The 72,089-nt window shown below is 39.0% G+C and overlaps 1 protein-coding gene, 1 long non-coding RNA gene and 1 pseudogene across 2 annotated transcripts; 1 reads left to right on the top strand and 2 right to left on the bottom strand.

Moving 5' to 3' along the window:
- The first annotated feature begins 1,405 nt into the window (after nucleotides 1–1,405).
- Nucleotides 1,406–2,000, top strand: LOC131811392 (uncharacterized). The gene is made up of 2 exons (XR_009345921.1): nucleotides 1,406–1,695; nucleotides 1,781–2,000. It is a non-coding gene; the product is annotated as an uncharacterized LOC131811392 (long non-coding RNA).
- A 26,949-nt stretch (nucleotides 2,001–28,949) lies between these two features.
- On the bottom strand, nucleotides 28,950–58,644 carry ZNF280B (zinc finger protein 280B). The gene is made up of 5 exons (XM_059139922.1): nucleotides 58,492–58,644; nucleotides 57,626–57,686; nucleotides 54,957–55,014; nucleotides 51,779–51,840; nucleotides 28,950–33,825 (listed from the first exon to the last, which is right to left on the bottom strand). The coding sequence occupies exon 5, from the start codon at nucleotides 33,751–33,753 to the stop codon at nucleotides 32,080–32,082; it is 1,674 nt and encodes a 557-aa protein (XP_058995905.1). The 5' UTR covers nucleotides 33,754–33,825; nucleotides 51,779–51,840; nucleotides 54,957–55,014; nucleotides 57,626–57,686; nucleotides 58,492–58,644; the 3' UTR covers nucleotides 28,950–32,079.
- Nucleotides 58,645–63,533: 4,889 nt separating this feature from the next.
- On the bottom strand, nucleotides 63,534–64,292 carry LOC131810977 (zinc finger protein 280A-like; annotated as a pseudogene).
- Between the last annotated feature and the right edge of the window lie 7,797 nt (nucleotides 64,293–72,089).

The raw sequence follows: 72,089 nt of genomic DNA, 5'->3' as shown, positions 1-72,089 counted from the left end.
AATGTCAACCAGCATGGTCAGAGGATCTGAATATAAATTGGCCTGAGCAAAAAAAATATTTTAGCAAAAAATTTAAAAAATATATATTTTATATTACCTTCACACACTAATGAATCCCCAAACTCTGCCTTCATGCAGGGCTCTCAGCAGTGCTGAGCAGACATCTAGTGTCCCTCCCCTCCTGTCAGAAAAGGGCAGTGTCTGATTGTCCACCTTGTGTAGTGTCATTGGTCTCAGTGGAGAGCTGAGCCTCCATCCCACAGGAGCATCAGAAAGCCTGGGCAAGGTGGGGCCAGTGGGCTACTTGGCAATCCAGTTCTTCCCACCTATAATTTTGGCAGATCCCCAGAAGCTCAACAGAAGTTCATCCACCAGCAGGAACACTGATTGGTGATTTAAGGCAGAGCTGTTCTGCATTCATATACCCCTGCTGGTGACCGTGGGGCCAGTAAGAGCATACCCTGAACTCCCACCTAGCATTAACACAATGAATTAGGGACTGCAAGGCAGGAATGCTGGCTTTGCATTTGACCCCTCCCTTCCTGTTGTCAGTGAGGGCACAGAGCCCAGTGAGTTGCTGAAAATTTATCCTCTGCACCTCCCTTCATACCTGGGCATCCCTCTCTGGGGTCAGCAGGGTCCAGCTCAGATCCGGTCTCACAACACCCCCACTCACACAGTGGGCACTTGGAGGGGACACTCTTGCCCCACTTCCTCCAGCAGGGAGTCAGCAGCAAGACTATGAGATTGAACACTCCACTTTTCCTGGGGCCACTGGGAAGCTGACATAAAATCCAAGACCTCTTGCTGCTCCGCAAGGGGGAGAATCACCTGATGATTGAAGGAAGGTAATTGGGACCCCAACATTATTTGATAAATATCCAAAAATATCCAAGATCCAGGAAAAATGACCAAATTGTCTTGACAAGAACCAGGAAAATCAAACCTTGAATGAGAAAGGAGACTCAACCATCACAAACACTGAGGTCCCTCACATGCTGACATTATGGAACAGATATTTTCAAGCAACAATCAGAAAATCCATCACAGGGGCCTCTACAAAAACTCTTAGAATACACGGAAAAGGCAGAAATACGCCATTGAAATAGAAGTCATCAAAACACACCAAGTGGAAAGTATAGAAGTTAAAAATACAACAGATGACACTGAAAAAGAAAACTCTCTGGAGAGACTCAAGAGTAGGTAACACCTACTTAGGATATGTTTGTTGAAAACACAAATGGGCTACATTCATTCTGCCTGATTTCCACACCCATGAGTGGTCTCCTGAGACTGTCACCAGGCGGAGCTGTTCACCCGCTCAGAGCTGGCAAGGCCTGAAACCAACTGAAATAGTTCCACCTGACTGGGCCCTGCACCACTGCTCACTGTCTGGGAGAGAGTTGCCAGCAGCTGCTTCCTCTCAGGGGACAAACTCAGAGTGCTTAACTTCCCCAGCCCATCTCTTTGGATTTCAGCTACAAGCTGGGCCTAGGACCCAGAACCAAATGGCACTATGGGCTCATATTTGCATAATACGCCACCAAACACACCCTTTCCCCCCTGGAGCTCAGGAGGAGATAAAAGACACATCCCAGGGACCAGCACCAGTTGTAAGGCCACGGGACCTTTGGGAAGTCCACATCATGACCTGGACTCCACTCTTCCTACTCCCCTTCCTCACCTACTGCCCAGGTTCATGCAGATTTGACAGCCATCGTTTGGAGGGAATCCCTCTGCCTTTACTCTTCATTCTAATATGTGTCTATTTTCATTTCAGGGACCAGTTCTGAGGCTGTGGTGACCCAGGAGCCCTCACTGACTGTGTCCCCAGGAGAGACAGTCACTCTCACCTGTGCCTCCAGCTATGGTGCAGTCAGCAATGGACATTTTCCATGTTGGTTCCAGCAGAAGCCTGGCCAATCCCCTAGGACATTGATTTATAATACACACAATAAACCTTCCTGGACCCCTGCCCGATTCTCAGGCTCCCTCCTTGGGGGCAAAGCTGTCCTGACCCTCACAGGGGCTCAGCCTGAGGATGAGGCTGAGTACCACTGCTTCCTGCAATATGGTGATGGGAGGCACAGTGAGAGACCCAGATGAGGAAGGAAGACATAAACTGTTGTTTCACAGTGCATGGGTACAAATAAGATCATAAGATGTTGGCATCACATAACCAGATACAAGATAGCTCTCAGGGAAGCCCAAATATAGACCATCCTTAATCAGACAAAGAATCAAGGTATCTGAATTGCTTCCCATTCATGTTTGAGTCCTGAAGTAGAATAAATATATCAATGTCTTGGGAGGAACTGGTCCAAAAAGCAGATTTCAGTGCTTTTATATTGGACAAGGATCTCTATGTGCATGGATCAGAACTAAAATTTGAGGCAAAACACATTTCCTCCAGAAAAAAAAGAGCATCTCCAATATTCTTTGTCAGCTAAGAACAGAGGAAACACTCATTTAGCATATTTCTAAAGTTTCATGATGCACCTGACTGGTTCAGTAAAAAAAGGGTGGGACACCTGATTTCAAGGTCTGAGTTTAAGTCCCATGTTAGGTCCAGATATTCCTTAAATAAATAAATAAAACCCTCAAAATTTTTAAAAATAAGCAACATAAAGTTTATTGTATTAGGTTGCACTTTAACACAATGTAAATATATTCTATACTTTTTAAAATATTAACAATTATTAATATTTTTGTAATGATACTTCCTCCTTAATACTCTGGGATAAATTGCATCCTCCCAAAGAACATATGTTGAAGTTGTAGCCCTGAGGACTTAATAATATGCCCTGATCCAAAAATAGGTCCATCATAGAAGTAATTGGTTAAGGTGAGGCTATATTGGCAGAAGGTGGCCTTCTAGTCCAGTATGACTAGTGAGCTTAAAACAGGATGGCCACATGGAGACAATAAGGGCACCATGGGAAGCTGGAGGAAGAGTGTGCAGAGTTCGCAGCTTCACCCAGGGAGTGCCAAAAATTGCTCTCAAACTGCTAGTTAGTCAGGGGGAGCAGGGAAAGATTCCCCTACAAGTTCTAGAGGGAACATGGCCCCACTCAATGAATCTCAGGCTTTTAGCCTCCATGCCTATCAGATAGTCACTTTCTTGAAGCCATCCAGTTTGTGCTACTTTGTTATGGCAGCCCTAAGAATCTAAAATATCACATGGTCAGTATCTTTCTGAATTTGAACACTTTCTTCCCAATGGGTTTTTAATTGTTACACAATTACACAAAAAGTTTTGTTGATATTTCATATTTTGCTCATGTTTCAAGCACTCCTATTGTCATGGAAGGTTACTACAAGTAATTTGTCCTGAGTTTAAAAGTCTAGAAATAGAGAATTACTGCTTAATAGTGCTGAAACATTGCATTCAAAAGATAGACAGCCATTAGGTGGTTCCAATTGATTATCAGTGCAGAAGACTCTGAAATTGTGAAGTTGTGAAGATTATCTTGCTTGTATTAAAATGCATCTGGATCTAGTGAGTGAAAAGGGAGATCCCTACTACCTTCAGTGGGAAACCCTCGGTACATTACTTTGACATCAAATGCACAGAATGGTAAAGGAAAGAGTTTATGTCCTGGAGAGGCTGATTGGAAAACAGAATAGATTGAAACCTGAAAAGCAGTCAGTCACAAAACCAGTGTGGCCTTTTGACAGGTGTTAGATCAGTTAGTCTCACACTTCAATGTGCATATGAATCATCTAGAATCTTGTAAAATTGAATTCAGATTCCTTTGAATCTGGAGAGGGGCCTGCAATTCTGCATTTCTAAATCACAGAGAATGGCATAAGAGGGAAATGATCTGCAGAGAACTGAAGAGAAATCTCTGGAAGAAAGAACTGATGCCTTTGGATTAGAGTAGAACCCCCAGTCCACATATCCCAAGGACAGAGGCCTCCTGTTCAGACATATGCCCTCTTGCCTTCCCTGCACTCTCTCCACTGTATTATTTCTAGGACTTTCCCTCCATAATCAATGTTTCTCAGGTCCAGCTCTGACCTAGTCTGGTACCTGACCATCCAGAATATCCTGGAAGAAGATGATAATGACTCCAACTGTTCAACAAACCATAGTTGTGGGAGGAGTTTTTCCTACCCACTGTGTGACAGCAGGAATAGTGAGAAAAAAACTCACAGCTGGTCTGCCTTGGATCCATGTCCCTCCCCTTGGCTGACTCACTTCACCCAGCTTAGAGAAATTTCACCTTCTGAGATGTTTTGGGAATCAGCACATGTCTGTGAAGTCCTGTCCCTGCATGCCCTGCCTGTTCTTGGTCCATAGAAATGTTGCCTTACATTGCAAAATATTTTCTCAGGTCTTTCTAGAATCATGAGAGTTAATACCTGGACAGGTATGATTCTTGCCACTCCCCTGCTCCCTGATGGGTTTTTACTTTTGAGGATGTTGAGCCTTTCACTGGTGCATTCACAGCACCAACTCCGTCCTCACTCTTCTCTTCCCATTGACCTCATTGCACACTCATGTAGTTCTTCGTTGGCCAGAGCTCAGAGTAGAAATCCATTACTGAATTGTTCTGTCTAAAAGCAACAGGAATCATGATACCTTAAAATTAGATGGCAGGGGGGGGAGGAGTCAAGATGGCGGAGAAGTAGCAGGCTGAGACTACTTCAGCTAGCCAGAGATCAGCTAGATAGCTTATCTAAAGATTGCAAACACCTGAAAATCCATTGGCAGATCGAAGAGAAGAAAAACAGCAATTCTGGAAACAGAAAAAACACCACTTTCTGAAAGGTAGGACCAGCGGAGAAGTGAATCCAAAGCGATGGGAAGATAGACCCCGGGGGGAGGGGCCGGCTCCCGGCAAGCGGCGGAGCAACCGCGCACAAAATCAGGACTTTAAAAGTCTGTTCCGCTGAGGGACATCGCTCCAGAGGCTACCTGGGGCAAAGCCCACACAGGGTCAGCGTGGCCTCAGGTACCGCAAGGTCACAGAAGGATCGGGGGTGTCTGAGTGTCGCAGAGCTTGCGGGTATTGGAACGGGAAAGCCGGCTACAGAGACAGAGCCGACAGTAAGCTCACAGCTCGGGGTGACCTTGAACCGGTCACAGGCTCAGTGAGCTCAGAGCGCGGCCGGAGGTCAGGCAGACGGGAGTAACTGGGCGCGGTTCTCTGAGGGCGCATTGAGGAGTGGGGCCCCCGGCTCTCGGCTGCTCCGGGCCGGAGACCAGGAGGCCGCCATTTGTATTGCCATCCTCCGGAACTCTACGGAAAGCGCTCAGGGAACAAAAGCTCCTGAAAGCAAACCCAAGCAGATTACTCACCCCGGCCCTGGGTAAGGGCAGTGTAATTCCGCCTGGGGCGGACACTTGAGAATCACTACAACAGGTCCCTCCCCCAGAAGATCAACAAGAAATCCAGGCGAGACCAAGTTCACCTACCAAGGAGTGCGGTTTCAATACCAAGGAGAGCAGCAGAATTCCAGAGGAGGAGAAAGCCAAGCACGGAACTCATGGCTTTTTCCCTGTGATTTTTTATAGACTTGCAGTTAATTTAATTTTTTTCTTTTTCATTTTTTGTTTTTTTTTTTTTTTCGCGCCTTTGGTTAAAATTTTTGTTTTTTAAACTGTTACCTTTTTCTTTTTTAACGATTTTTTACTAGTTTATCTAATATATATATTTTTTCTTTTTTATATTTTTCTTAGGTGTTTTCTTATTTTTAATTTTATTTTCTTTTTTTTTTTTCTTTCTTTCTTCCTTTTTGAAACTTTTTTTGTCCCCTTTCTCCCCCCTCACGATTTTGGATCTCTTCTAATTTGGTTAAAGCATATTTTCCTGGGGTTGTTGCCACCCTTTTAGTATTTTACTTGCCCCTTCATATACTCTTATCTGGACAAAATGACAAGACGGAAAAATTCAACGCAAAAAAAAGAAGAAGAGGCAGTACCGAAGGCTAGGGACCTAATCAATACGGACATTGGTAATATGTCAGATCTAGAGTTCAGAATGACAATTCTCAAGGTTCTAGCCGGGCTCGAAAAAGGCATGGAAGATATGAGAGAAACCCTCTCGAGAGATATAAAAGCCCTTTCTGGAGAAAAAAAAGAACTAAAATCAAAACAAGTTGAAATCAAAAAAGCTATTAATGAGGTGCAATAAAAAATGGAGGCTCTCACTGCTAGGGTAAATGAGGCAGAAGAAAGAATTAGTGATATAGAAGACCAAATGACAGAGAATAAAGAAGCTGAGCAAAAGAGGGACAAACAGCTACTGGACCACGAGGGGAGAATTCGAGAGATAAGTGACACCATAAGACGAAACAACATTAGAATAATTGGGATTCCAGAAGAAGAAGAAAGAGAGAGGGGAGCAGAAGGTATACTGGAGAGAATTATTGGGGAGAATTTCCCCAATATGGCAAAAGGAACGAGCATCAAAATTCAGGAGGTTCAGAGAACGCCCCTCAAAATCAATAAGAATAGGCCCACACCCCGTCACCTAATAGTAAAATTTACAAGTCTCAGTGACAAAGAGAAAATCCTGAAAGCAGCCCGGGAAAAGAAGTCTGTAACATACAATGGTAAAAATATTAGATTGGCAGCTGACTTATCCACAGAGACCTGGCAGGCCAGAAAGAGCTGGCATGATATTTTCAGAGCACTAAACGATAAAAACATGCAGCCAAGAATACTATATCCAGCTAGGCTATCATTGAAAATAGAAGGAGAGATTAAAAGCTTCCAGGACAAACAAAAACTGAAAGAATTTGCAAACACCAAACCAGCTCTACAGGAAATCTTGAAAGGGGTCCTCTAAGCAAAGAGAGAGCCTACAAGTGGTAGATCAGAAAGGAACAGAGACCATATACAGTAACAGTCACCTTACAGGCAATACAATGGCACTAAATTCATATCTCTCAATAGTTACCCTAAATGTTAATGGGCTAAATGCCCCTGTCAAAAGACACAGACTATCAGAATGGATAGAAAAACAAAACCCATCTATATGTTGCCTCCAATAAACTCATTTTAAGCCCGAATACACCTCCAGATTAAAAGTGAGGGGGTGGAAAAGAATTTACCATACTAATGGATATCAGAAGAAAGCAGGAGTGGCAATCCTTATATCAGATCAATTAGATTTTAAGCCAAAAACTATAATAAGAGATAAGGAAGGACACTATATCATACTCAAAGGGTCTGTCCAACAAGAGATTTAACAATTTTAAATATCTATGCCCCCAACGTGGGAGCAGCCAACTATATAAACCAATTAATAACAAAAACAAAGAAACACATCAACAATAATACAATAATAGTAGGGGACTTTAACACTCCCCTCACTGAAATGGACAGATCATCCAAGCAAAAGATCAGCAAGGAAATAAAGGCCTTAAACGACACACTGGACCAGATGGACATCACAGATATATTCAGAACATTTCATCCCAAAGCAACAGAATACACATTCTTCTCTAGTGCACATGGAACATTCTCCAGAATAGATCACATCCTTGGTCCTAAATCAGGACTCGACCGGTATCAAAAGATTGGGATCATTCCCTGCATATTTTCAGACCACAATGCTCTAAAGCTAGAACTCAACCACAAAAGAAAGTTTGAAAAGAATCCAAATAGATGGAGACAAAACAGCATCCTTCTAAAGAATGAATGGGTCAACCGGGAAATTAAAGAAGAATTGAAAAAAATCATGGAAACAAATGATAATGAAAATACAACGGTTCAAAATCTGTGGGACACAACAAAGGCAGTCCTGAGAGGAAAATATATAGCGGTACAAGCCTTTCTCAAGAAACAAGAAAGGTCTCAGGTACACAACCTAACCCTACACCTAAAGGAGCTGGAGAAAGAACAAGAAAGAAACCCTAAGCCCAGCAGGAGAAGAGAAATCATAAAGATCAGAGCAGAAATCAAGGAAATAGAAACCAAAAAAACAATAGAACAAATCAACGAAAGTAGGAGCTGGTTCTTTGAAAGAATTAATAAAATTGATAAACCCCTGGCCAGACTTATCAAAAAGAAATGAGAAAGGACCCAAATAAATAAAATCATGAATGAAAGAGGAGAGATCACAACTAACACCAAAGAAATACAAACTATTATAAGAACATACTATGAGCAACTCTACGCCAATAAATTTGACAATCTGGAAGAAATGGATGCATTCCTAGAAACATATAAACTACCACAACTGAACCAGGAAGAAATAGAAAGCCTGAACAGACCCATAACCAGTAAGGAGATTGAAACAGTCATTAAAAATCTCCAAACAAACAAAAGCCCAGGGCTAGACGGCTTCCCGGGGGAATTCTACCAAACATTTGAAAAAGAACTAATTCCTATTCTCCTGAAACTGTTCCAAAAAATAGAAATGGAAGGAAAACTTCCAAACTCATTTTATGAGGCCAGCATCACCTTGATCCCAAAACCAGACAAGGATCCCACCAAAAAAGAGAGCTACAGACCAATATCCCTGATGAACACAGATGTGAAAATACTCATCAAAATACTAGCCAATAGGATTCAACAGTACATTAAAAAGATTATGCACCACGACCAAGTGGGATTTATTCCAGGGTTGCAAGGTTGGTTCAACATCCGCAAATCAGTCAATGTGATACAACACATCAATTAAAGAAAGAACAAGGACCATATGATACTCTCAATAGATGCTGAAAAAGCATTTGACAAAGTACAGCATCCCTTCCTGATCAAAACTCTTCAAAGTGTAGGGATAGAGGGCACATACCTCAATATCATCAAAGCCATCTATGAAAAACCCACCGCAAATATCATTCTCAATGGAGAAAAACTGAAAGCTTTTCCGCTAAGGTCAGGAACACGGCAAGGATTTTCATTATCACTACTGCTATTCAACATAGTAGTAGAGGTCCTAGCCTCAGCAATCAGACAACAAAAGGAAATTAAAGGCATCCAAATCGGCAAAGAAGAAGTCAAATTATCACTCTTCGCAGATGATATGATACTATATGTGGAAAACCCAAAAGACTCGACTCCAAAACTGCTAGAACTTATACAGGAATTCAGTAAAGTGTCAGGATATAAAATCAATGCACAGAAATCAGTTGCATTTCTCTACACCAACAGCAAGACAGAAGAAAGAGAAATTAAGGAGTCAATCCCATTTACAATTGCACCCAAAACCATAAGATACCTAGGAATAAACCTAACCAAAGAGACACAGAATCTATACTCAGAAAACTATAAAGTACTCATGAAAGAAATTGAGGAAGACACAAAGAAATGGAAAAATGTTCCATGCTCCTGGATTGGAAGAATAAATATTCGGAAAATGTCTATGCTACCTAAAGCAATCTACACATTTAATGCAATTCCTATCAAAGTACCATCCATCTTTTTCAAAGAAATGGAACAAATAATTCTAAAATTTATATGGAACCAGAAAAGACCTCGAATAGCCAAAGGGATATTGAAAAGAAAGCCAACGTTGGTGGCATCACAATTCCGGACTTCAAGCTCTATTACAAAGCTGTCATCATCAAGACAGCATGGTACTGGCACAAAAACAGACACATAGATCAATGGAACAGAATAGAGAGCCCAGAAATAAACCCTCAACTCCATGGTCAACTAATCTTTGACAAAGCAGGAAAGAATGTCCAGTGGAAAAAAGACAGCCTCTTCAATAAATGGTGCTGGGAAAATTGGACAGCCACATGCAGAAAAATGAAATTGGACCATTTCCTTACACCACACACCAAAATAGTCTCAAAATGGATGAAGGACCTCAATGTGCGAAAGGAATCCATCAAAATCCTTGAGGAGAACACAGGCAGCAACCTCTTCGACCTCAGCCACAGCAACATCTTCCTAGGAACAACGCCAAAGGCAAGGGAAGCAAGGGCAAAAATGAACTATTGGGATTTCATCAAGATCAAAAGCTTTTGCACAGCAAAGGAAACAGTTCACAAAATCAAAAGACAACTGACAGAATGGGAGAAGATATTTGCAAACGACATATCAGATAAAGGACTAGTGTCCAGAATCTATAAAGAACTTAGCAAACTCAACACCCAAAGAACAAATAATCCAATCAAGAAATGAGCAGAGGACATGAACAGACATTTCTGCAAAGAAGAATCCAGATGGCCAACAGACACATGAAAAAGTGCTCCATATCACTCGGCATCAGGGAAATACAAATCAAAACCACAATGCGATATCACCTCACACCAGTCAGAATGGCTAAAATCAACAAGTCAGGAAATGACATATGCTGGCGAGGATGCGGAGAAAGGGGTACCCTCCTACACTGTTGGTGGGAATGCAAGCTGGTGCAGCCACTCTGGAATACAGCATGGAGGTTCCTCAAAATGTTGAAAATAGAACTGCCCTATGACCCAGCAATTGCACTATTGGGTATTTACCCTAAAGATACAAACGTAGTGATCCAAAGGGGCACGTGCACCCGAATGTTTATAGCAGCAATGTCCACAATAGCCAAACTATGGAAAGAACCTAGATGTCCATCAACAGATGAATGGATCAAGAAGATGTGGTATATATACACAATGGAATACTATGCAGCCATCTAAAGAAATGAAATCTTGCCATTTGCGACAACATGGATGGAACTATAGCGTATCATGCTTAGCGAAATAAGTCAAGCAGCGAAAGACAACTATCATATGATCTCCCTGATATGAGGAAGTGGTGATGCAACATGGGGGCTTAAGTGGGTAGGAGAAGAATCAATGAAACAAGATGGGATTGGGAGGGAGACAAACCATAAGTGACTCTTAATCTCACAAAACAAACTGAGGGTTTCTAGGGGGAGGGGGTTTGGGAGAAGGGGGTGGGATTATGGACATTGGGGAGGGTATGTGCTTTGGTGAGTGCTGTGAAGTGTGTAAACCTGGTGATTCACAGACCTGTACCCCTGGGGACTAAAAATATATGTTTATAAAAAATAAAATAATTAAAATTAAAAAAAAAAAAGGTAATCAAGTATGGATAAAAAGAAAAAAAAATTAGATGGCAGAAGACATCATAATTAGAGAGGGTGGAAAAAAATATGGCAAATAGCAGTGACGAAAGAGGACCTCCACAGAGAATGCAGTGGGCATGCCTATGTGGGCACAGCATTCCAGGTCACAGGGCACATAGTAGTCACTGAGGATAGTAGCAGTCTATACAATGAAAAGATAAAGAATGGATGTACAAGGGACTAAGTGTAGCCACCCCAGTAAAATGATACATTTCATTGCCCAGGTTATTGATTCAAGCCATTTTTCATGCTTTGACATCTTTGTGAGGTTTTTTGTTTTTGTTTTTGCTTTTTGTTTTTGAGAAAGAGAATATAAGCCAGGTAAGAGGAAGAGGGAGAAGCAGACTCCCTACAGAGAAAGGTTCTGGACACAGAACTCCATCTAGAGACTCCAGGACCATGACTTGAGCCAAAGGCAAACACTTAACCAACTGAGCCATGCAGGCTCCCCAACTTCTTTTTTTTTTTTTTTTAATTTTTAAATGTTTTATTTATTATTTATTTATTTGTTTATTTATTTATTTGACAGAGAGATATAGAGAGCCAAAGAGCACAAGTAAGGGAAGTGGCATAGGGAGAGAGAGAAGGAGGCTCCCCACTGAGCAAAAACCCCAATGCAGGGCTCCATCCCAGGACCCTGGGATCATGACCTGAGCCAAAGGCAGACACTTAACCGACTGAGCCACCAGGTGTCCCAACAAATAATTTTTTTTATTATGTTCAGTTAGCCATTGTATAGTACATAATTAGTCCTTGATGTAGTTAGAGTTCAATGATTCATTACTTACGTATAACACCCAGTGCTCAACACAGCACATGCCCGCCTCAATACCCATCACCCTGTTACCTCCTGCCCCCACCTCCCTCCCCGCTGAAACCCCCATATTGTTTCTCAGGGTCCATAGTCTCTCATGGTTTATCTCCCTCTCTGATTTCTCCCCCTTTGGATTTCCCTCCCTTTCCCTATGGTCCTCTTGCTATTGCTCATGTTCTACATATGAATGAAACATAATTTTTTTTTTTTTTCTGTTTGACTCACTTCACTTAACATAATCCCCAACTTCTTTTTAGGGTTTTTATTTATTGGCATGGTAACCTGCAGGCCTTCAGGGCCAGCCACAAGGAGGGGTCCCTGGGCAGCAGAAACCCAGCCTCAGGCAGAAGCGCCTCAGGAGGACAAAGGCAACAGACATGGAAGCCAGGGACTGGTCACCAGAGCTGGCCCATGCGGGACACAGTGCTTTGCAAGGGGGAGACCCACAGAGACGGCCTGCAGCAGGGACAGCAGAGGCTGCTGGGTGCCACCAGATCAGTTGACTTGGGGAGCCAGGAAACACCTGCCTGGAATTGGCCAAGACGACTCCCGCTGTCCAATGTCCTAGCACCACCACCTCTATGCACTGCAAAGCTGCCCTCACAGACACATACCGAGGCAGCTCACAGTCCCGCTGGCATCAGTGTGCACCTTGCCAGGGTTGTGGTTGATATATTCAGCTATACATCCCCTCAAGCACATCTCACCAAACTGACAAGGAGGAAGAAACCCCCAAAGAGGAAAAATTCAAAGACTGTGACCTCTCCTACAACACTATTGGATATAGACATAAATGGCATGTTGGAAAGGGAATTCAGGGTAACAATTATCCAGGCAGTGGCTAGGTTGGAGAAAAACATTAGTGACAATATAGAATCTCTAAAGGCAGAAGGGAGAGCCAACCTGGCAGAAGTTAAAAATGCTATCAATGAGATCCAATCTAATTTAAATACTCTAACGCCTGGGGTAACTGAAACAGAAGATAGAATTAGTGACATAGAGAACAAACTGATACAAAAGAAGGATCAGGAAGAGGCCTGGAACAAATAGCTTAGAAGCCATGAAAACGGAATTAGGGACATAAAGGATGCCATGTAACATTCTAATGTCAGAAATATTGGGATCCTGGAGGGGGTGGAGAAAGAGAGAAGACTAGAAGATATGGTTGAATAAATTCTGGGTGAAAATTCCCCCAATCTGGGGAATGGAACAAGTATTTGTGTCCTACAGGCAGAAAAAAAGACACCCACCAAGATCAACGAATCTAGAAAGACACTTGATTGTGAAATTCACGAATCATAATTTTAGATAAGAGGTCCTAGTGGCACTTAAGGGGAAGAGATTCCTTATGTACAGAGGAAGGACAATCAGACTAACCTCAGACCTGTCCACAGAAATCTTGCAGGCCAGAAAGTGTTGGCAAGACATACTGAGGGCACTAAATGAGAATAACATGCAGCCAAGAATACTTTATTCAGCAAGGTTGACATTCAAAATGGATGGAGAGATAAAGAACTTCCAAGACCACCAAGGTTTAAGAGTATGTGACTACCAAGCTGGCACTGTAAGAAATATTAAGGGGGTTCTATAAAAGAAGAAAGAACTCAAGAGTAACATAGAAAACAAAATTTACAAAAACAATCCATAGAAATAAGGACTTAACAGGCAACCTGACTTCAAAAAAACATATCTTTCAATAATCACTCTCAATGTGAATGACCTAAATGCTCCCATAAAAGGCACAGGGTAAAGACTGGATAAAACAACGGGACCCACCCATATGCTATCTACAAGAGACATATTTGGAACCTAAAGACACATATAGACTGAAAGTGCAGGGATGGAGAAGCATCTTTCATGCCAACAGGCCTCAAAAGAAATCTGATTAGTGATTCTCATATCAGATAAATTAGATTTTAAGCTAAAGAATGTAGTCAGAGATAAAGAAGGACACTATGTCATTCTTAAAGGGTCTATCGACCAAGAAGATCTAACAATTGTAAATATTTATGCCCCCAACATGGGAGCAGCCAACTACATGAGCTAACTGTTAAACAAAATAAAGAGTCATATAGATGTGAATACATTAATTGTAGGGGATGTTAACACACCACTCTCAGTAATAGATCATCCAAGCAGAAAACCAAGAAAGAAACAAGAGCATTGAATGACACATTGGACCAGATAGACCTCATAGATATATACAGAAAATTTCACATTCTAAAACATTCTAACATTCTATTCTAACATTCTAAAGTATTCTAACATTCTAAGTATTCTAACATTCTAAAACAACAGAATACTGATTCTTCTTGAGTACACATGGAACTTTTCCCAAAATAGACCACATACTGTGTCACAAATCAGGGCTCAACCAATCTTCATGAATTATTATCAATATGCTGATAATTTAAGCAACCTTGATCAAATGGATGCATTCCTGGAAACCTATAAAATTACAAGACCAAATCAGGAAAAAATTGACAGCCTGAATAGTCTAATATCTAGTAATGAGATTGAAGCAGTGATCAAGCCCCCTCCCAAAAAAAAAAAAAAAACAAGAGCCCAGGACCTGATGGATTCCCTGGGGAATTCTAGCAAACATCCAAAGAAGAAATAATCCCTATTCTCCTGAAGCTGTTTCAAAAAATAGAAACAGAAGGAAAACTTCCAGACTCTACAAAGCCAGCATTACCTTGATCCCAAACCAGACAAAGACCCCATCAAAAAGGAGAGTTTCAGACCAATATCCCTGATGAATATGGATGCCAAGATTCTCAACAAGATCCTAGCTAACAGAATCCAACAGTACATTAAAAACATTATCCTCCATGACCAGGTGAGACTTATCCATAGGATACAAGGTGGCTTAACATTCACAAATCAATCAAAGTGATAGAACAAGTCAATAAGAGAAGAGAGAAAAATCACACAGTCTGTTCAATTGATGCAGAAATAGCATTTGACAAAATACAGCATCTGTTCCTCATTAAAACTCTTCAAAGTAAATGGATAGAGGGAACATTCCTCAACTTCATAAAATCTATAAAAAAAAAAAAAAAACCTACAGCAAATATCATTTTCAATGGGGAAAAGCTGATAGCATTCTCTTTGAGATCAGGAACACAACAAGAATGCCCACTCTTGCCCCTGTTGTTCAACATAGTACTAGAAGTCCTAGCAACAACAATCAGAAAACAGAAAGAAACAAAATGTATTCATACAGGCAAAGAAGAGGTCAAACTCTCTCTCTTCACAGATGACATGATATTTTATATGGAGAACCCAAAGACTCCACTCCCAAACTACTAGAACTCATACAGCAATTCAGTAATGTGACAGGATACAAAATCAATGCACAGAAATCAGTTGCTTTCTTACACACTAACAATGAAAATATAGGAAGGGAAATTAGAGAATCAATTCTTTTTGCTATAACACCAAGAACCATAAGATACCTGGAAGTAAACCTAACCAAAGTGGTAAAGGATCTGTACTCGAGGAACTCATGGAGGAAATTGAAGAAGACATGAAAAATAGGAAAAGCATTCCATGCTCATGGATCTGAAGAATAAACATTGTTAAAACGTTTATACTGCGCAGAGCAATCTATGCTTTCAATGCAGTCCTGATCAAAATGCCACTGGCAATTTTCAAAGTGCTGGAACAAACAATCCTAAAATTGGTATGGAACCAGAAGAGACCCTGAATTGCTAGAAAATGTTGAAAAAGAAAAACAAAACTGGGGGCATCATATTGCCTGATTTTAAGCTTTACTACAAAGCTGTGATCACCCAAGACAGCACGGTACTGGCACAAAAACAAACACATAGACCAGTGGAACACAGTAGAGAGCCCAGATATGGAAATGCAACTCTATGGTCAAATGGTCTTCAATAAAGCAGGAAAAAATATCCAGTGGAAAAAAACAGTTTCTTCAATAAATGGTGCTAGGGAAATTGAACAGCTATATGTAGAAGAATGAAACTTGACCATTCTATTACACCATACACAAAGATGGACTTGATTTGGATAAAAGACCTCAGTGTGAGACAGGTATCTATCAAAAACCTAGAGGAGAACATAGGCAGTAACCTCTTCAACATCAGCCACAGCAACTTCATTCAAGACATGTCTCCAAAGGCAAAGGAAGCAAAAATGGAAATGAACTTTTGGGACTTCATCAAGATCAATAGTTTCTGCACAGCAAAGGAAACAGTCAACAAATCATTGAGGCAACACCCAGAACTGGAAAAGATATTTGCAAATGACACTAAAGACCAAGGGCTGATATCCAAGATCTATAAAGAACTCCTCAAATTCAACACTCAAAAAACAGATAATCAGGTCAAAAAATGGGCAGAAGACATGAACACATACTTCTCCAAAGAAGATATACAAATGGCTAACAAACACATGAAAAAATGTTCATCATCACTAGCCATCAGGGAGATTCAAATCAAAACCACTTGAGATAGCACCTTACACCAGTTAGAATGGCCAAAATTAACATGACAGTAAACAACAAGTGTTGGAGAGGATGTGGAAAAAGGGGTACCCTCTTATAATGTTGTTGGGAATGCAAGGTGGCACAGCCACTTTGGAAAATAATGTGGAGATTCCTTAAGAAATGAAAAATAGAGCTACCCTATGACCCTGAAATTGCACTACTGGGTATTACCTCAAAGATACAGATGTAGTTAAAAGAATGGACATATATAACCTAATGTTCATAGCAGCAATGGCCACAGTCATCAAACTGGGCCCTTCAAGAGACAAATGGATAAAGAAGATATGGCACATATATACAATGGAATATTATGCCCCCATCAGAAAGGACGAATACCAAATTGTTGTATCAACATGGATGAGACTGAAGGAGATTATTCTGAGTGAGATGAGTCAATTATGATATGGTTTCACTTATTTGTGGTGAATAAGGAATAACATGGAGGACATTAGGAGAAAGAAAGGAAAAGTGAATTGGAAGAAATAGAAAGGGAGAGATGAACCATGAGAGACTGTGAACTCTGAGAAACAAACTGGGGGTTTTGGAGGGAAGGGGGGTGTGGAGTTAGGTGAGCCTGGTGGTGGGTATTAAGAAGGGCATGTATTGCACGGAGCACTGGGTATGGTGCTTAAATAATGTATCTTGGAATACTGAAAAATAAAATAAAAATTTTAAAAGTATATAAATAATAAATATGTTTTGTTTTTTTATTTTATTTATTTGACAGAGACACAGCAAGAGATGGAACAAAAGCAGGGGGAGTGGGAGAGTGAGAAGCAAGCTTCATGCTGAGCAAGGAGCCAGACATGGGGCTCGATCCCAGGACTCTGGAATCAAAACCTGAGTCGGAGGCAGACACTTAACATTGAACCACCTATGCTCCCCCAATATTTTATCCATTTATTTTAAGGATATACGGAGAAGGAGAGCACAGGCAGGGGGAGTGGCAGTCAGAAGGAGAGAGAGAAGACCCTAGGATCATGACCTGAGCCAAAGACAGATGCTTAACCAACTGAGTGACCCACATGCCTGCCTTGAAGCCTTTGACTTGAATTTGGGTTGGGACGCTGTGAGGAAGTTACCACTTGGCCAATAGAAAGGATAGTGATTCCCCCATTCCTGTCCCAGAGTGACCGCTATGTCATTAAAGGACCATACCTTGGAGAAGAGGAACTATAGAGATATTTTGAGCATTATAGAACACATGATTCAAGTGACATTCTTACTCAGGAACCAAGAGCATCACCATGCCCTCCAGTACAGTGGGGATATCTGAATATCCCATCTACTAGAGATACAGCTTACACCAGATCTATAGGGGACATAGAATCACCCAGGGGCCATATTCCCATAACTGTCAGCAGAAACTGTCAGCAGTATGGAGATATTTGCTTATTGCCCTGGTAAAGTAGGCCAAGAAGTAAGAGTATGGGTAGTTGAAAAGGCCAGCAGAAAGCCTCTGGAACTATGTCTTATTCCATTTTTTCAAGATAGAAATTTATAAAATATTATTATTGTGGGAAAATAGTAGAGATTAGGGTTACACTTAATGATGTATTGGTATTAGTCCCCAACATGCCTGCCTTTATTTCTTCAATCTGACTTCTAAATAAAAACTACCAATAACAACAACCAAAGCACATGGATCCTGCCAGATGAACGTGGACTATTAAAAACTCAGACAAGTAGTATCTCAGTCGAAGCTGTTCTGCTTGAGTAGCATATTTTCTAGAGCACATTAATTACCATTATTTCAGTTAAACATATAGAGCCATAAACCTGGTGAATGCACACTTTCCCATACCTATCAGCTGGCATATAGAGTATCAGATGCTGTTCACACTCACATAGAGTAAACAATAGTACATTTAAGGTGTTGTTCAAAACTGTTTTTACTCTTCTTCTTAGACGGCATATCCTCAAGAAAACTGGACCATCTGCGTACTGTACAGATCCTGACAATGATATATTATATTGCTGACATTGATTTATTTGAACAAGTTGAGCAAGAGGTGGAAGTACATCAAAGTCTTTAGTAAGACACCAAAATTCCTGAGGATAGGGAACCCACCCTATAAAGAATCAGGGGCCCATCACACCAATGCCCTAGGGATTCCCTAGTCTACAACATTTTTTGATACCTCTAAAATATAAAATAAAATATTATATGTCACAACTTTCATCCTCAAAAAATAATCACAACCCTTCACTAGGATTATCTCATGTTGTTAAAATGTTGAGTTGATGCCTCTTTTCATGGCGTATACATTTCTACGTGTCTTAATTTTTGTGACCATTCTACAGGGATCTCAGCTATTTACGTTAGAAAGGTGTAAGGAGAAGGCACTGAAGTGCTACTTCTATCAAATTAAGTAAGAGAGAGTGATCTAATCAGGAACCGAGCCCAGGGCTTATAGTGCAGTAGAATCCATCCACTCTCTTCCATTGGTTTTGTCCCATCTACCTGTTAGATTCTACCATTCCCCAAATCCCTTTCTCTCCTGATAACATTGTTTTTTACAATCTGTTCATCTTTTTTCATTACAAATTTAGGGCCTAGAGAAGGATGAGTAATGAAAGAAATACTCAGACACTGCCTGCTGTGCTGCTGATATCTGCTGCCCCATTTTTAGGCTGCAAATCCAGTTTGGCCTGAGCTGGGGTTTTTTGTTTTGTTATTTGTCTCTCAGGGGTGAAGTACAAGCAGCAACCAGCTAGAACAGCAAGGGGGGAGAGAAAGAAGTCAAACTCAAAAGCTATTTTGCTAACTCTTGCTCTCTGAGTCCTAAGTCCTATGCCCCAAAATGATGCTTTCTAGATGTAAACAAGATCTCTATGCCTGGATTCCCAGTCCCTCTTCCCTTTTATTTATTTATTTTTTTAAAGATTTTGTTTATTTGACAGAGAGAGATCACAAGTAGGCAGAGAAGCAGACAGAGGGTGGGGGGAAGCAGGCTACCTGCTGAGCAGAGAGCCAGATGCAGATACCAGGACCCTGGGATCATGACCTGAGCCAAAGGCAGCAGCCCAACCCAATGAGCCACCCAGGGGCCCCCCTCTTCCCTTTTAAACAAAAACAAAACCATTATTTCCACAGATTTGTGTTTGCTCTGCCCTTCTGAGCTCTTTCAATAGAAGAGTGGGGGTTGTGGCTTGCTACTCAGAAAGCATGCATGCGCGCACGTGCGCGCACACACACACACACCATTCATTTTTCAGACATCTGCAGAAGGACTTCCCTGGCTGTTACCTCCTCAAGTGCTCTGGTTAATGATGTCAGGAAGTAGCTTCTAATTGACAACTTCACGGGCACATTTTACTTTTCATCTAACTTGCCCCCTTCTCCTTCAGTGTTTTCCTAAACTACAAGTATGCTCCACACATTTCTCCCTTCAAAAGTCACATACACAACCTAAGACTTCAAGTACAAAAGCCTAACTGAAATATTCTCAGCCCCTTTTAGCATTTGTGACCCAAAATCTCAGCCCCTTGCATCAGTCAAGTCACTTCCAATTATTTGGATAACACATTTCTTTCTTTTCCCTAATACTTTATGTAGAATGCTCTCCCATCCAGAATGCATCATCTGACCAACCCCACCCCTCTGCCTAGCATTCCCATTATGTCTATCTCCATGCTGGTCTTTCTCAAAGGTCAAATTTCATTCAGAATTTTACCTCCTCTGGAAAGTGTCCCTTGACTTCTCCAGACAGATTTACCCCACTCATTCAAGTGTTATGATAATATATTTTCTGAGCTATATATTTTCCCAGTCTTTTCTCACATAGACTATAACCCCAAGAGGGTGGAATTTGTTCCCAAATCATTTTCTGTTTGTAATGAAAATTTTGTGAAGTTGAATGAATGAATGAATGAATGAATATTTAAATCCTTTAGATTCCAAAGACCCTATCACATCAGCACCTCCATGACTGGAATCATCTTGATGGATCCCAGGAAAATCCAAACAATCATAACCTCTAATATTAGAGATGATCCTTCACGACAGGATCTGTTGCCCTTCTGCTTTCTGATATATTCTTCCTGGTACCTAGAAGAAGAATGTCTCCAGTATAGGAGCTGATGAGTTTTCATCCAGTGAGTGAACTCAGGCATGAATGTATTCTTGAATGGAAGGTTCCCCCCAAAGAGATATCCATCAATGTTTTCAGCAGAAAACTCTGCTTACAAGGGTGAAGAAAGAGTTCAGGACTAGGTGTGTGAATCCTTGGCCTAGGAAAAATATTTTCTTTTGTGCCATCCTCAAAATATCTTAACATCCAAATCTTAAAAAGGTTTCATCAAAAATGATAATAGTCAGGGCCTGAGTAGTTCTAAGTGTTTATTTAATTCCTCTAATCATTATGTATTTCCATCACTGCCAGCAGTTAACATGTATTTCTTCCATGATAAAAAAAAAAAAAAAAAAATTGACAAAACTATAGAAATGGACAGACTGCATTAAGGTTGCCAGGGAACAAAGATGGGAGAGGTATTCAAATATAAAGGGGCAGCATGAGGTGATTCCTTTGTTATGCTGGAATAATTCTGTATTTTGACTGTGGTAATGGTTACACAAATATAAACTAAAGATAAAATTATGTAGAACTAACTACACACATCCCACACACACACAAATGAATGCATGTAAAATATGGTGAAAACTAGACAAGGTCTGTAGTCTAGTTAACAGTACTATACCAATATCAAGTTCTGTTTTTGAAATTGTTTCATGTATATAAGATATCACCAATGTGGGAAGCTGAATGAAGAGTACGTGGGACTCCATGTACTATTTTTGCAACTTCTTGTGACCATAAGATTATTTTAAAATAACTTTTTATAGGAAGATTTTTTTAAATTAGTGTTTTACAAGAAAATATAATCCAAAATGTGGAAATCCAACAAAAAGGTAATTGTATGACTCTGGAATATCACACTAGAGATTTTTTTAAATGGTTCCATCCGATCTTAAAAACTTGTTTAATTTTATTTGCCTAAGAATGGATAAGGATCCAGATATTTTATAAATGGTACATTTACATTAGCATATAGAAAACAGATTGGAAAAATATAGAGGGCGCCTAGATGGCTCAGTTGGTTGCGCATCTGCCTTCAGCTCCTGTTGAGTCCTGCATTGGGCTCCCTGCTTGACAGGGAGCCTGCTTCTCCCTCTCCCTTTTCCTGCTGCTCCTCCTGCTTATGCTCACTTGCTCTCTCTCTCTCTCTCTCTTTCTGCTAAATAAATTAATTAATTTAATAAAAAAAGAGAAGAAGTAGAACAGATAATCCCAAGGGTTATAGTTTTAGGATTTCTAACCAGCTTTGTATTTAATTTAGCAGATCTACTTTAGCTATCTTATTTCAACATTTTCCCCACTGACTATATAAATGTTACTCTGAAAATAAATTAAATAAATACATACATACATAAATACATACATAAATGTTACTCTGTCCTTGTTGAATGAGCTTTGCCATTCTGGTTGCTCATTAATGGGATAGTTAAATTAAGCATGTGCATACTGTTTATATGATAACTATGTTTTCAGTAATATGAAAATTATGCTTTCACAGTACTTGAATGTACCACTGAAATGTGTTAACCTCATGAAAAATCCCTGGGATAGCCCCTATGTCAAAGAACATGACAAGCATGCTTTCAAGATCTTTAATGTTTCCCTGAACTTTGTGATTCATGAAGTTTTAATTGATACATGGAAAATCTTACTCATTTTCAGAGCTTGTACATGCCAAAGCCTGATGATCTAACACATGCCTACTGTTCAGAAAGATATGCATCCTCTCCCAGAAAGTGCCAATTTTTGTGTTATATTTTAATGATGTATTATCAAATAAAAAGTAAAATATATGTTACTGGAAACTTTCTTCTTAAAAAGGTGTTAAAATATTACCAACAAAAGTCTGTGAAATATTTTTGTGGAAGGGACAAATCTCCCCTAATGTTCTTCATCGAGGTCAATCCTGAATTAAATCAGAGATTTTATTCTGGTTCAAAAAATAAAACTGAGGAAAACGTAAATTTGGAAAGAAAGAAGGGAAAACTGTCTCAGTGTTTTTAAGATATTAAATGTCTCCAAATTGAAAGACATTCAAACCAATTCCAAAATTCCAATGGGTTGGCAGAAATTATTAAATGATTTTAAAGTTACACAAAAATCTAAAGGACCTAGAATAGTTCCAGTAATCTTGAAACTTTCTATAAAACTATAGTAATCAAGACCATGTGCTATAGGTGTTTCAAAAAGAAACCACTTTATATTGTATTGTATACTTTAAATTAGCTAATACAACATATCTGAAGTATTCTCACTACATACACACAAAAAGGTAATTATGTGAGATGATAGAATCATTAATGTACTTAATCATGGACATCTTTTCACAATGTATACATATACCAAATCCTCACACTGTACACTTTAAATATATACAATTTTAGGGGCACCTGGGTGGCTCAGTGGGTTAAGCCTCTGCCTTCGGCTCAGGTCATGATCTCAGGGTCCTGGGATTGAGCCCCACATTGGGCTCTCTGCTCGGTGGAGAGCCTGCTTCCCCCTCTCTCTCTGCCTGCCTCTCTGCCTACTTGTGATCTCTCTCTCTGTCAAATAAATACATAAAATCTTCAAAAAATAAAAAATAAATATATGCAATTTTATTTGTCAATTATACCTCAATAAAGTTGGAGAAATAAAAAAAATAAACCAACACATTTACAAGTGTTACAAGTTACAAGTGCGACTACTTGATTTTTCAACAAAGCTACCAATGAAAATCAAAGGAAAAAAGTGCTTTTAATAAATATACTAAAACAACTGGATATTTGTGTTAGAAAAGGAAAAAAAAAAAGGAATTCTGACTCCCTAACACACACCAAATACAAAATTAATTCAATATGGATTATGGAACCAAATGTGAAAGCAAAAACAATAAAGACTTAGGTAGAAGAGAGAGAGAGAGAGAATATTTTTATAAGCTTGCCATCGACAAGGCATAAGGATACCAAGAATACAAGAAAAAAAAAATGATAAATTGGACTTCATAAAAAGTAAAGCTTCTGGGGCACCTGGCTGGCTCCATCAGTAGATGTGACTCTTAATCTCAGGGTCATGAGTTGGGAATCCCATGTTGGGCAAAAAGCTTACTTAAAAAAAAAAGGTAAAAGCTCTGATCATCCAAAGATACTAAGAAAGTGAAAGGCAAGCTACAAGTTGTAGGGGAAAAAAATTAAAAGAATTGGGGCTCCTGGGTGGCTCAGTGGTTTACAACCTCTGCCTTCGGCTCGGGTCATGATCTCAGGGTCCTGGGATTGAGCCCCGCATCGGGCTCTCTGCTCAGCATGGAGCCTGCTTCTCCCTCTCTCTGTCTGCCTGCCTCTCTGCCTACTTGTGATCTCTGTCTGTCAAATAAAGAAATAAATAAATAATCTTTATTAAAAAAAATAGCTGCAAAAATTTTTTTTTTAATTTTAAAAATTAAAAGAATTTAAAAAATATTTGTTAGTTGAATGAATGAACAGATGACCTTTCATTCTCCCTATTTCCCATCACCTCACCATTTACATTCTCTTGAAGAAGCCCTCATGAAGCTCTCATGTAGCACTGTGCATTCCCTCATAAGTTTAAGCACAGTCTGAAACAAACTCAGAGCTCCAAATTGAAAGGGCCACTCAGTGGCCCAATAAAAGGTGGTTTCATAAGGTAAATTAGTCTTCTGGCAAGGGAGCTGCTTTTTGAGCTGAGGACACAGTCGAGGGGCTAGTAAAGGGAATCTATTGAGTATTTTGCATTTTTTTTTATTAAGTAGCTATGTGTCTTCTTTATGAAATAGCCAGATTTTTTTTTCTTTACAATAATCTCATGTTAGTGCATTAGAGATTGCTCTTAGTAATCTTTAGAAACACCGGAGTGGTTCAGTGGGCTGAACACCCACCTCTTCATTTTGGCTGAGGTCATGATCTCAGGGTCCTGAAATTAAGCCCTGCATCTAGCCCCATTCTGAGCTTTGCATCAGGCTCTGCACTCAGTGTGGAGTCTGCTTGTCCCTCTCCCTCTATTCCTCCCCCACTCACACACTTTCTCTCTAATAAATAAATAAAATCTTTAAAAAGAAACACTCCAGAAAAAAAGTTTTTAATTAGTCTTTTCATGATTTTAGGGTAATCATTTTGTCAACTTATATGCCATAAGACATCGTGAAATTGTTACATTTTCAAAAACAAAAAAGCAAGGTGAGGAAAACTGTATCATATAAATCCACTATCTTAAAAAGGTAGAAAAAATAATCTAGAAGGCTAAAAAAGAATCTGAGAATTGTTAAACTTGTTGATATTTGAAGAATGTGAATTAATTATATATTCAAAGTTTTTAAACTAATGTACTTACCCCTCAAAAAAATCTCATCTCAGGCTGCCAGTGTCAGCCAAAACAGCAAACTGGAGAGTGGGAAGGTAACACTGTGACCATTAGCAGTTTTATCTGCATTTCCTATGGAATATCACAAAAAAGTCTAGTGTTCCCTTCTCCCTGAAGTAGCCCCAAGATTGCCCCCAAGGATTCTCTATCCCCTAGTATTCCTGCCTACATATGGTCAACTTCCATATTACATCAAGATCGGTCTGTGTAACCAATAGTATACAACAGAAGTAATGTTATTCATCTCCCAGGTAGGTTGCAGCTCTCTCCTTGATCTCCTTGCTCTTCCTTGCACTCACTCTGCTAGAAGTCAGCTGACATTACACAAGGAACATATGATAAGGAACTGAGGCTTCCTGCCAAGAGCCATCTAAGTTTAGAGGTTGACTGCTTCAGTCCATCCAGGCTACTTTAACAAAATATACAGATGGGTAGCTTATAAACAAGAGAAATTTGCTGCTCATAGTTCTGGAGGCTAGAAGTCCAAGAGCAGGGTATCACCATGGTCAGGTAAAGTGAGGCTTCTCGTATCTTTGCATGGTGGAAAGGGCTAGGGAGCTCTGTGAGATCTTTTATAAAAACACTAATCCCACTCAAGAGGGCTGCACCCTCATGACCTAATCATTTCCCAAAGGCCCCATCTACTAATAAACACTTTGGGGGCTTAGGATTTCAATATGAGCCTTGGGGAACAAAAACATTCAGACCATATCACTGATCCTCCAGCCCCCAGTTAGGGCTTCAGATGCTGGAGCTCCAGCCAACACCTTAACTGCAACTTCAGAAAAGATGAGCCAGAACTAATCAGCTAAGCAGTTCCAAATTTTTGACTCTTGAAAGTTGTTTTAAACTGTTAAGTTTGCCCTGATATTTTACACAGTCATAGATAACTAATACAGATCTTGGCACCTGGAAGGGGAATGCTGCTATAATAAATATCTAAAATATGGCTTTGGAACTGGACAGTGGGCAAAAGCTGGGAGGACTCTGAGAAGAGTGTTAGTGCAAGACTGAGTAAAAACCAACCAAACAAACAAAATTGAATTTTGAGAACTCTCCAGTATTGCTTAAAAATGAGGAACATGCTATTAGAAAATTCAGAAAGGGGTTATGTAGTGGCAGAAAGTTTGGTAACACTAATACCTTCAGTTATATGAAAAGTAGAAAATGTACCTAAGTAATCAAGTCATCTAGCTAAGGGGATTTCCAGCCAGAGAGCTGAAAGCACCACCTGGCTTCTTATTGGTGCTTATAGTGCAATATGAAGGGGGGATAAAGTTAAGGGTGGGAGTGTTAAATAAAACAAGAGCCAGAACTTGCAGGTTTTGAAAAATTTCCAGTTTCTTCAGATGGCAAAAGATGCTGAAATTAATGTCTACCAAGCAAAGAGCATACCCAGGGCACTGAAGAAATGAAGTGTAAAGATGGGAATATGACTGTAAAATTCTTTAAGGCTCAGAAAGATGAACGGTGATACACCAGAGCACCATGCAGTCAAGCCAAGGTCCTCTGATGATAACCTCAATCACACAATAGGGTTTCTACTAAGCTTAAGGGTGTTGTCCCTCAGCTGTCTCAGCACAAAAACATTTTAAGTTGTATGGTTGTGGCTCTGGAGTAGACTTTTTTGGCATGAACACCAGTAAGATTAACAGGAGACACACGTTTTTAAGAGAATATACTTGAAGAAATGTCTCTAGCTTGCACTGAAAGGGCCGGAGAGTACAAAATGAAAAGAGAACTTTGGTCTTCTACCTGCTATGAGCAGGAAACAGGCTAAGCAAACAATTCATCTATAATCATGTACTCTTTCATAAAAAAAGGAAGTATATCATAGGGCAGAATCAAGAGTCCTGAGATCAAAGCCAAGAGAATTCCCAGACCTTGAGTGTTAATCAATGAATGCCAACATGTAGCTAGTGGGATTTCAGAATTGCAAATGACAAATAACTGCCATCTCCCTTTCCCCTTTTTGAAAAGCCATGTGTATAAATGTTGTCCTATGCTTGCCCCACCTTTGTACTGCATGGGAATGTAGGTGGGCAGATAACTCATCTCTTTTGTTCACAATTCTTAAGATCTAGAGCAACTGTACTTGAGATACTTCATGTAAGGAATACCACCCTAGAACCTAATCCACATCTAGACCTGATTTAGATGGTAAGATTCAGGAGATTAATGTATTTTGCATACTAGGAGGTATGTAATAAATAATGTGGCCCAGGTATGAAATCTGGTAGTTTAAAGTTATGCCCATATTGTTTTTTTCTCTTAAAAGGTGGAAGCTAATTACCTTCCCCTTGGTATGTGAGCTGGACTTTGGGCTTACTTCTAATGAATAGATTATTGTAGAAAGAACAGACTAAAATGCCTGAGACTAGGTCATAAAAGATGGTGCACAGTGCACCTCCTTGCTCACTCCCTTAGAATACTTGTTCTAGAAGCCAGCTAGGCATGTCCTGAGAACAGTTAGGTAACCCAGTAGAGAGGCTCATATGGAAGAACTGAGGCTTTCTCCCACAATGAGCAAGGAACTGGAGTTTCCGGTCAATAGCCATGTGAGTAACCCATCTTGGAAGCAACTCCTCCAGGCTCAGTCAGGCCTTTAGGTGACTGTACCTCCTGGAACTCTGAGCCACAACAACCCAACTAAGATGCTCCTGGATTCCCAACTCTCAGAAACAGTGGGAGATGATAATTTTTTTAAGCTGTTAGTTTTGTGATAATTTGTGGTAATTTGTTATAAAGCAATAGATAATATATTCCCACCTCGGGCTCTGCCTTTAGGCCAGTTTTAGGAAGAATCCTGCTGGGTCAATTTGGGGAAAACTCCCCACTATTGATATCTAACCACCCTTGATATTTGATCAAATTCTTTATTCTACAACCTAGATGTCATGAATAATTTTTAGCATTTCCATGTTTTGTTATTAGAAATTTCTTTCAAATGAATGTTTTCACACTTCTACCTTTTATACGATATTCATTGTGGGGGGACAGATTTCTAGAATTAAAAGTTCATATTTTTATCGAATATTTTTAATAACCCATGTAGTAATTTGAAAAGAATGTGTGAATATAAAGACATTTAGTGTTTACCCCCAGTGCATACCCTCAAAGCTCCATGGAAAATTCGATTCACAGTAAACTATAAATTCAGTCTAAAACATTCAGTCTGCAAACCTTTGGAATTGACTTACTCAAAAAAGTATGTAGAATGATGACTTCCATAAAAATGAAAATATGCCATCAAAATATTTGGGATTCAAAGCTGTAAACAAAGGTAGGCAAAGTTTAAATCCTTTATTTAAAAAAAATAAAATTTTTTAAAGTTCTTTAGAAAAATAAAAAAAAAACAATGCTAAAGAAAGTAGAGGTGTATAATGAATCAAGACAAAAATAGAGAAAACAAAATTAGTTGGGATAATACATCAAGAGTTACTCCTTAGAAAAAGGAAATGAGAAACACTGATAAAACTGTGGCAAATTTAATGAAGGGAAAAGTAAATACATTTAAAAATTAGAAATGCGAAAAGGAATGAGATTCTGAGAAGATAATATTCAACAAGTGGAAATACTACTTCAGGAGAGGAAGGTTTCAGGACACCTGGATGGCTCAGTTGGTTAAGCATATACCTCTGGGTCAGGCCATGATCTCAGGGTCCTGGAATCAAGCCCTGTGCCTCACTCCCTGCTCAGTGGTAAATCTGCCGGTCCCTCTGTCTCTCCCCACTCAACACTTGGGTTCTCTCCCTTGCTCACTCTCTCAAATAAATAAAATGTTTAAGAGAGAGAGACACACACACACACAGGTTTCTAAAAGAAAGGTTGTGAATCAGGCTTGGCATAACTTTAGGATAGTAAAGAAAATGTAAATGACTGTCTCAATAGACGTTATAAATTATCCAATAAAACTAAGCAATTTTCTTTAAAAATTATAAAGGCAGAAATTCATTAAGCAATATGAGCATTACCTTTAATGGTAAAGCATTTCTCACTAAAACCAAGAACAGAAAACTTCGTTTACATCTCACTGTTTTGAAGTTCTGGCCAATGCAATATGATTAAAAATAAATACAATTGGCAAGAAGGCAAAGAGTCTGCATAATGGTACCAAATAAAAAATTAACTTAAACTTTACTGGTGAAAAGATAATAAAATGAAACTTTTTTTTTTCAAAAAAATTTTATTACTACAATTGCTATTTTACTTACAATTTTTGGCAACATTAACAAAATAATAAATTTCATCTGAAAGAACAAGCAAGCAAAGTAGACATGGAAATTCACAAAGGGTAATAACAAAATAGTAATCTTGACAGATATTGAATATATTTGTAAACAGAACAAAGTGACATCGCCTTAAAAAAATAGAGAGGTATCAATAGAAAAACAGAGAAAGCTCCTGAAAGAACTGAACTCACTATATTCAGTTTCTTTTGATTACAGGCACAGAAAATTGACTCAAGCTAGCTCAATTCTAAGAGAAGCAAAGCTTTGGGTGATTATCTCTTCCTAGCTTTTTGTGAAAACCTAGGAAATTTAACCAGATTGGAGAGGGAAAAGGGAGTGGGGAGGCTTAAAGTGCCTTTAAAAGGAGAAGGAGTAAGAAGGTGGAGGGAGATTTCATTGTCAGTATCTTTTAAGAACACTGGTGAAGTTCAATAAACCAAAGGAAGTACCAAACAATTAAGCGAGGTAGCAAGCCATGCAGGCCTAGGAGAAAAGCATTCTAAGAGAAGAGCAGTCACAAAGTCTTTGGAACAGGAAAAAAAAATGTGATTTGCTTAAAGAAAAGCAAGGCCAGTGTGTCAAAAATAGTGCACCAGTGGGAAAAATGGTTGAGTAGCATGGCAGAGAATGGAAAAGCAAGAGGAGGTAGACAGGGGCCATAACACCAAACCTGTAGTTGGCAATAAATAACAATTTGTACTCCTTAGGGCCATACTTTAGGTAAACAGCAAACAAGAGTTAACAGTGTTGATAATACCAAGCAACCACAAAAAGACAGAACTAAGATATTTCATATTTTCACTGTTTTTAAGACAGAATTTCTGTTATAGGAACAGAATAGGGAGATAAGTATGCAAAAGTCTGCATATCTATTTATACACAAGTTTCCACCTGAGACTAAAATGATGAGCAAGCGCGCACACACACACACACACACACACACACACTCATTCACTCACACATACACACTCTCTCTGTCCACCTAAAGAAATAGGTTCAGGCTAAAATATTAACAAAGTGCCTTGGCCCAAGCAAACTAATAAAAAGGCCTAGTAAAATGTTCAAGGTGCAAATCAATCAATCAAGCATTGAGCAAATAAATACAAGAGAATCTACACTTGGGAAATACTTTAAAACATAGATAATAAACTCACAACTACTTGTTTGTTATGTCCTCCTTCCCAATTCTAGAAGGGATCTAAGCTTCTGACGACTATCACTTCCCAGCTTTCTGTGAAAGAAAGCTTAGGTAATTTAACAAGATTGAGAAGTAAGAAAGAAATGGGGAGAGACAATGTACCATTAAAAAAGAGGAGAAAGCAAGGGGAAAATAATGGAATTTCTCCTTGCTCAGGTATATGGACAACATCTTGGATTCCTTAAGTCATGTACAGATGCTTCTCAGTACATGAGTCCAGGTGGTGAAAGAAAGGATGGCACTAGCTACCCGGGAGATTCAGTCCTGGGAACCCACAGAAAGCCAAGGGTTGATGTTCAGGAACCAATCCTCAGAGAGCACTCTAGTTATGTGAAAGTCCTTGGAAATAGCAAGGGGAAAAGGTTCTCCCCCACAGCATAGTCAAGGATTAGACAGCTGGATAGATTAGTTGAAGAGCAATAACTCTAAGATCTAATACCTAATGAAATAACTGGACATTTCTTATACACCAGATTGTGTCAAGGACGACTTTAAATTCAACTAGGTTAATAAGGGAAAATTATACACACAACATAAAATAGCTGTTAACTGTAATACATTCATGTCTAAGGCAAGAAACACAATTGCAGATTTCACATGTTCAACTGGGCTAAGATACGTGTACATGGGAAAAATATAAGGAAAAGCCCTATAATGTGCTTAATTTTACTCAGTCACCATGGGCTGCTTTTATCCACTGTACCTACGATTCTTGGACAACCGCCACTCCAGCTTAATAGTAAGAAAACTAAATTTAGCCTAGTCCTTGAACTAGATAAATACCATTTGTTTGGCCCTTTTCAGTTCAAATTATGGGTCCAGTGCAGTTCAAACTATGGATGTCAGGGATTCTTTCCCTTGAGAAATTCTACTTGGTTTACTGTTCTGACTGAAAGGTATAAAGCCAGCCAGAAGGGAGAGGGAAGGGAACAAATTGAATTCCCTTTTGGATCACTAAACAGGAGGTTCACTGGCACCAGACCCCATTCTATTCATTACCCCTGCTTTTCCATCTGAAGCCAGCTGATACAGTGATTGTTTCATGTCTGCAGAGATTTCTTGCCAAGTTCCTTGCCAAAATGCAAAGCATTTTAATAGTTTTGCTTCCTTGGATGTTCTTGTGGTAAAAAAAAAAAAAAAAAAAAAGACACTCTGAGACAGTGTTCCTACTGCCTTGGCTCCAAGACTAGAGTGAATGTGTGTGTGTGTGTATGTGTGAGCACATGCCCTCAACCCGAATAAGAAGCCGCTGGAAGCCACTGCTCTCCAGTGATTAACCTCTCAGTTCAGTTTCTGGTTCCCATTCATGCCACACCTTGTTCCTCAACTTCTCCACACTCAGGGTCTCAGAATCAGATTACTTTAGATCAGCTCAAGACAGACACTTTGGGGAGCTCACCAGCAAATGGGACCACGATGTAACAAAGTCATTCAAGTCTGACTAGAGTTAATATTGAAATCTTCAAGGCAGGGAAAAAGTTGAAGATAAAATTAAGTACTTAAGAAAAAACTCTATAGGTTCTATATACAGAAATTAGAGCTTTCAAACTTACAAGTAACATGAAATATCAAAATAATAAATAGGTATCCACTTTCTTCTCTCAGACACACACATACACAAAACATCTTCTATGTGTTAAGCCAGATACAGTACATGAAAACCAGGTAACAAATTTTTAAATAACATCTCAAAATTCAGATCAGACAATACTGTATTTCATGAATTTAAAAAGAAACTCATCAATGACTCATTGGTTTCACTATTTTTGATGTTACTAAATAATGTATGGTTTGTATTTTTTTTTTTATGGCATTTTTTTTTACTTTGAAATACCTGCTTTAGGTTTACTGAAACTAGAATTAACGAGGTTTTTTTGAAATTCTACTTTTAAACTTGGGGGCTGATGGTTCAGAATCAGATGTGCTCACAGTAACGGATGCTACTTCCACAGATCCTGGTTGAAGAGGTCCCAGTGACACCTGAATAACAACCTTTGTTTCAGGGGGCAATCCCTCTAGTTGCTTAGGCTTTTTAAACATTTGATGACACTGGGTCTTATGCTCCATTTTCTCCTTGAAAGTTAAAAACTGTAGCCGGCATTTGGAACACTGGTGAACACTCTTTTCCCAGTGTCCCCTATAATGACACATGTATGGTGTTGCAGTTTTGAAAATTTTGAGACAGAATGGGCAGAGCAAATTCTTAGTGTTTTCATGGCATTTTCTGAAATGTGTTTCCACATCAGCAAAGGCTGATGATCTGTAATTGCAAACCTGGCACACATAGGGCATTTCGCCAGGCTTATGATTGTCCTTCATGTGCTGTAAGAGAACCTGATCTGTTTTGAATGACAATTCACAAATTTTACAGACAGCAGAAGGCTCCTGGGTAGTGTGTACACTTTCAATGTGACACTGCAGCTCGAAGGGAGTGGGAAACTGTCGGTGGCAGTGCTGGCAGGTGGTGTGGCTTTCCCAGCTGTCACCCCTCTGCTTCTCAAGTTCCAGATGGTGCTTCATGTGATTCATAAACTTGACATTTTTTAGAATTTTCAAGCAGCTGAGGCATTTAAAGGTTGTGTGAGTCTTCTGTTCTGGCTGACCATCTCCTTTATGTTGCCCATAATAAAAGTCACGAAGTAATATGACCAGACTTCCTTTCTTGGGATCAACAACCTGGTTTTCACTTGCTAGACTCAAAAAGTCTGATTTTGCCGGTCTATTTTCCTTTACAGGATTTATAGGCTTAAAATGGACACTGTGCTTTGGAAAAGGAGTTGCAAAAGGTGCTCCATTCTGAACCATGGCTCCATGGCTCCGTTCTAAGTCATGTCCATTCTGAACATGGTTTAATGAGGTATGAACACTGTTTGAGTCTGTGCTTTGCTGTGAAGTCATTGTATGAAAGTTACCTGAAGGGGACAAAGCTGAAGCATGTCCCTCTATGATTCCGTCGCTGAGTTTAGGCCTTTTGGGATTTATATCATTTTCTTCAGCAGTGGAAAGCTGCTTTGATATGCAAGGACTTTTATTCATATCTCCTACAGAAAGTGCTTCTCCTACTGGATGCTGTAATGAATTTGTGAATGTAATCAAAGGAGAACATAACTCCGAACAGCTATTAGGCACAATTTGTGAATTACTTTTAAAATCAGGTTTAGACAAAGGCTCAATAATAATGGGACTATCTGTTGATCTTGATTCAGATTCAGAAACTGGCAAGGCAGTGACTGCTTCTGATACAGAGGTCACATGACTTATAGGCGGTAATTTGTGAGTAGTACCTTTTCTGAGGTGACCATACTTTTTTCTCCTTGAACATGAACCTGGGGTGACTCTGTTCAAAATATTTGAAACAACTGGTTTTGAATTTGAAGTCACCCCGACAAAGATCAGCTCAGCATCGTCATTTACATGTTCCACCCCAACAAAGATGAGCTCAGCATCTTCATCATCTACTTTTTTGGTTTCTTCTGTGTTCTGCTGTGGGTCTGGCTCTTGCTCTTCCTCACATAACATACATGGCTGTTCCATTTTCTATTTTTTTTTTTTTTATTCTTGAAGGTGTGGCCACAGTCCCAGTGCTTTCTTTATATAAACTGCCACCTAAGTACAAACACACTACACATCAGTAAGTACAGAAAAATGCATTATCTTATTTAATTCTCTCCAAAACTCTACGGTAGTTATAAACAGCCTTATTTTATAAGACTACTAGAATTCACAGAGGATAAATGACAGCTTAAAACCTACTATTATAAGTCTGTGCAACTCTAGAATCATGCCTTTGCCTTAAGCTGATTACTATTTCTTCTATTAAAAAAAAAAAAGAGGAAAAAACTATTGACTAATCACTAAGTGAAATCATATGTAAAGGATATATTATTTTACAAAGGCACCATTGTTCAGTGTTTAGAAACATGGGCTTTGGGGTCAGAGAAGATTAAGCTGGAATTCTAAATCAGCCATAAACCAGCTGCATCTTCTTTGGCAAGTTCAAAAGTTCTAAATGTGTTTTATCTTAAAGATGAGACCTCTTACTTCTTAGACTTAAGGTAATAGCTCTTTTTCAAAAACCACCAAGAATTCAATGGTACTTTATTTTGTAGCTGAATTAAAGAAAATTTTATAATAATGTACAGACCTCAATTGATCCATAATTTCATAAATATTAATATAGAAAAGAAGAGTCAAATTCAAAGAACAGAATAAGAGTACCTAACAACTGTCAACAAACAGTATACTTCAATGTCAAGTGCTTAGCACATGCCTAGCAAATTGAGAACAAACTCTCTTGATAATCTCACACCAACTCAAGGCCTTCATTATAGTCCACTGTCTCCTAAATTTCTCCTTCTAATCCTGACTTTCCCATTTAAATCCAACAGAACTGCCTCCCTCAGCCCACCTCCATCTCATTTCCACATGACAGGCAAAGTAATTCTGTCAAATCACATATCACTGCTCAGCTCAAAACCCTCCAATGGCTTTCTCATTCACTCAGTAAAAGGCCAAGTGCTTCTAACATCTTCAGTGCCTATTAGACCATGCTTCTAAGCCTACATACTGCCTTGCAGCATGTCCTACTCCTCCCCCCTATCCACTTCATTCTAACCAAACTGTCTTGCAACTCCTTGAACATATTAATCACTTTACTTGCTTAGAGCCCTGTATTTGCTGTTCTTCTAATATGAATGCTCACCATCCAGATACCTGCAGAGGTGAATCCTCACCATCTTCAGACTTCTGTTGCAACTCTTCTCAAGGAGGTTCTCAAATACTCCAAACAACTGCTAATTCACATTGCCAATATCTCTTCCCTTCCCCTCAACCTTCAAGTCCTTATCACCACCTAACGCATTATAAATTTTATCTACTTGATTATTGTCTACTGTCTATCCAGTAAAATGTAAACTTCAAAAGACAGATTATCTTTTGTTGACTGCTGTATCCCCAGCACAAAGAGTGCCTGGCACAATATGGGAGCTCAACAAATAAAGAATCTGTTAATAGTATGAATTAACAGTAACTTTCATTAATAAGAAAATGTATTTGTAGAATAGACTGTACTCCTTTAATTCTGTATTTTCTATGATTTGCTTAGAACCTTGTCCGTATCAGGCCTTGTCCTAGGCCTATGAAGGACTGAAAGCTTCTAGCTTTTTAAAACATTTTTATCACAACCATAGTAAAAACAACAACAACATATAATATGGAATCTCACAATATAAACATATAAATAACAAGTGCTTCACTACATGGATACTTATTCTAATCAATTATGACTCATCGATGGCTCACTACTAAAGGTTTGAAAAACATTTGTTTTAGGCTAGCAAGATGTAGGTACTTTAAATTATGGATCATAACTCACCAGTTTCTGAAAACCTAACATCAGATTTCATTGTAATCCCATATAGACCCTTCAAACCCCATCTATAAAAATTAAAGTGGCATCATCAAAAGAAATGAAATCTTGCCATTTACGATGACGTGGCTGGAACTAGAGGGTATCATGCTTAGTGAAATAAGTCAATCGGAGAAAGACAACTATCATATGATCTCCCTGATATGAGGAAGTGGAGATGCAACATGGGGGGTTAAGGGGGTAGGAGAAGAATAAATGAAACAAGATGGGATTGGGAGGTAGACAAACCATAAGTGACTCATAATCTCACAAAACAAACTGAGGGTTGCTGGGGGGAGGGGGGTTGGGACAGGGGGGTGGGGTTATAGACAGGTTGGGAAGGGTAGGTGCTATGGTGAGTGCTGTGAAGTGTGTAAACCTGGCGATTCACAGACCTGTACCCCTGGGGATAAAAATATATGTTTATAAAAAATAAGAATTAAAAAAAAATTAAAGTGGCATCAAATACGTGCCATGTACCGCAAATTAGTTTAATTAGCATATCAGCATATAATTTGGGAACACATAGATATTTAATCCTGAGATGTATACCAACTTCAAAGTAAGTCAAAAAAGAAATTTTTGAAAATAAGAAAAGTTGGGGCCCCTGGGTAGCTTAGTGGGTTAAAGCCTCTGCCTTCAGCTCAGGTCATGATCTCAGAGTCCTGGGATCCAGCCTCATATCCCCATATTAGACTCTCTGCTCAGCAGGGAACCTGCTTCCCTTCCTCTCTCTTTGTTTGCCTCTGTGACTGCTTGTGATCTCTCTCTGTCAAAAAAACCAAAATCTTAAAAAAAAAAATAAATAAGAAAAGTTATTTCTTATTTTCATCATTTGTCTCACAACTATAATTGCTTGGCCAACAATGGTATGATATTACCAAGCACTAAGTAGAAAGTGGTGAATTCATGAAGTTTACAGTCTAGTATGCCATAAAGAGTGATTTACAACCTTCTTAAAATGAAGATCAAGTATATAATTAGGAGATATGTAATGCAAGAAAACATAAAAGGCACATCTGAAAACACTGTTCTTTAAGAGTCAGAGAAATTGGTTTGGTCTGTCTATATACAACTTCATCATCTAACTCCAGGATGATGCCACCTAGTCCATTGTTTCCCAACATAAGCACCATAGACATGTCTGGACCAGATAATTCTTTGTTGTAGGGGGGTGGTGCTGGGTGCATTTAGGATTTATAGCAGTATCCCTGACTCTGCTTAGGAGATGCTAGTAGAAATTCCCTACATGTGCCATCAAAAAATGTTCTACGGGAGAACTTCTACCCTAATCTAATCTCCTGAGTATCAACTTCCGCATTTCTAGTAACTGTCTTCTAGGTAATTCTACATGATGCTCTAATACCCCTCTCAAGAAATAATTCTAAATTGACATTATTAATATTCTGGGGCACGTGGATGGCTCAGTGCATACTGATGGCTCAACTGTATACCACCACTAGATGAATCTTTTTTTTTTTTACTAGATGAATCTTAAAATACCTCTGTAATTATATCATTCAGCTATTCCTACATGTTAAATGACTCCCCCAATTTTAAAGAATACATTTTAAGTTATGCTATGGAACAAACTGTGTCCCTTCAAAATATGTATGCTGAAGCCTTAACTCCCAGTATGATAGTATCTGGAGATGAAACTTTGGGAAACTTTGGGTTCCCATCTAGGTAGATTTAGATAAATTCATGAGAGTGGAACCCTCATGATGGGATTAGTACCAAGAAGAGATATCAAAGAGCTTGCTTTTTCTCTGTCTCCCACCTACTATGTGAAGACACAGTGAGAATGTGGCAGTCTACAGGTCTGAAGGAAGCAAGGCAAATCAGCTAGCACCTTGATCTTGAATTTTCCAGCCTCCAAAACTATGAGAACAAATTCTGTTGTTAAAAAAGAATAAAAATAAACTGGGTTCCAGGAACATTGTAGGACTTTTTACCCAGCTGATCTTGGTAGGATTTTACTTTGTTTTTAATTATTTTATTAAAGATCTTATTTATTTGAGAGAGAGAGACTGAACAGGCACAAGCTGGGGGAGTGGCAGGTAGTGGAGAAGCAGACTCGCTGCTGAGCAAGGAGGCCAATGTGGGGCTGGATCCCAGAACCCTGGGATCATAACCTGAGCAGAAGGCAGTTGATTAACCAACTAAGCCACCCAGGAGCCCCTTAGTAGGATTTTATAGCTGTTGACCATACCGATTAACTAGGTCGATGTGGGGCTGGATCCCAGGACCCTGAGATCATGACTTGAGCCAAAGGCAGAAGCTTAACCCTCTGAGCCACCCAGGTGCCCCAGATCATGGGAATTTTCTTATCACTTCTCTTCTGGTACCTTTATTTTCTACAATTTACCAGAATCTTAAGATACCTTGGGTCATGAGGTTGGACATGTCAAAGACTTAGTAGATCTAAGGAGTTAATCCTCAAAACCACTTGTATCCCCCTATCAATAAAACTGCCAAGGGCTGTGGAAGGAGTTAAAGAGATTTCATGCCAAAGATAGCTAAGATGGCAGGGAAAGATAATTCATCTCCCAGGTTATTCCTATGCATTTAAACAACAGCCTTCTTCATGGGGATTTTTTTTTTTTTTAAAATAAACATATAATGTATTTTTAACCCCAGGGGTACAGGTCTGTGACTCACCAGGTTTACACACTTCACAGCACTCACCATAGCACATACCCTCCCCAATGTCCATAACACCCCCCCACCCCACTCCACCCCCCACCCCACTCCCAACCCAACTCCCCCCAGCAACCCTCAGTTTGTTTTGTGAGATTAAGAATCACTTATGCACAAATAAAGAAATAAAAAAAAAAAAAAAAAAAAAAAAAAAAAAAAAGAATCACTTATGGTTTGTCTCCCAACCGATCCCATCTTGCTTCATTTATTCTTCTCCTATCCCCCTAACCCCTTCATGGGGCTTTTTTATAGCTACACACCAGCTTTTTTTCAGGCATCAGTCTTTCTTGAGTGGCTTCCTGAAAGCAGGCCAACCGGACTCCTTTGATATCTATTCTCACAATCTTCCCTTGCCTCTGACTCTTTTCACTCCCTATACCACTCCTGCAAATTCCTCTCCCTATCCCTTCACTCCTTCCCCAACCATAGCACCTCATGTCTCATTCCCACTACTCTCCTTCCCTTCTCTTCCATTTACCCCACACATTTGCTGCCTTAGGATTTAATGCCCATTAAACACATCCTTGGGCGAAATGAGAGCTTCACAGGATCCTTAAAACTACATTAAACATTTATATTCACCTTAGGACAACTAAGAAAAACAAAATGTTTTCATAATTTTTTTTAATAAATATTTGTTCATAAATAAGCTCAAGATGGTAGAGGAGTATAAAAATGGGGTCTAATCTAGCCTGGGAGTCTGAAATGGGAAAAACTATTAAACCAAGGTTGTTCTTTCAAAAGACAGGATTATTTCTGTAGACTGGACTAAGGAAAAGCAATTTATAGAACCTCATTACCATTTTAACTTTTTCTACCTCTCTGACTTCTTTTTTCATTATTCTAACACTCATTCCCTGCAATCCAGCCACAGTGTCTTCCCTGTTGTTCCCTTTAGGCTCTGCATGAAATTCTTTTCTCCCAGATGTCTCCATGGCTAACACTTCTATCTCCTTTAACACCATATCTGAACTTACCTTTACCATAAGACTTGCCCTGATCATCCAATCTAAAATTACAACATTCCCACCCACCCAACATTCAATCCTATGATCCTGCTCTATTAGATTCTTCCTAATTTCATAACATCACCTTCTGTATCACCGAAAAATGTATTATATTTACATTATTATTACACAATTATATTATATATGTATTATATATTATGTGTGTGTGTGTGTGTGTATACACATATGTTTATAGACCTTTTTTTCTCCACTGGACTGTCAATTTTCCACTGGAGAAGCTCTGTTTCATTTTTTAGCTTGTTTTGTTTGTTTTTGTCTGTTTTGTTCATTGATTTCTCCCAAATTCCTAGAGTAGTCATGGCACACAAGTCTTAAATATTTGTGAAAGGAAAATGATTATCTAGGAGTTAGAAATAAATTTAACAGAGGAAAGTGGGCTGAGGGAAGAAGCAAGAAACGTTCAAACCTGAGGAACACACAATTTTCTTTAAGTCAGGGAGCCACTAAAGTGTACTATTACAGCAAATATGAGAACCCTATAATCCTAGGACTCAGGAGGACTATTGTCCGTCACTTTCAACCATTTTCTCTTGTCCTTTGCTCCCAAGAGCAGGATCGTAGAAGAATTCACAAAGGAGAAAGACAAACACAGAAAGACAAATATTATATGATCTCACTGATAAGTGGAATCATGAGCAGGATGGCAATTCAACCTAAAAGTGGCCTGTTAGTTCAGAAGCAAGTTCTTTCTCTAAGACTGAGGATTTAGAAAGGTGGAAATATCAGGTGAATGGTGAATGATTTAAACAGGGGCTGCAGAGAACCACAAAAAAGATGACTGAAAAAAAAAAAAAAAAGGAAAAAAGGACAATGTTAATTTTTTAAAAGCCAACAAGGTAAGGTCATAGGGAATGGTAAAATAAGAAACTACAAATATTCCCTCCTTCATAAAAGCAAAGAGAACAACAGCAGAAATAGTCAAAATCGGGCTTTTTCATCCCAGTAATTAACCAAAGGCTTAATCAGAGGATTAAAAATCAGAGGAAAATCAGAGGATTTCTGTGGAAAACACTATGGCATTTCCTCAAAAACTTAAACACTGAATTATCATTATGACCCAAGAGTCCACTTATAAGTATTGCCCGACAGAATCAAAAACAGGTACTCAGACAACTACATGTAATGTACATACATGTTTAGAGTAACATGATTCACAAGAACTTAATGGTAAAAATAATACAAATGTCCATCAATGGGTAAGTATACAAACTGTGGTATATACAAACAGTGGAATATTATTCAACCATAAAGGGAATAAAGAGACCTTACTGTTCACTGCTGCATTATTTACAGTAGCCAAGATATCAAAATAACCTAAGTGTCCACTGATTGGTGGATAAAGAAAATCTGGAATATACAAATAATGGAATATCATTCAGCCATAAAAAATATGAAATCATTCCATCTGCAACATGATGGACCTGAGAGCATTATGTTAAGTGAAATAAGTCAAACACAGAAAGACAAATATTATATGATTTCACTGATACGTGGAATCATACATAACAATAAGCTCATAGATAAAGAGAACAGACTGGTGATTGCCAGAGGCAAGATAGAAGGGTAAAATGGATAAAGGGGATCAAAAGGTACAAACTTCCAGTTATAAAATAAAATGTCATGGAGACGTAATGCACAACATGATGACTCTCGTTAATAATACTGCAGTGTATATTTGAAAGTTGCTAGGAACGTAGATCTTAAAAGTTCTTATCTCAAGACAAAAAAAAAATTACGTATGGTAACAGATGTTGACTATACTTATTGTGGGCATTTCACAATTCAAACACCAAATCATACTATATACCTGAAACTAACGTTTATGTCAATTATACATACTTGAGACCACACTGTCCCTGCGAGGGCTCCACCCCCACTTAGCCTTCATTGTTATAGTCCTATCTTATCCCTTCATTGTATTTAACATTATTTTTTGTATACATATAGGTTTTTTTATTTTTGTTAAAATTTTGGGATACAATTTCTTCCAACAGATAAAAATAAACTCTAAATCTAGCGCATGGCTTTTTCTAGTCTCCAGCCTGAGCACATTCTTTTTTCTTTTTTTTTTTTTCTTTTTCCAACCAACTTATCTTAACATTCCTTTTTTATATATATTTTTTTTAATTTTCATCTTTACAGTCATATTCCATCCCTTCATCATGTTTACTATTATTTTTGTGTATATATATGTTTTTCTCTCTTTAAAATTTTGGGAGGTAGTTTCTTTAAGAGACCAGCATAGACCCAACTGGGTGGCTCTGTTCTTTTCACCAGTCTGAGATCATATATATATATATATACATACATACACACACATATACATACATATACATCTATGTATGTATATGTATTTTTTTTTCTTTTTTCCCCCTTTCTTCTCCCCCCCAGTTTTGGGTCTCTTCTGATTTGGTTAGCATACATTTTTCTGGGGTCTTTGCCACCCTTTTAGTGTATGATTCTCTCGTTCATATATTCTTATCTGGACAAAATGACAAGGCAGAGAAACTCACCACAAAAAAAAAGAACAAGATGCAGTACCAACGGCTAAGGACCTAATCAATAAGGACACTGGTAATATGTCAGAACTAGAGTTCAGAATGACAATTTTCAAGGTGCTAGCTAGGTTTGAAAAAGGCAGGGAAGAGATTAGAGAAACCCTTTCTGGAGAAATACAATCCCTTTCTAAAGAAATAAAAGAACTAAAATCTAACCAAATTGAAATTTAAAAAAGCTATTAATGAGGTGCAATAAAAAACGGAAGCTCTTACTGCTAGGAAAAATGAAGCAGAAGAGAGAATTAGTGATGTAGAACACCAAATGACAGAGAATAAAGAAGCTGAGCAAAAGAAAGACAAACAACTGCTGGACCACAAGGGGAGAATTCAAGAGATAAGTGAAACCGTAAGAGGAAACAATACTAGAATAATTGGGATTCCAGAAAAAGAGAAACAGAGAGGGGTATACTGGATAGAATTACAGTAGAGAATTTCCCTAATATGACAAAGGGAATGAGCATGAAAATTCAGGGGTTCAGGCACAGAGAACCCCCCTCAAAATCAATAAAAATAGGTCCACAGGTCATATATTAGTAAAACCTACAAGTCTTAGGGACAAAGAGAAAATCATAAAAGCAGCTCGGGACAAGAAGTAACATACAATGGTAGGAATATTAGATTGGCAGCAGACTTATCCACAGAGACCTGTTGGGCCAGAAAGAACTGGCATGATAAATTCAGAGCACTAAATGAGAAAAACACACAGCCAAGAATACTATATCATTGAGTGGGTGGCTCAATGGGTTAAAGCCTCTGCCTTTGGCTCAGGTCATGATCCCATGGTCCTGGGATCAAGCTCCCTATCGGGCTCTCTACTCGGCGGGAAGTCCGCTTCCTCCTCTCTGCCTCTCTGCCTACTTGTGATCTCTGTCTGTCAAATAAATAAATAAAATATTTCAAAAAAAAAAGAGAATACTATATCCAGCTAGGCTACCATTGAAAATAGAAGAAGAGATAAGGGGGCACCTGGGTGGCTCAGTGGGTTGAGCCGCTGCCTTCGGCTCGGGTCGTGATCTCAGGGTCCTGGGATCGAGCCCCGCATCGGGCTCTCTGCTCAGCGGGGAGCCTGCTTCCTCCTCTCTCTCTGCCTGCCTCTCTGCCTGCTTGTGATCTCTGTCTGTCAAATAAATAAATAAAATCTTTAAAAAAAAAAAAAAAAGAAGAAGAAGAAGAGATAAAAAGCTTCCAGGACAAACAAAAATTAAAAGAATTTGCAAACACCAAACCAGCCCTACAGGAAATATTGAGAGGGGTCCTCTAAGAAAAGAGAGAGCCTAATAGTAGTAGACAAGGAAAGTACAGAGACAACATACAGTTAACAGTCACCTTATAGGCAATACAATGGCACTAAATTCATATTTTTCAATAGTTACCATCAATGTAAATGGGCTAAGTACCCCAATCAAAAAACACATGGAAGGAGAATGGATTTAAAAAAAAAAACAAAAACAAGACGCATCAATATGCGTTCTATAAGAAACTCATTTCAGACCCAAAGACACCTCCAGATTTAAAGTGAGGGGGTGGAAAACAATTTACTATGCTAATGGACATCAAAAGAAAGCTGGGGTGGCAACCCTTACATCAGATAGTTTAGATTTTAAGCCAAAGACTATAATAAGAGACGAGGAAGGACTCTATACCATACTCAAAGGGTCTATTCAACAGGAAGATCTAACAATTTTCTATATCTATGCCCCTAACATGGGAGCAGCCACCTATATAAACCAATTAATAACAAAATCAAAGAAACACATCAACAATAATACAATAATAGTAGGGGACTTTAACACCCTCCTCACTGAAATGGACAGATAATCCGAGCAAAAGATCACTAAGAAAATAAAGGCCTTAAATGACACACTGGAGCAAATGGAGACCACAGATATATTCAGGACATTCTATCCCAAAACAACAGAATATACGTTCTTCTCTAGTGCACATGGAACATTCTCCAGAATATATCACATCCTGGGTCACAAATCAGGTCTCAACTGGTACCAAGAGAGGGGTCATTCCCTGCATATTTCAAACCAAATGTTCTGAAGCTAGAACTCAATCACAAAAGGAAACTTGGAAAGAACCTAAATACATGGAGGCTAAAGAGCATCCTACTAAAGTGAATGGGTCAACCAGGAAATTAAAGAAGAATTGAAAAAATTCATGGAAACAAGTGAAAATGAAAACACAACTGTTCAATAACTGTGGGACACCGCAAAGGCAGTCCTGAAATTAAAGTATACAGGAATACAAGCCTCTCTCAAGAAACAAGAAAGGTCTCAAAAACACAACCTAACGAACACCTAAAGGAGCTGGAGAAAGAACAGCAAAGAAAGCCTAAACCCAGCAGAAGAAGAGAAGTCCTAAAGATCAAAGAAGAAATCAATGAAATAGAAACCAAAAGAACAGTAGAACAAATCAACAAAACTAGGAGCCGGTTCTTTGAAAGAATTAATAAGATTGATAAACCCCTGGCCAGACTTATCAAAAAGAAAAGAGAAAGGATCCCAATCAATAAAATCATGAATGAAAGAGGAGAGATCACAACCAACACTAAAGAAATACAAACAATTATAAGAACATACTATGAGCAACTATATGCCAGCAAATTTGACAATCTGGAAGAAATGTCCTAGAGATGTATGAACTACCAAAACTGAACCAGGAAGAAATAGAAAACCTAAACTGACCCATAACCAGTAAGGAGATTGAACAGTCATAAAAAATCTCCCAACAAACAAGAGCCCAGAGCCAGATGGCTTCCCAGGGGAATTCTACCAAACATTTAAAGAAGAAATAATACCTATTCTCCTGAAACTGTTCCAAAAACTAGAAATGGAAGGAAAACTTCCAAACTCATCTTATGAGGCCAGCATTACCTTGATCCCAAAAACAAAGACGCCATCAAAAAGGAGAATTGCAGACCAATATCCTTAATAAACACAGATGGGAAAATTCCCACCAAAATACTAGTCATTAGGATCCAAGAGTACATTAAAAGAATTATTCACCATGACCAACTGGGATTTATTCCTGGGCTGCAAGGTTTGGTTAAACATCTGCAAGTCAATCAATGTGACAAAATACATTAATAAATGAAAGAACAAGAACCATTTGGTAATCTCAGTAGATGCTGAAAAAGCATTTGACAAAGTAAAGTATCCTTTCTTGATCAAAACTCTTCAAAGTATAGGGGGGTGCCTGGGTGGCTCAGTGGGTTAGAGCCTCTGCCTTCAGCTCAGGTCATAGTCTCAGGGTCCTGGAATAAAGCCCTGCATCGGGCTCTCTGCTCAGTAGAGAGCCTGCTTTCTCATCTCTCCCTGCCTGCCTCTCTTACTACCTATAATCTCTGTCTATCAAATAAATAAATAAAATCTTAAAAAAAAAAAAAAAAACAAGTGTAGGGGTAGAGGGTACATACCTCAAAATCATAAAAGCCATCTATTAAAAACCCACAGCAAATATCATTCACACTCGGGAAAAAACTGAGCTTTTCCCCCAAGGTCAGGAACATGTTAAGGCTACCCAATATCACTTACTGGTATTCAACATAGTACTAGAATTCCTAGACTCAACAATCAGACAACAAAAAGAAATACAAGGCATCTAAATCAGCAAAGAAGAAGTCAAACTCTCACTCTTTGCAGATGATGATACTTTATGTGGAAAATCCAAAAGACTCCACTCCAAAACTGCTAAAACTCATACAGGAATTCAGTAAAGTGTCAGGATATAAAATCAATGCACAGAAATAAGTTTCGTGTCTATACACCAACAACAAAACAGAAGAAAGAGAAATTAAGGAGTCAATCCCATTTACAATTGCATCCAAAACCGTAAGATACCTAGGAATTAATCTAACCAAAGAGGCAAAAAGTCTGTACTCAGAAAAATATGAATGGGGCACCTGGGTGGTTCAGTGGGTTAAAGCCTCTGCCTTCAGCTCAGGTCATGGTCCCAGGGTCCTGGGATTGAGCCCCACATCGGGCTCTCTGCTCAGCGGAGAGCCTACTTCACTTGCTCCTCTCTCTGCCTGCCTTTCTGCCTACTTGTGGTCTCTGTCTCTGAAATAAATAAATAAAATCTTAAAAAAAAAAAAAAGAAGAAAGAAAACTGTGAATTACTCATGAAAGAAACTAAGGAAGACACAAAGAAATGGAAAAATGTTCCATGCTCATGGACTGGAAGAACAAATATTATGAAATGCCTATGTTATCTAAAGCAATCTACACATTTCATGCAATTCCTATCAAAATACCATCATTTTTTTTTCAAAGAAATGGAACAAATAACCCTAAATTTATATGGAACCAGAAAAGACTCCAAATAGCCAGCAGAATGTTGAAAAAGAAAGCCAAAGTTGGTGGCTTCACAATTCCAGACTTCAACTTCTATTAAAAAGCTGTAATTATTAAAACTGTATGGTATTGGCACAAAAACAGACACATAGATCAATGGAACAGAATAGAGAGCCCAAAAATAGACCCTCAACTCTATGGTCAACTAATCTTCGACAAACAGGAAGGAATGTCCAATGGAAAAAAGACCATCTTTTCAACAAATGGTGTCAACAAATTGGACAGCCATATGCAGAAGAATGAAACTGAACCATTTCCTTAGACCACACACAAAAATAGACTCAAAATGGATGAAAGACCTCAATGTGAGACAGGAATCCATTAAAATCCTTGAGGAGACCACAGGAAGCAACCTCTTTGACCTCAGCCACAGCAACTTCTTCCTAGAAATATGGCCAAAGGCAAAGGAAGCAAGGGCCAAAATGAACTATTGGGACTTCATCAAGATCAAAAGCTTTTGCACAGCAAAGGAAACAGTCAACAAAACCAAATGACAACTGACAGAATGGAAGATATTTGCAAATGATATATCAGATAAGGGGCTAGTATCCAGAATCTATAAAGAACTTAGCAAACTCAACACCAAAAGAACAAATAATCCAGTCAAGAAATGGGCAGAGGACATGAACAGATATTTCTTCAAAGAAGACATCCAGATGGCCAACAGACACATGAAAAAGTACTCCACATCACTCGGCATCAGGGAAATACAAATCAAAACCACAATGAGATACCACCTCACACCAGTCAGAATGGCTAAAATTAACAAGTCAGGAAATGACAGATGTCGGTGAGGATGCATAGAAAAAAGAACCCTCCTACGTTTCTGGTGGGATGCAGGTTGAACCGCTGCCACTCTGGAAAACAGCATGGAGGTTCCTCAAAAAGTTGAAAATAGAGCTACCCTACAACCCAACAATTGCACTTCTGGGTATATACCCTAACGATACAAACATAGTGATCCGAAGGGGCACGTGCACCCGAATGTTTATAGCAGCAATGTCCACAATAGCCAAACTATAGAAAGAACCTAGATGTCCATCAACAGATGAATGGATAAAGAAGTATATATATACACACACATACACATACATATATATACAATGGAATACTATGCAGCCATCAAAAGAAATGAAATCTTGCCATTTGCAATGACGTGGATGAAACTAGAGGGTATTATGCTGAGCGAAATATGTCAATCAGAGAAAGACAATTATCATATGATCTCCCTGATATGAGGAAACTGAGAGACAGGGTGGGCGGTTTGAGGGGTAGGGAAGGAAAAAAATGAAACAAGATGGGATTGGGAGGGAGAAAAAACATAAGAGACTCTTTATATCACAAAACAAACTGAGGGTTGCTAGGGGGAGGGAGGGTATGGAGAGGGTGGCTGGGTTATGGACATTGGGGAGGGTGTGTGATATGAATGCTATGAAATGTGTAAGCCTGAAGATTCACAGACTTGTACCCCTGGGGAAAATAATACATTATATGTTAATAAAAATTAAAAAATTAAAAAATAATTCCCAAAAGAGAAATCCAAGATCAGATGACTATCTTCGTAAATTTTATCAAAACAATTCAAGAATTAGCACTAAACTTTCAGTAACTCTCTAAAAATCAGATGAGGAGAGACAACTTCCCAGCTCTTCTATGAGACCAGTACTATTTATATCAAAATTAAACAAACAAATCACACACAAAACTAACAAAAAACAAAAAAACCCAGACACCAATACCTTTTATCAATAAGGGCAAAAATCAAAAAACAAAATACTAGCAAACACAATTTAAAAACCTATTAGAGGAGTGCCTGGGTGGCTCAGTGGGTTGAGCCTCTTCCTTCAGCTCAGGTCACGATCTCAGGCTTCTGGGATCGAGCCCCGCATCGGGCCCTCTGCTCGGCAGGGAGCCTGCTTCCCTCTCTCCCTGCCTGCCTCTCTGCCTACTGGTGATCTCTCCGTCAAATAAATAATAATAATAATAATAAAATCTTAAAAAAAAATCTTAAAAACCTAGAAGAAGGGCTATACACTATGACCAAGTGAGACTTGTGTAAGAAATGCAAAGTTGGTTCATTATATGAAAATCAATCAACATTATACCATTTCAATAGAATGAAAGACCAAAAAACCCACATCTGTCCACAAAAAAAGCAGTGGACAAAACTGAGCACGGTTTTGGGGAAGGGGGATAAAAACCACACTCAGTAATTGGAAGAAGGAAACTTTCTCTGACAAGGTATATCTGTAAAAGACCCATAGCTAGCATTACAATTCATGGCAAAAAGACTGAAAGTTTCTCCTCTAAGATCAGGAATAAGACAAGGATGTCTACTTCTACCCTTCTGATTCAACATTATCCTGAATGTTGTTTAATTGGGTAATCATGCAATTAAAAAAAAAAAAAAGTAAAATAGCATTCAGACTGGGGAAAAAAAGAAGTAAAACTGTATTGGAGAGGACATGATTTTGTATACAGAAAATCCTGAGGAATTATATTTGTTTATATATAATAACTGTTTATTATAATAAACAATATAAGATCAATATAAAACATCAATTAGGGGTGTCTGGGTGGCTCAGTGGGTTAAAGCCTCTGCCTTCAGCTGAGGTCATGATCCCAGAGTCCTGGGATCAAGACCAGCATCGGGCCCTCTGCTCAGCGGGGAGCCTGCTTCCTCCTCTCTCTCTCTCTGCCTGCCTCTCTGCCTACTTGTGATCTCTGTCTGTCAAATAAATAAATAAAATCTTAAAAAAAAATAAATTACATTTCTATACACTAGCAATAAACACTCCGAAAATGAACTTAGCAATTCTATGTACACTAGCATTAAAAGGGATGAAATACTTAGGAATAAATTTCCAGAAAAAAATGCAAGACTTTCATACTGAAAACACTGAATTACACTGAATACATTGCTGAAGCAATTAAAAAAGACCTAAGTAAATATATACATCCCATGTTTATGGATAAGATTTAATATTATTAAGATGACAAGATTCCTGATACTGATTTATCAAAATCCCAGCTGGCTTTTTCACAAATTAAAATTCATAGGGAAATGCAAGACTCAGAAGAGCCAAAACAATCTTGAAAAAGAAGAAATGAAAATGTCACACTGATTTCAAAACTTACTGCAAAGCTACAGTAATCAAGAGTGTGGTACTTTCATAAAGACAGAACCACAGATCAGCAGAATACAATTCAGAATCCAAAAATAAACCCATACACTAATGGTCGATTGGTTTTCAGCAAGAATAGCAAAATAATTAAGTGGGAAGCAGGTATGTCTTTTCAACAAATGTTGGAACAACTGAAAACATCCACATCAAAAAACTGAGGTTGGACCCCTGCTCACAGCATATTTAAAAAACAAAAGCAAAAACAAAACAAAACAAAAAAAACACTTCAAAATAGATCGTAGAACTAAATGTAAGAGCTAACTGTAAGTCTTCTTTTTAAAAAAACAGAAACAAAGGTTTTTGAGACAACATACCAAAAGGAATAATGACAAAGGAAAAATGAACAGGATTTCAGCAAAAGGAAACTCTTACAACTGTTAGCCGAACGTAGGCTGGTACAGCAACTCTAGAACAAAGTATGGAGTTTCCTCAAAAGGTTGAAAATAGAGCTACCCTAGCTACCCTATGACTCAGCAATTGCATTACTAGGGATTTATCCCAAAGATCCAAATCTGGTGATCTAAAGGGGCACCTACACCCCAATATTTATAGCAGCAATCTCCACAATAGTGAAACTATGGAAAGAGCCCAGATATCATCAACAGATGAATGGATAAAGAAGATGTGGTGTGGAATATTACTAAGCCATCAAAAAATGAAATCTTGACATATGCAATGACCTGGATAGAACTAGAGGGTATTTACGTTAATCAAAATGCCAATCAATGACAATTATCATATGATTTCACTCATATGTGGAATTTAAGAAACAACAGAAGAGCATCGGGGCAGGGAAATAAAACAAAACTAAATCAAAGAGGAAGACAAACCATGAGAATTTTTTTTTTAATTTTTTAAAAAATATTTTTATTTATTTATTTGACAGACAGAGATCACAAGCAGGCAGAGCAGCAGGCAGAGAGAGAGGAGGAAGCAGGCGACCCGCTGAGCAGAGGGCCCGATGCTGGTCTTGATCCCAGGACCCTGGGATCGTGACCTGAGCCGAAGGCAGAGGCTTTAACCCACTGAGCCACTCAGGCGCCCATAAGAGACTCTTAATTACAGGAAACAAACTAAGGGATGCTGGAAGGGAGGGGAGTAGAGGGATGGAGTAACTGGGTGATGGACATTAAGGAGGGCATGGGATATAATGAGCACTGGGTATTATAGAAGACTGATTAATCACTGAACTCTACCACTGCAAATAATACACTATATGTTAATTAATAGAATTTAATAACATTTAATTAAAACAGGATTTCATCAAATTAAAAACTTTTGTAAACAGACAAACCACGTAATGGGAGAAAATATTTTTAACTCATATATATAATAAAGGACTTGTATCCACAATATATAAAGATCTCTTATATCAGAAGAATAGGTCCTGGGATCAAGCCCTGCGTCGGGCTCTCTGCTCCACAGGGAGCCTGCTTCCTCCTCTCTCTCTCTCTGCCTGCCTCTCTGTCTACAGGTGATCTCTGTCTGTCAGATAAATAAATAAAATCTTAAAAAAAAAAAAAATGGGCAAGGGAATTAAATAGAAATTTCTCTAAAAATGATATACCAGGGGCACCTGGGTGGCTCAGTGAATTAAGCCACTGCCTTCAGCTCAGGTAATGATCTCAGGGTCCTGGGATCGAGCCCCGCATCTGCCTCAGCATACCTGCTGAGCAGAGAGCCTGCTTCCCCTTCTCTCTCTGTCAAATAAACAAATAAAATCTTAAAAAAAAACAAAACAAACAAAAAAATAAAAATGATACACAAATGTCCAAGTATATGAAAAGATGTTCAACATGATAGTAATGAGAAAACTGTAAATCAAAACTATAATGATATATCACTCAAACCCCTTAGGATGGCTACTATCAAAATATATAAAAACAAATAATTACACCAGAAAATAACAACTGCTGGTAAGGATGTGAAGAAATTAAGATTCTTATGTGCTGTGGTTGGAATGTAAAATGGTGCAAAGCAACACAGGTTCCCCAAAATATTATAAATCAAACTATCATGATCCAGCAATCCTACTTCTGGATATATATTCAAAAGAAATGAAAACAAGATTACGAAGAAATATTTGTGTACCCATGTTCACAGCAGTACTGTTCTGATAACTAAATGGTAGATGCAGTCCAAATGTTCACTAACTGATGAAAGAATTTAAAAAAATGTGTATATACATACAACAGGATATTATTCAGCTATAAGAAGGAAGTCCTGCCATACACTAAAACACCGATGAATCTCTGAGGACACATTAACTAAATTTTAAAAAGCCAGTCACAAAAAAGACAAATACTATATTAATTCCACTTACCTGATCTAAAGTAGTCAAAGCAACAGTAAAGAAACAAAAAGTAGAATGGTGGATACCCTGGTCTAGGGAGAAAGGGAAAAGGGACTTAGTTGTTTAATGAGATGGATACAGAGTTTCAATTTTACAGAATGAGAAGTTCTAGAGATCTGTTTTAAAACAATGTTAATATATTTAGCACTTAAATGATTAAGATGGTAAAATTTATGTTATCTGCTTTTTACAATAAAAAATGAGCAAAAAATTTGAATAGACAACTCTTCAAAGAAGATATACAAATAATGCAATACAATAAGCACAAGAAATGCTGCTCAACACAATTAATTATTAGGAAAATGTAAATCAAAATCAGAATGAGATTCCACTTCACATCCACTGGCTTGACTAAAATCAAAAACAGAAACAGTAAAAAGTGTTACAGAGAATATGGAGAAATTAGAATCCTCATATATTGTTAGTGCAACTGCTGTAAAATGGTCAGCCACTTTGGAAAACAGTTTGGCAGCATCTCAAAAATTAAATACAGCAGTATATGATCTAGCAATTTCTCTCCTAGGTATATAGCTCAAAGAGTTGAAAACATAAATCCATATAAAAATTTGCTCAACAATGTTCATAGCAGCATTATTCATAATTGCAACAAAGTGCAAACTATCCAAGGCCACATATTGTATAATTCCTCCCATATAAAATGTCTACACTGGGCAAATGCACAGAGACAGAAATAAATTAGTGGTTGCCATGGGCTGGAGTGGGGGAAAGAATGAGGAAATGTAGTAGGTTGAATAATGACCTCAAAAAATATTAGATCCTGATCCCTGAAACATATCTACATTATCTTTCTTTGGGAAAGGGGTCTTTGCAGATGTGATTAAGAATCTTGAGATGGGAAGATTATCCTGGATTATACAAATGTGCCCAAAATACCATCATAAGTATCCTCAGTATGAAAGGCAAAAGATTTCACACATACGGTAGGAGAAAGCATTGTACCAAGACTGGAATGACATGGACTCAGCCAAAGAATGTGCGCTGGAAGAAGCAAGCAATGGATTCTCCCTTAGAGTATCTGGGATAGGGTGGCCCTACCAAAACCTGATTTAGGTCAGGTGATGATTTCTAACTTTTGGCCTCCAGAATTGAGAGGGAATAAATTTGTGTTGTTTTAATCCACCAAGAAGCTAATACAGAGTTTTAGGGTTGATGAAATGTTCCAGAATTAGATAGTGGTAAAGACTGCACGATTTTGTGAAGTATACTAAAAATCATTCAATTCTGCATTCTACAGAGTGGATTGTATAGTATGTGAATTTTATCTCAATTAAAGAAAAAAATTCCTAGTGATAGGCTGGTGTGACCTCCTCCTCCCCCAACATCCTAACAACTGATAACTAAATTTTCAAAGCCCCTCAACAGACTCCATTCATGTAACAAGAGTTAGGTAATTAGAATTACAGTAACAATGCAAACTAATCTAGCCCACAAAGAGAGTTAAACTAGTATCATGTAGTCAATTTACAAATTTGTGGTGGGAGACATATGTTCCTAGGGATGGATGGGTATCTTCTTGTAGAGTGGACACTACTCTGATACTAGGTTGAAACATCAACTTAATTTTTATTAGGACTGCTAAAAATCCTGATTTGACCATGACAATCCAGTTTGACCTGTTGCCCCTGTGTATTTTTTAACAGTATCACTTTTCACTTAATAATACCTTGATTTCAAGGCATCCGGGTGGCTCAGTCAGTTAAGCATCTGAACCTTGATTTCAACTCAGCTTATGATCTCAGGGTTGTGAGATCAAGCCCCATGTTGGTCTCCACTCAGCAAGGAGTGTGCTTATTTTCTCTCTCTTCTTCCGCCATTAAAAAAATGATTTTGATGGTAAATGAGTCAACATACTTGTAAGGAATCTTGAAGTTGTGAAAGTGGTGAGAGCATAGGCTATGCATGCTAGATGTTCCCTGTCATGAATCTCTAGATAACAAATATCTCCCTGCTATTGGAAAGCTCCCAAAGAAAAAAATCCCAGTAAGACTTCCACAAAGCAACCATATTTTGTTTTCAAAAATATACAATATTAATGCTTAAGCTGAACTCTCAGATCTCTACTATTCAGTGTTACTCAAATGACCAATTTATACATTTAAAGGAATGAATAAGGAATGCACCTAAGAATTCTTGTGGTTGACAAGTATAAGGAACTTACAAAGTACAGCTTAAAATAACTTGTACCAATTTTTTTAAATTTTATTTTATTATTTCAGTGGTACCCAATTTTTTTAAGTGTTATGAAATCAAAAGCTGAAAGTAACTTTTTTTTTTTGTTTTCATATCAAATTGACCCTAACATAACAACTCCTGTTACAACTCCTAAGTGCAAAAAAAGGAAAAGAGGGGAATCTCTCTCCTTCTTTTTCTTTCTTTCTTTTCTTTCTTTCTCTCTATCTTTCTTTCTTTTAAGAAATTAGGGGAAAATTGTTACTCTACAGAAAGATCATCATAAGTTCTATGGGTGGTCAAACATATAATGTTGGTAATGTTCTGATGTTCACTATTTTGGATGAACTACAACTATAAAACATATTAAATTAGTAAATTAGAAAATATCCCTGTCCAAAAAAGACTGAGAAACAAATAAACGACACAGGAGCATAATGATAAGGAACTGTATAGTTCTGACAGTCTCCTAACCCTAACCCCTAACAAAGAAAAAGGGAGGGAGAAGTATCAAGACGGCATTTATAAGAAATTTGAGTATTAGGAAGTATTTGGTGAGTCTACCATATGCCAGGTACTGATCTAGGTACCAGAGATATAGTAGTGATTGAAACAAAGACCCCTTCTTCAGGGAGCTGACACTGCAATAGAGGTAACTAAAATATACATTAAAAAATATACACACATAATGTTACTGCATGCAATATTATAGTATCACACAGCACATATTTCAAATATGTACTAATGTAATATAAATCACATAAAATATTTTATATTATTATATGTGTGTATACATATATATATAATTTCAAATGGTCATAAATGCTATAGAGAAAATAAAGGAGGCAATGGTCAGGTAGTATGGAGGCAGGCTGATATTTGTATGGCATGGTTATGGAGATCTGGGGAAGAATTCTCCAGGTGAGGGAAGAACAAATACAAAGGCTCTGAGACTTACCAAAGTTAAGAACTGGTCAAGAGGTTAATGTAGGCAAACCAGTGGACAGGGAGAGAAACTGGAGAAGAATCAAAGAATGAGTTTGCTGTAGTACATTAATGTAGTCCATTCTAAGTTCTTTGGTTTTACTATGGGTATGATAGTTCACTGGGAATTTTGAGCGAGGGGTTACATGATCTGTCATGTCAAAAGGACCACTCTGGCTACTATGAGAAGAAAGAAAACTTTAGAATAATAACTGGAAGCAGGAAGGCAAGTTTAGATTATTATAACTACTAAGATTATTAATAACTTAATCATAATAATTTCATTAATAATGATTTTATAATAAAAGATTATGCTAATACAAGACTGGGATGCTGAGAAGGGGTCAAAGTCTTTTTTTTTTTTAAGATTTTATTTATTTATTTGATAGACAGAGATTACAAGTAGTCAAAGAGGCAGGCAGGGAGAGAGGAGTAAGCAGGCTCCCCGCTGAGCAGAGAGCCCAATGTGGAGCTCAATCCCAGGACCCTGAGACCATGACCTGAGTTTAAGGCAGAGGCTTTAACCCATTAAGCCACCCAGGTGCCCCCGGGGTCAAATTCTATATTAAAACCTTGAAGGTCCACAAGATTTGTTAACAGAGAGGAATTGGGATGTGAGGAAGAGGATGACACATAGAACAAACAGGTGATGCTGAGCAAGTAAACATGAAACCAGAACTCAGGGAAAGACCTGGGCTAAGTACACAAATTTTGGAATCTTTGGCATGTAATGTTATTTAAAACACAAGACTGCCTGAGGTCCTCTAGAGAAAGAGGTCTGATATCCAAGTCCTGGGGCATTGCATTGGTCAGAAACATGAGAAGAAACCAGAAAAGGATAGAAAGAAGGAAGGGTTACTTAGAACAAGCTGGGGAGGAGGGGAGGAGAGTAGTAAAAGAACAGAGAAAAAGCACGTTGTAATCCAAATGAAAAAGTATTTTCAGGGAAGAGGAAATTAATGACTCTGATAAATACTGCAATAGATCACATAAATTAATAACTAACAATTCAGGATGCCTGGGTGGCTCAGTCGGTTAAGCATCTGCCTCCGGCTCAGGTCATTATCTTAAGGTCCTGGGATCAACTCCTGCAATGGGCTCCCTGCTCAGAGGGGATTCTCCTTCTCTCTCTCCTGTGATCTCTCTCACTCTAACTCAAATAAATAAATAAAATCTTAAAAAAAATAAATAACAATTGACCATTTCATTAAGTACTGTGAAATTCACTGGAGATCTTGACAAGAGTCAGGAGAATGGGAGAACTTGAGGAAGCAAACATGGACAACGCTGAAGAAATTTTCCTCTAATGAGAAGCAGACATGAAATAAAATAAGCAGAAGGGGGATGTGCAATTAAAAGATGGCTTTTTAACAAAAGGTAACATTACAATCAGTTTGCTGATTAGAATGATCCAGAGAAACTGAAAACTTAATCCAGGATGAAGAGGAGACTTGCTGGAACAACATTCCTGAATAAACAAAAACTACTTGGATTTAATATACCAGGGGAGGCTTTGCCCTTAGCCTGGAGCCAAATAATTCACTCATAATAACAGAACAATATGGAGAAGAGTTGGAATGGTGTGTGCAACTTATATATGTGTATGGAGTAGCAACGGGTGTGGTTGCTAGCCTCCAACATGGCCCCAAATGAATCTTGCCTCCTGGTATTCACACTCTTGTGTAGTCCTCTCCCACGATATAATAGGGTTAGCCTATCTGATGAAGCAAATACAGAAGTAATGGTATGTAACTTCTGAAAAAGACTCTGCACTTCATCCTGGGACCAAGCTCTCTCTTTAATCACTCGCTCTGAGAGAAGCCAGCTACCATGACAGGAGCAGGCCCATGGAGAGGGCCACAGAGTGAAGAACTGAGGACTGTGCTAACAGTCAAGTAAGCAAGCTCAGACACTGTTCATCCAATAAAACCCAAGTCTTCAGTAACTGCCAATTCTGTCAAAAGCTTCACTATAAACTCATAAGCTACCCTGAGCCAGAATCACCCAGCTAGAGTATGACACTGAAATAAACATTTCTTAGGTCATTAAGTTTGAGACAATGTGTTACACAGCAATAGATAACTAACTATATAATGGGTCTTACCATGCTATATACACAAGTTATTAGGCATACAACTTACTTATTGTTTTGCCTCCTGGCATGAAATGAATTCATATGGCTTCCCTTACCCAGTCACATTCAATTACTCCATGAAATAAAGCCTTTTAAAGGTTGTAGAAATGAACAAACTAACCCTATGTGAACATTTTTAACCAATACACATTTATCCTGAATGAAACTTTAATACATGAGCTTAAATCTTAGGTATGTGTATCTGCCCATTTTACCCTCCTACTACCATTGTAAAAGAAGTCAGTTTTACATAGCTTAAAATGTATGATCCTCTCATGTTCTTTAGAGAGCAGGTGAAAGAATGCCACCCTCCCTGTTTTTAAGGAAGCAATATAGAGAGCTCCAGAATTACCTAAATCAGTGATTGGCTTGAATTTATCAGACAAATTCAGGTCATACACACTTCAGGAAACACTGTCTAAATACTAGTATTTTAACACGGGAGAAAATAAGAAAAAACTGAAGAAAAATGATACAGTCTTGGTCCTTATAAAGACCCCTCAACTTACCTCAGGTGTGCAGTGAAACTTCTAAGAACTTAAGATTTTCCAGGTAGGAGAAGCTCACATCCTTGAGGCAACCACAGAGGAGGATTAGGGTTACTTACACGTTACAGGAATGTTTTATATCCCACTGCCTACCTGTTATTGCCATCTGCAAGGTCATCAAGCGTCTCACTTAACCAGAAGAGAACTGGAGTCCCTTCCCCCACACCTGTTCCTCCCATCTACCCTCCCTCAGTAAAGAAAACACTGCCTGCCAGCTGCCCAGTTCCAAAGCCTGGAAACCACCCCGGGGCCTGGCTGTCAGGAGGACTTCATCAGGGTGGAAGAGTCTGAAATAGAGCCCAGGCAGAGATACTGCAAACGAGAAAAATTAACAAGGCCCTGAGGTAGGGGAGAGGGAGCAATAAATGAATTTACAAATGCTTAAATCGCCTTAAAGGCTCTGGGCCAACAGACATCCCGAACAGGGAGAAGAAGGAGGTTTGCAGGGGACGTTTAAATGCCTTAAGTTCCAAAAGAGACCCCAGTGAGACGGGGGAGGGGAAGGTATTAAGAGCCAGGGCAGGCCCCTCCTCCAAGAGGCCCAGGCTGGGCCCAGGCTTGGGGGATGGGGACGGCCAGCCCAGGGTGGGGGAGGGGATGCTGCCCGAAAGGCGCCTGCTGAAACCCGGGAAGGGGGTGTGCGTGAAGGGAGTCTCAGGACCCGCCAAGAACCGCTTACCCGACACACTCCGGAGGCCGCAGCAACAGGCACAGGCCGCTCGGGCACAACCAGACCAGGAGACCTGTGGGCCGCGGGACTGCGGCCGCGGAATCCCTCCCATCACTCCTCTGGGAACACTACGGCCGCGCCACGCCCCCGTCCTTACCGTCCTCCCGGCGGTCCGCACTACGTCCTGAGCTGCCGGAGGCGCACCGCCCCAAGGCGCTCCCCAGGCAAAGCCCGAGGGGACGACGCCTCCTCAGGCCCCAGGCGCCGCGGACACCGCCGCCTCTCCACGCGCGCCCGCTGCGATCTGTGATTGGCTGCCAGGTGCGGGCCCAAGGCAGGCGCGGCTCGGGGCGCTGTAATCTGATTGGCGGCGAGGCGGGTCCGGCGTCTGCGCGCGCTCTGGCGCCCCTGGTGGCTATCCCTGGGCGCGGGATCAGGCTGAGAGGGGTGAGAGCTGTAGCGATGACCCTCAGTCCCTGGAAGAGTCTTGGGAGGTCAAGGTTGCAGAGCAGACCAGTGTTCAAGGATAAAGACAGGCTCCCAGTCCATCAGGGGATAAATTTGTCCACCTGGAGTTTAACTTTCATAATCCTCAGGTGTGGTCCCTTTTTCATAAAAGCACTAGCTGCCAGCCCCATGTTTAAGAGAACATGACCATGCAACTTGGTCTTGATGCCCATACTCTTGACGTTACATCTGGTCAAGCCATACAAAAAAAGTCTGGCACCTATTTGTTTTTATAGCTTGCAGCGACTTAAGAATGAACTTTACATTTGTTAATGCCTGGAGAAAACCACAAAGAGACTATTATTTTGTAACGTGAAAATTACATAAAATTTAATTTCAGTGTTCATAAATAAAGTTTTATTGAACACAGACATATTTATTCCTTTAGGTATGGCCTATGGCTGCTTTCCTCTTAAAACAACAGTTAATTGTCATAAATCATATTCAAAAGCCTAAAATATTTACTATCTGGCCCTCTACAGATTTTTTTTAACAGATTTTTTTTTTAATTGCCATTTCTGCCGGAAGTCTGTCTACTTTAGTAGTGTTTTGAAAAGGGAAAAAAAAGACAGCTTTCGGGCTTTTTAATCTGTAATGTGATTTTCATCTCTAGCCCATTTATATTTTCTACTTTTTACTTTCTTATTAACTCTATGGTTCTGTTGTTCCTCTTTACAATATTTTATAAAGTGTTTTATTTTTCTTAATTGTAGTGTAGTTGACATACAATGTTATATTAGTTTCAGGTGTACAATGTAGCAAGATGACATTCTATACCTTATGCAGTAATCACCATGATACATGTAGTTACTATCTGTCGCCAGACAAAGTTAACTGCTTTACAATGCTTTGAGATAAATGTCTAAGTGGTTTATTTGTAAACTTCCAGTTAATTCTCTTGTATATGATGCTATAAATTTACCTTTGTTTATTTAAGTATCAATTTAACTGTATCCTACAGATTTTATTTCATAGTATGCTCATTATCATTCAGTTTCAAGTATGTCTTAATTTCCCTAGTAATTCTCTTTTTAACACAAGGGTTACATAGTAATATTGTATTTATTTTCCAAATCTGTGGGATTTTAAAAAGCAATTCGTTTATGAATTTCTCATCTTGTTGCATTATGGTCAGATCACACAGTCTAAATATTATTGCTCCTTTGCATTTGAGGATTTCTGTTCAGTTAAGTATACCGTAGACAAAGTGAAGAGGATGTAGATAGAAAGTATGTTCTATGTCTAAAATGTGTATTTGGGAAATGACCTCCCCTTAAGACCTCAAAATTACTTCAATATCCTTCATTAAGTCACTATGAACTATGCTTCAGGTTTTATTCAAATCTCACTAGTTTTTCTACTAAAGTCTTTTTTCTGTTCCAGATTCCCATACAGGATACTGCACTGCACTAGTCATAGTGTCTCCTTAGCCTACTCAGGTCTGTGACAGTTTGTTACTTGTTTATCATACTGTTTACTTGTTTATCATGACCTTGATAATTTTAAGGAGTCCTTGGGGTCAGATATTTTGGAGAATGTCTCAATATGGGCTCAATGTTTTACTTACAGTTACACTGGGGATATAGGTTTTTAGAATTATACCACAGAGGTTATATGTTCTTATCACTTACCATCAGGAATACATGCTATCACTATGACTTAACCACTAATTTCTCCACTGTAAAGTTAATTTTTCCTCCTTTCCATATTCTACTCTTTGGAGGCAAGTCCCTAAATCTAGCCCACCCTCAGGAAAGGACATGTAGTCTCACTCAGGGGAGAGTGTCTATGAAATACACAAATTATTAGGAGTACGGAAATTATTTGGACTTCATGTATAAGGACGATTTGTTTACCCTACCTTTAAATTTAGTGTTAAATTAATCAAAATTAAATAAATTAAAAATCCAATACATCAGTCATATTAGCTACTTTTCAATGACTCAGCATTCACATGTAGCATATTGGACTGAGCAGATATAGAACATTTTCATCACTACAAAAATTTCTATTGACAGTACTGATTTATTTTATTTTTTCAAGATTTTATTTATTTATTTGACAGAGGGAGAGAGCAGCAAAGGGAGAGGAGAAGCAGACTCCCTGCTGAGCAGGGAGCGCAGTGTAACACTTGATCTCAGGACCCCACGGTCATGACCTGAGCTGAAGGCAGACACTTAACCAACTGAGCCACCCAGGCAGCCTCGACACCACTGATTTAGATCATTATTTTGTTGACCTTTCTTCTCCTTCTCTTCCCTCCTCTTATTCATTGAGGAGCAACTAACATAGTCCTTAGATTAGTTTCAGGTGTAATGCATAAATTATTCAATATTTGAATATTTGTATATATTGTGAAATGATCACAGTAAGTCTGGTGAACATCCATCTATCACCAAACATAGTTACAAATTATTTTTTCTTGTGATGAGAACATTTAAGATTTATTCTCTTAGCAACTTTCAAATATGCAATATGGTATTATTAACTATAGTTACCATGGTGTACATTACCTCCCAATGATGTATTTTATAACTGGAAGTTTGAACCTCTGGATCCCCTTCACCCATTTTGCCCACCCCAACCCTTCTTCTAATCAAATACATGAACTTTAAATATGAATTCCTTCTAACTACTATAGGTCAATCTTATAATGAGCATAAGAGCAGTGTGCAAAAGGTTTGTGAAAGTGCAAGAATGGACCTTTACCCTTTAGGATCCTGGTTTCCTACACCCTAGTCCCAGTCCTGTTCTTAATTATATTGCTTAATTTCTAGACTTTGGGTTTTTTTCTGAATTATCTTTCTGTTACTGATTTCTAGCTCAATTCCCCCAAAGTCATTGGATAGTTACAAACAGCCTTACAGCTAACACCATGATTAATGATGAACAATTGTATGTGAGTCTAAGAACAAGACAAAGATGACCATTATAACCACTACAATTCAACAAAGCACCTGAATACCCAGGACAACTTTGAACAACAATGCTGTAGAGCTTAAATTCCCAGGTATTTGTAATTGTCAGTGTTGTCCAGAAAGAATCAATAGGATAAAAAAAAAACAGAGATACAGGGTTTATGCAATTTTGGAGACCAAGATGTCCCCCAGGAATGCTAGTGGCATAATTCAGTCTTAATCTGCAGGCTCAAGAACCAGGAGCTCTGATGTCCAAAGGCAGGAGAGATGGATGTCCCATTTCAAGAAAGGAGAGGGAAAATTTTCTTTTCCATAGCTTTTGTTCTCTTAGGGCTGTCAATGGATTGTATTGGATAAGGCTCCCCCATGTTGCTAAGGGTTTATCTTGCTCATTCAGTCTGCTGATTCAAATGCTAGCCCCTAAATGCAAAAGGCTAAACAGTTAAACTTCTAGAAGAAAATTTATGAGGAATATGTTTACATCCTTGGTAGACAATAATTTCTTAAATATGATGCACCATGAAGCACCAACCCTAATGCACATATATACACCCATGAAATCACCATCCAGATCAAGATGTGGGACATTTTCAGTGCCCCAGGAGTTCCCTCATCACTTCTCAATTGATAGTCTAATTAAAAAAAAAAAAAAAAGATGGACACTAGGTGGTATAGTCAGTTTGGCATCTGACTCTTCATTTCAGCTCAGGCCATGATCTTAGGGTCCTGTGATCGAACCTGGAATCTGGCTTCATGTTCGATGCAGAATCTGCTTGAGATTCTGTCTTTCTCTGCCCCTCCCACTCCTGCTCTCTTTCTCACTCTAAAATAAGAAATAAATAAATAAATAAACAAGACAAGACTTGAATAGGCACTTAATAAAAGAGGGTGTTATTCAAGTGACCAATGATCATATGACCAAAAAAAAAAAAAAAAATTCTCCAGATCATTACTCATCAGGGAAATGTAGATGAAAACAACAATATCATAACACTACAACTTCAAGACAAAGGGACTAATGGAAACAATTGACAATACCAAGTACTGTATCTGCAGCACTGAAATTCTCAATATTGTTGGTGGAAATGAAAATCATTTCAATCACTCTGAAAGGGTGTTTAGCAGAATCTGCACTAAAAAGCTGAATCAATGTAGTTCTGGAACTTCTCATTAGTATATATATATTCTAGAGAAATGACTACATATGTCTACCAAAAGGCATGTACCAACTCATGGCAGCTTTATTCTGAAGAACAAAAGAATCAGCCTCAAAGTCCATCAGGAGTAAAATGGACATACACAGCTCTACCATATGCATTCAATGGGATTCTACCCAGCAATGAAAAAGAACGTCCTATGTCTGCATAGAGCAAGAATGCATGCATTCCACTTATTTAAAGAAAGAAAAAGACAAAAATCAGTTGTGTGATCCCATTTACTCACAGCTTAAAAACAGAAAAAAAAAATGAATCTTTGGAAGTAGAGGTCAGAATAGTGGTTACTTTGCAGGGAGAGGTTGGCTGGGAAGAAACATAAGGAAGTTTTCTATGTTGCCTCTTGACAGTAGGGACCTGAAGAATTGTCACCATAAAACCTGACTCTCACTGACTATTATCATCCACAGCCATGATGTTCAGATGGCCTAGCCTCAAATCTGCCTTTCAGCATCCCTGGAGGTAGGCAAAACAGAAGTTGAGCTATAATTCTAGCTGTGGTAACATCTGGAATACCTAGACTTCATGGCAATCCTTTTTTCAGATTTTACAGGTGGCAGCTAGAGGTAAATGTTGCTCAAAACAATGGAGGCTGCACTTGAACTTAGTTGAATTGAAGTTTGAATCATAACCTCTGTTTCAGTAGACAACGCTTCCAATTGCTTTGGCTTTTTAAAAGCTCAATGATTCTTGGTTTGATGCTATGTTTTCTCCTTTGAGGTCAAACACTGTACCCGGCATTTGGAACACTGAAAGACTCTTTTTCTAGTGCTCTGACAATGATTCATGTAAAGTATGAGGGCTCTGACAATGTTGAGATCGAAAGGACAAAGCAAATTCGTAGTGTTTTCATGGCATGTTCTAGAACGTGTTTCTTTATCAGCAAAAGCTGGCAATCTATAATTGCAAACCTGGCCCACATAGGGCATTTTGCCAGGCTTACTATTGTCCTTCATGTGATGTAAGAAAGCCTGGTCTGTTTTGAATGACAATTTGCAAACATTACAGACAGTGGAGGGCTCCTGGATAGTGTGTTACACTTTCAATGTGACATTGCAGATTGAAGGGAGTAGGAAATCATGGGTGACAGTGCTGGCAGGTGGTGTGGATTTCCCAGCTGTCACCCTTCTGCTTCTCATGTTCCAAATGGCTCCACACATAGCTCATAAACTTGACATTCTTTAGAACTTCCAAACAGCTGAGGCATTTGAAAGTTGTGTGAGTCTTCTGTTTTGGCTGCCGGTCTCCTTTTGCTGCCCATAGTAAAAGTCATGAAGTAACATGAGTGGATTTTCTTTCTTAAGATCAACAGTCTGGTTTTGACTTGCTAGACTCAAAAAGTCTGGTTTTTCCAGCCTTTCCAAATAATTTTTTGTGATAAGATCCATGAGATTGAAATGTGTCCTATCATTTACATAAGCCCAAGAGAATAATGCTCATTCTGAGCATGACTTAATGAGAATAGGACACCTTTTGAGGTTGTGCTCATACTCACTGTAAGAGAGAAATGGTCACAACTGAGGAATGTCTTTCTGGGATTCCATCACTGAGTTTAGGTCTTTTAGAATTTCCACTGTTTAAACTGGAAGCAGGAAGTTCCTTCAAACTGAGTGCTTCCACTCTTGCCTCCTACAGAAAGTACAGCTCCAAGTAGACAGTGAGATAGGAGAGAGCAAATCTGAGGGACTGTGAGGCATGACTTGTGGTGAGCTCATTTTATAATCAGGTTTAGATGAGGGTTCAAAAATAATAAGACTATCTATTACTCTCCATTCAGATTGGGGTGGCCACTATGAGTACCCATGGATCATGAGGTCTGCAGGCTGCAATGCGCAAGCAGTATCTTGACTCCAGTAGACTTTCTTTCTTTTGGAATATCATTCCAGGGTCATCTGTTCAAAATGTTTGAAATAACTGGTTTTGAATTTGAAATTGCTATGATAAAGAGAATTTCTCCATCTTTGTTTACATGTTCCACTCCTACTAATATCAGCTCAGCATCTTCATTTTCCCTGTCCCTGTGTTGGATTCTATGTTCTTTTCTGGTGGTCCTAGCACTTGCTTTTTCTCACTTGACAAGGAAAGACCTGCCATTTTACAACTGCTTTTTGCTTGAAGAGGTCCCTTCAACTTCTAGTGCTTTCTTTTTATAAAATACTGTCTGGGGCACCTGGCTGACTCAGTTGGTTAAGCATCTGTCTTTGGCTCAGGTCATGATCCTGGAGTCCCAGGATGGAGTCCTACATTGGGCTCCCTGCTTGGCAGGGAGTCTACTTCTCCAGCTCACCTCTCTCCTCTCATGCTCTCTCTCTCTCAGTTAAAAAAAAAAAAAAAATACAGCCAATATAACCAAGAGTATTTATTTCAAAAACCAAAATCATTGCTTTATTTAATATTTCCCTGAAATGCTGAGATAACTATTAGCAGCCTTATTTTACACCTGAGGAACACGCTCCAACTAGTTAGGTGACAAGGTAGTCCTAGAGTTCTCTCTCCAGCTCTCCAGGTCTCTATCAATTGCAAGCTCAACATGCCCTCTTGAGGGCCATGACTAGGTTGAGGTAAGTGAGGGATTAGGGCACAATATTTAATGGCAAGAGTTAAAGATACCCAAGGTCAGCATCTCAGAGCACCCACCTCCTGCATTTTAACACCCGAGGCATTACACTTGCCTTGTCCTACTCCCAGTTGTACCCTCTGGATATCTAAGTTCTCTTGTCAATCTTACCAAAATTTAGATCTTTTCAGTCCCCTAAAAAAAAATAAATTTAAAAATTAAAAAAAAATCTTGTTCCACCTGCAGTGTTCCTTTTCTGAGTAAACACTCCTAATCACTCAGTTAACAAATTTTGGAGACATCCTTTGCTAATCTTTCCCCCATACTCCACAGCCAATTAATTAGCAAACACTGCCTGCTCTGTTTTCCAAAGATATCCAGGACCCAACCACTCTCTTCTACCCCTACTGCCCTCTCCCTGATCCAAGACACCATGTTCTCTCCCTGGATCATGACTACAGGCATCTTATTCTCTTCCTGGATCCTGTCTGAAGGTACCATGTTCTGTTCCTGGATCATTGCAGAAGTTTCCAGCTTCATACCTCTTTTGCCATATCTCCCCAGAGTGTCCCCAGTACTCCTGTTAAAATATGTAAAAGAGCTGGCAGAAAGTCTTCTGCTTATAGACCTCCAATGACTTCCCAACTCACTCAGAAGAAAGTCCAATGAACATGAAATGTCAAAAAGAGTCCTAGGCCTTTGGCCCATACCCACCAGTCCTTGTTTTTCCTGCCTCTCCCTCTCCACTGCAGCTATTCCATTAGTCTTGAAGGTACCACACCCTGTATTTCCTTAGGAATTTTGTGGTTCCCCCTGCCTTGAATGCTCAGATATCCCAATCCTGTCTCCTGGGCTGCTTCAAGTCCACAGGTTCTTAGCAAGGCTTCCCTGACCATATAATCAAAAATCACTACCTCTCCCAATTCACATGTCCTACTCACCCCCAACACTATTTCTTAACATATTATTTATCACCTGCCTAACACCCAATACAGTTGACTCTGAACAATAGGGGTTTGAACTGCACAGGTCTACTTAAATGCAATTTTTTTTCAATAAATACAGCACAGTGCTATAAATGTATTTTCTCTTGTGATTTTTTTTTTAAGATTTTATATTTAAGTAATCTACACATCCAATATAGGGCTGGAACTCACAACCCTGAATTCAAGAGTTGCATGCTCTACTGACTCAAACAGGTCGCCCTTTTTATGATTTTCTTAACATTTTCTTTTTTCTGGCTTACTATATTGGGAGCATATAATATACAATACATGCAAATACAAAATATGTGTGAGTTGATTGTTTATACTATCAGCAAGACATCCATCAATGGTAAGCTAAAAGATTTTGGAGGAGTCAAAAGTTTACACAGATTTTTCTTTTTTATTTTTAAAGATTTTATTTATTTATTTGACAGAAATCACAAGTATACGGAGAGGCAGGCAGAGAGAGAGGAAGGGAAGCAGGCTCCCTGCTGAGCAGAGAGTCCGATGTGGGACTCGATCCCAGGACCCTGAGATCATGACCTGAGCCGAAGGCAGCGGCTTAACCCACTGAGCCACCCAGGCGCCCCTACACAGATTTTTCTACTGCGCAGGGAGTTGGTGCTTCTAACCCCTTCCACGCTGGTCAAGAGTCAACTCTATATAAATGCATCTTGCTTTTGTTTTCTATCTCCACCCACTAGACTGTAAACTGAGGGAGGAACGGGACTTGTGTTTTCTTTACTGCTGTATCATAAGTTCCTAGAGCAATGCCTGGCATACTGTCATTGTTAAATCTTTGCTACACAAATAATTAGCAGCTGTTATCAATATGATCATTTATGTGTACAACAGACCCAAACTCACATAGTCCAGGCTTTCCAAGCCTTTAGTGAAATCCAAATCCAAATGATTTAACAGTATCATGGGAGAGAAACATTCCAGCCAGTATGTAGGCGTGGGTATGTGTGATTGAAACAAAAGTTCTGTGAAAGAATACCCTCCTGGAACCCTCCTACACTATTGGTGGGAATGCAAGCTGGTGCAGCCACTCTGGAAAACAGCATGGAGGTTCCTCAAAATGTTGAAAATAGAACTACCCTATGACCCAGTGCCACTTCCAGTCGGCGACGAGAGAAGAATTAGGCACAAACAAGTCAGCTGCAAAAGACTGGGAGCAGGGGACAACAGTCGAAAAGGACTGCTGCCCTGAGCAACTCTACAGTCTCACTTTTATTGGATAGGAAACAATAGCCAACAGAAGGACTGATGAAGGTCAAACGTTAATCCCGTCTTGCAGACAAGCAAGAAGGAGGATATAGTTTATAGTTAACCAAGCACATTCAAAGGACTCATCTAACTAACAATGAGCACTTCTGGGAAGAGAAAGGAGTGATCACGAAAAAGGGAAGCAGGCGGTTTTCTTTCCACCCTGAGCTGACCGGGCATTCCCGGGTGCTCGGCTTCCCTGAAGCAGGCGGCGTTCCACCCTGGGTGGGCCAGGCTTCTGTGAAGGGGTGGCATTCTGCCCTGAGCGAGCCAGGCATCCCCAGCTACCCAGCTTCACGGTCGTACATCATCCTTCTCCCCAAAGACCTGTTGTCAGTATATGTATTTCTTAAGGCCATATCTAAATGTGCTTGGCAACTAGTAAAATCCTCCAAGAGTTACAGTTTAAGTAACAAATTGTTCCTAGGGGCAGCAGTACCCAGCAATTGCACTACTGGGTATTTACCCTAAAGATACAAACGTAGTGATCCGAAGGGGCACATGCACCTGAATGTTTATAGCAGCAATGCTACAATAGCCAAACTATGGAAAGAACCTAGACGTCCATCGACAGATGAATGGATAAAGAAGATGTGGTATATATACACAATGGAATACTATGCAGCCATCAAAGAAATGAAATCTTGCCATTTGTGACGACGTGAATGGAACTAGAGCGTATCATGCTTAGCAAAGTCGATAGGAAAAAGACAACTATCACATGTCCCTGATATGAGGAAGTGGAGATACAATATGGGGGGTAAAGGGGGTAGAAGAAGAATAAATGAAACAAGATGGGATTGGGAGGGAGACAAACCGTAAGTGATTCGTAGTCTCACAAAACAAACTGAGTGTTGCTGGGGGTTGGGGAATTGGGAGAGGGAGTGGGGTTATGGACATTGGGAAGGGTATGTGCTAGGGTGAGTGCTGTGAAGTGTGTAAACCTGGCGATCCACAGACCTGTACCCCAGGGATAAACATATATTATATGTTTATAAAAAATAAAAATAAAAAATAAATTTTTAAAAAAAGGAAAAAAAAAAAGAATACCATCCCTACAATGGATATACAACCTTTTATGGCAGGTTTCAAATTTCACTGATGCTAAGGAACAGTTAGTGTTTATATTTTCCCATTTGGAAATAAGACCTCAGCTCATCAGTAACATTTAATAGTTTGTTTGACAGCATATATTCTTTGTATTGTATGGTGATAGATAGGAGAAATAATGTTGTGTCTTACTGTTGATGGGATCTTAGAATGAATGAAAAATTCTAACTTTTTTTACATAAGCTGATTATGGCCCAATAAATTTATTTTGCAATTCACTAGGAGGATGCTAGCTGCATTTTTGCAACTGGTTTAAGACAGGGATTGGCCCGCCTCCTGTTATTGCACAGCCATTGAGCAAAGAGGTTTTTATAGTAAGTGGATTTTTTTGTTTTGTTACTTAGTGTGTATATATATTTTTTAATATATGTATAAGTGATATATCATGTCATGTATATCATATACCTAATATACTTATTATGTACCTATTACATTTTTTTAAATTTGTGTTGAGAAAACCAAAGGAATATTTTGTGACATGTGAAAATTATTACATTCAAATTTCAATGTCCACAAATAAAGGTTTTTTTTTAAAGATTTTATTTATTTATTTGACAGACAGAGATCAGAAGTAGGCAGAGAGGCAGGGAGAGGGAGAGGGAAGCAGTCTCCCTGCTGAGCTGAGAGCCCGATGCAGGACTCGATCCCAGAACCCTGGGATCATGACCAGAGCCGAAAGCAGAGGCTTTAACCTACTGAGCCACCCAGGCGCCCCCACAAATAAAGTTTTAATGGGACACATCAGTGATCACTGATTTAAGGGTTCTATTGGTGACTGCTTTGCATTACTATGTCAGAGTGCAGCCCTACAACATGTCTCCTGATGGCTAAAATATTTACAATTTTACAGAAAATGTTTGTCCACCAAAGTTTAAGAGAAGCAAAATGAAAGATGCCAAACATTAGTTCACCACTCCCAGGAGTGTTCCAGATGATTTGATGGGCCTCCATATTTTCCCACTCTGGGCCACAAGGGATGCAAAAGCTGGAGCATCCTTGTTTCTGTTATATTGAGAAATTTCTCTTGCTTTCAGCTACACCAAGTCCTGCTCCAGTGGAGTGCTCACCTTGTTCTCCCAAGGCGTTTCTGAGTGAGGTCTGATCAGGAGATCCCACCCCTTTTATAAGACCATTAAAATCCAGTCTATAATATCCAAAGACAGCTCCAGTCAGGTTTCTGAACAACCTATTTGAATTTTTGGCTGTTAACCAGAGTGATTGTCAAATCTTCCATGCAAATCACTCCTAACAAGGAAAGAATGTGGGTGGGGCTTCAGGGCCAGGTCCAGGGACTTCCTGCCAGGTTGGGGTGTTGGTGAGAGTGCCCTACCTCTCTCTGTCCTCCACCACCTTATCTCCAATTTAGCTGGGTCTTGAGCTATCAGGGGTCAACAGGGGTGAGGGAAGGGGTCCACACAGCTATTCCAACAGAGCTCAAGCTAAAGGAACCTAAAAGGGCACATGTATTCTTCCAGGTGCTAGAAAGTTCTCACAGATCACTCCAACTATGGAGAACAAAAACCTGTCTTCTCTCTGTCCCCACAGACAGTGAGAGGAGCTGGTCTCACTCCCCAATTTCCCAGATAGTCTCAACTGGAAGAATCAGCTCCCAGGGGATGCCCAGGTTTCCCCCACTTTAATCCCCATTTCGTGGACATGAGCCCACTGCTTTTTGAGTCCGCTTCCAAGGATCAGAGCATATGCTGGTTCATATGCAAAGGTTCACTTTGGTCACCTCTCACCCTCTTCACTCTCCCTTCCCTTAGTATCTTCTAAATTGAATCTCAGGCTATCCCTCCCTATCCCTTATAGCCCTCTTTGCCTATGGATTTCTTTGGGGAAAAGGAGGGCTTCAAGCTCCCCTGACAGCCAAAAAATATTTTTATTCCCACTCCTTCTGTGCATCCAAGTCACAGAATTAGAACAGAAATCCAGTTTATTAAAATATTCTAAAGTACCAGAACCTGACATGACTTTAAAAATTCCTTTCTTACCAAACCAACATGTTGTACACCTTAAAGTTATACAATATTATATGTCAATAAAGCGGGATAAATTGAAAAGTAGATAAATAAAATGCCATTCTGTGTAAATGTGACAAATGAAACTCAAAGTGGTATTGTAACAGATGGTCCTTAATCTTGTCTGGGAGCTACGGAAGAACTGCCTTTTGGGCCTTTGAGGTAGCTCTGGGAGTTTCCAATAAGAAAACAGTGTTAAATAAATGATGGGTTTCCACAGTAGAAAGTTCCAATAGTGAGAAAATCTTCCTGGACCCCTATAAGTTCCTAGTACTTTACCCTGTCCCGCTCTGTTCCAGCCACACTGCCCTTCTTACATTAGGACCTTTGCACTTGTTCCTTATTTCTGGGATATTTTTCATACAGACATCCTCTTGGTTCTTGTCCCATAACCAAATCTTTGAGGCAGAACTGCTTCTCAATGGAGTCCACCTCAACCACCCTATTTAAAATGCCCTCTTTCCCTCCCCCTACAATCCCCTGCTCCATTGCCCTGCTAAAGATGCCCTGTGCATCTGTCCATGGCTCTCATCCCCTTCTAATAGACCATGTGATTACTAATTTGTTGTGCTTATTGCCTACCGCCCTTGCTAGAATTTGAGTTCCGTGAAGAGTGTGACTTTTGTCTGTTTCATTCACTGACTTATATCAAAGACCTGGACCACAGTAGACATTCAATAATTTTTGTTGAATAAATGTACATGGATGGATTTAGAAATAGATTTAGCCATTCTAAAGAATTATTTGGTACTCAGTTTTAGATGATTTCTGCCTGGTGGCAATGCTGGTGGTTGCCAATCTGTTTTCCAAGCACAGCACTAAAATTTAAAAATTTTATGCGGTCTCCTTATTTCTAAAATGCTTGAAAGTAATGTTTAAAGTTGTAAAATGTGATGATGCCAAATAAAGCACATGTGTGGTTATTTGGCCTATGTATGATCAGTTAAGCACTTCAAATTTAAAGATGTGTTAATTTAGATACCTGGGTGTCTCAGTTGGTTAAACATCTGCCTTTGGGCAAGGTCATGACCCCAGGGTCCAGGGATCAAGCCCTGTATCTGACTCCATGCTCAGAGGGGAGTATGTTTCTCCCTCCCCCTCCTCTCGTGCTCTGTCTCTTGCTTTCTCTTTTTCAAATAAATAAATATATAATCTAAAAAAATATGTTAATTT

This window comes from Mustela lutreola, chromosome 11 (assembly GCF_030435805.1).
Source record: "Mustela lutreola isolate mMusLut2 chromosome 11, mMusLut2.pri, whole genome shotgun sequence".
NCBI lineage: Eukaryota > Metazoa > Chordata > Mammalia > Carnivora > Mustelidae > Mustela > Mustela lutreola.
The sequence above is the reverse complement of the archived record's forward strand: the minus strand, read 5'-3'. Positions and strand labels throughout refer to the sequence as shown.

Coding starts and splice junctions, on each gene's coding strand:
- ZNF280B (XM_059139922.1), bottom strand. CDS start 33,753: ATGGAACAGCCATGTATGTTATGTGAGGAAGAGCAAGAGCCAGACCCA.